The 52,407-nt window shown below is 44.6% G+C and overlaps 1 protein-coding gene and 1 long non-coding RNA gene across 7 annotated transcripts; both read left to right on the top strand.

Moving 5' to 3' along the window:
* The first annotated feature begins 4,593 nt into the window (after window positions 1-4,593).
* On the top strand, window positions 4,594-33,888 carry DGUOK (deoxyguanosine kinase). 5 transcript variants are annotated; one of them, XM_019442043.2, is made up of 7 exons: window positions 4,594-4,810; window positions 15,845-15,957; window positions 23,881-24,068; window positions 27,525-27,672; window positions 32,401-32,516; window positions 33,126-33,225; window positions 33,664-33,888. In XM_019442043.2, exons 1-7 carry the CDS (start codon window positions 4,669-4,671, stop codon window positions 33,688-33,690), a joined length of 834 nt encoding a protein of 277 aa, XP_019297588.1. In that variant the 5' UTR covers window positions 4,594-4,668; the 3' UTR covers window positions 33,691-33,888. The 5 variants fall into 5 exon arrangements, with proteins under 5 accessions (XP_019297588.1, XP_019297597.1, XP_019297606.1 ...); XM_053890835.1 differs by lacking the exon at window positions 15,845-15,957 and adding an exon at window positions 18,150-18,248 and having other exon boundaries at window positions 4,704-4,810; XM_019442068.2 differs by lacking the exon at window positions 15,845-15,957 and having other exon boundaries at window positions 4,703-4,810.
* Window positions 33,889-41,510: 7,622 nt separating this feature from the next.
* On the top strand, window positions 41,511-52,206 carry LOC128773539 (uncharacterized). 2 transcript variants are annotated; one of them, XR_008417898.1, is made up of 3 exons: window positions 41,511-49,030; window positions 49,645-49,824; window positions 51,929-52,206. It is a non-coding gene; the product is annotated as an uncharacterized LOC128773539 (long non-coding RNA). The 2 variants fall into 2 exon arrangements; XR_008417897.1 differs by lacking the exon at window positions 41,511-49,030 and having other exon boundaries at window positions 49,037-49,824.
* Window positions 52,207-52,407: the final 201 nt, after the last annotated feature.

Genomic DNA, 52,407 nt, shown 5'->3' on the forward strand with positions numbered 1-52,407 from the left:
CCTTCCCAGACACACCTACTTGGAGACAGTGGACCCCGGTGGAGGTGCACAGACCTCAATGGCAGGCACTCTTCCTCCCCCATCCCCACACTTGTCCTCTGGGGTGGAGAAGCATGTTCTGCAAAAATCCTTAGTGGACTCATGTTTTAGGACAGGTTTCCCAGAAGCAGACCCTGAAGTAAGGCTACACAGGCAAGCGATTTATTAAGGAAGCGCTCACAGGGGAAACCAGTGAGCAGAATCAGAGAAGCAGAACAAAAATGGAGAGGAAGAGCAGCAGGGGAGCTCTCAAAGTCCCCCAGAGGGTGGCCTCACCCTGATTCCCAGGCAGCTGGGTGTAAAAGCCTGACAGGATATAAGTGGGCTTTCACACTAGCCTATCAGTGATGAGTGAAGATGCACTCTGGGGGGGAGGTGGGGGGGGGAGGAGGGGAGGTAAAGTCCCAGGCTTTCCACCTGTGCTGGGAAAGGGCTTCAGTAGTATGAGGGCAGTATTGCAAAGAAAAGCTGCCAGAACTGGCTGTTGGGAGAGAGAGCCAGGGGAGGAGGCCAGAGGGCAGCCACACACACACACACACACACACACACACACACACACACACAGGATCTGAGGAAATGTGGAGCACTGACCATCCCTGCTGCAGAGGGGTGCATCAGAATCTCCACGTGGGGAAAGACAGGGAAGCTGACTGGTTGTTCCCCACCCAGTCTTGCCCCACTTCAAGAAGTGCTGTCCTAGAAGTCTTCAGTGGAAGACAACTATGGGCTGATAGTGAGGGGGACATGGGTGGGTTACAATGGCTTGAGGAGAGACGAAATACATCAGGAAATCAACTCAAGATAAATATAGCAATAATGTCCCAGGCACAGAAGGCCAAGCCGAAGGCAGCCATCACTTATCACGTAATGTGTACTGGGTGGTAACTGTGTGGCGGGAGGTAAGTGCTGCTTGTGGATTATCTTTCTTAACCCTCACCCCTGGCTATCTAACTGCTCCCTAAATGCCTCCTAACCGCTCCCTAAATGCCTCCCTTTATGATTAGGTATATCAGTCAGAGTGCATTCAAGGGAGCAGAGCCACCATGCACATTATGGGAAGAAGGGGTTTATTATAGGAATGAGACTTTACCTGAAGGTGGGAATAGCTGGGGAAGTGAAGTTCTGGAAACAACTGTAGGATGATCAGGAAGGAGACACTAGGGCTTTGAGGACAAGCTGGGATCTCTCTGTAAACTCATCTGTCTGTCACAGTATCTGAAAGACATCTCCCCAGACGATGGCTAAGGCTCTGCCTTCTGAATCTTACACCTGGGCCTCTTTTGGCCGACTCTAACTCAAAGCCCTGTCAGGAGAGGATTCTAGAAGCATACTTCCCGGCTTAACCAAACTGACTTAGCATCATCTAGCACATTAGAAAATCTTCGATGTAGATGAGACTATAACTGACCAGACATCCAAGCAGCAAAAGAAAGTCAGGGTCACATTGGCATATGTTTACCTTCTTATTTTTTGTGGCTATGTTGTAGCATTTTTGTAATATGGGTCTGTATCTATTTGTCACAATAGCACTTACAAACATTTGAAAACAGTAAATCCTTCAGAGCTGTACTCTAAGGACTAGAAAGAGTGCCTGATAACATAGTAGATGCTCGGCAAAAATTGGGTGAAGAAATGGATGCTGAATGACAAGAGTCCGTGTAGTGTAATCAACCCTTATTCATACATCCCAGCAGATATCTGACAAACTCTAGGAGCGTAAAGCGGCCTCATTCCTGTAGACAAGTAGGATGTAATTCTGTTCACCAAGACACTGCTGCTTTTTGTGTTCTGGCCATCACCTGAGGGGGGATGAAAACACCCTGTTTGCTCCTTCCAGGAGGGACCGATCCCTACCTTTTTGGGTGTCTTCCTTGCTCATGATGATCCCTTTAATTGCCTTCCTTCTTTATGCACGGGGTGGGGCAAAATACTCATGTTCATTCCATGAGACCTTCATTTGGGGCACAGCTGGGCCAATTAGATTCTCTCTCTTGGGAATTTGGAATTAGGACCAAGAAAGATATGAATCCATGATATAACATAATAATGAACACTACAAAATAAAAGGGAATAGAGGGGTCATCACTGATATTGGGACAACTGACAGGCAATTTAGGCCATTTTAGTTTTTTACTTATAGTGAACACCAAGGAAATTTGAAAGCTTTTTAAAAGCAAGGAACAGAATGAGAGAAAATATTCATAAAGGACTTTATATCCAGAATGAACAAAGAACAGTAAGTAAAAGACAGATAGCCAATAGAAAAGTGGGCACGGGAGTTGACTAGGTCCTCCAAAACAGAAGTTACCGATATAGCCAATAAACATAGGAAAGAGTGTTTCACTTCGTAAATCATCAGGAGAATGCAGATGAAAACTATATACAGCATATTGGACAAAATGAAAAAGCTGACAATACCAACTGTTGTTAAGAATATAGGATGACCAAAAAAAAAAAAAAAAAAAAAAAAAAGAATATAAGATGACCACAGCGCTCACCCATGATGGTGCGAGTCGATTGGGACAAACACTATAAAAACTACCTACTATTTGGGAATATTTACTAATGCTGAACATACAAATAACCTATCACATAGCAATTCCACTCACAGGTATTACCCAAGAAGACTGCATGCTTAACTTCACCAAAAGACATATTCAGAATATTCATAGCAACCCTATTCATAATAGCCCAAATCTAGAAACTCATAAATGTCCATCGATAGTAGAATGGAGAAAATACATAGTGGTATAGTGACATATTGGAATACTGCACAGAAATGAGAATGAACTACAGCTACATATATAGCATGGATAAATCTCATAGATATTAGGTTGAATAAAAGAAATACTATATGATTCCATTTATCTAAAAAGCAGGCAAAACTATTGTCTGCTCTTAGAAGTCAGGCTATGGATTATTTGGGGTGGGTAGTAACTGGCAGGGCAAATGGATTCAGGAGCTACTAACAATGCTCTATTTCTTTATCTGAATCCAAGGAACATTTTAGGTTTGTGAGAAATTCATTAAACTGTACACTTATGATGCATGCACTTTTCTTTACTACTTATTACACTTTACTATAAAGTCTAAAAAAATAATAACTTTTAGGAACAGGTTAGTTGCCTGTCTGCACCTAAAGTGGCCGACAACATCATCATTTAACTTTCCCGATATCCCAGATGGCAGTGAGGGCAGGGAAACCTTGGGGGCTCAGAGAGCCTCTGAAACTTGTTTGGATGAATATTTTCCAAGTCTGAGTTTACATAGCTAAAGAAATGCAAGCAATAATTTGACACGGAGGTGCCTGTGAGAGTAGGAGCAGAGGATGGGACTGACTTTAGCTGTTCCCGTATCTATCAGTGCTCCATCCAGGTCATCCTAAATAAATTTATAATCTATATTTAAAAATAATGTGCTTAATAAATGAACATCACTTCAATCATCTCATATAAACATCAGTATAAGAAAAGGTCCCGTGCTTGTTATGCAAGACAGGTGTCCCAGCCACGAACCCTTCCCCAACCCCTCGCAATCTGATCCCCATTTCCTAAAACCTCCCCTCTCTAAGGTGTTGCCTGAAGGCCGTTTTAACTGTTGGGACTCCTGGTTTGACTCTTGTGGTTTCAACGATGGAAAGTGGAAATACCCTCTGACAACATTTCATAACTCGTTAGTTCTGAGATCGTTATGACAACGGGGTGGTGGTGGCAGGACAAAGCCAGTCAAGGCCTCACCGGGTGGCAGCAGCTCAGAACTGTCCCTGACCCTCCACAGAGCACAGGTCTCCACCGACGGCAGGACTACAGGTTTATACACCAGCCAAGTCTCTCTCTACTCTGGCTCTGCTCATCCTTTTACAAATCCCACTCAGATTCCCCACCGCCCCACGCTGGCCTGCAGCTCACGCTCGCCGTGGTTCACACCCACAGAGCCCAATCTACGGTTTAAACGAGTTCCACTCACATCCTGAGCCTCCACCCACTTTATCCTAATGGGATTTTTGGCTGCTGTGCAAATCGACAGAGTGAACGTTTATTTCATTCAAGAGACAAAATAAGAGGTGGGATGTAATGAACTAATTTGTTGATTTATTCAGTCATGTGCCAGCATTGTGCTGCGCGTCACCGTGAATGGGAAAAAGTTAACTTGTGTACATCATCAGATTGCGTCATTTTCCTGCTTAAAATAGTCCAATTTCTACCCAAGTTAGAATAAAAAGCAAACACCTGGAAAAAACTCGTTTAAAATTACAATTACTTTGTCTTTAGTTATGACTTATTTGAAAGTTACACAAAAATACAAAGGTGAGGAGATTGTTGAGCGTATGTCTCTTTCACAATGTTGCTCTTCCGACAAACAGCGAGAAGGCAAGCCACCCAGACAACCGCAGTTACTAACGCTCCCGCACCCCCGCAATAGAAGTCTTTTCCACCTAGCGTTGCTTTGCTACAAATTTCGCGAGAACACAGGGGTCCCTTCGGCCCCTCCCCGCGCGGCCAGCTGAGCTCCACCCACTGCTTGTTCGGCGATCTCCTGACGTCATAGGCGCGCCGGAGCGCTTGCACAGCGGAGCCGGGGGCGGAAGTGCTATCGGCGGAAGTGATAATTGCGCGAGTCGTGGGTGGGATGACCGCGGGTCAGCTCCTTCGAAGGCTGTTGCGAGCACTTTCCAGTTCCATGGCTCAGAGCCGAATCGGTGGCGTGTCCCCCTCCAGGGGCATGCACGCGAAGCGCGGGCCTCGAAAGCTCTCCATCGAAGGAAATATTGGTAAGGGCCGGAAAGTGGCTGCCAAGCCTTTGCCTCCCCCGAGCTGGTGGCCGAAAGGCTGGGAAAGGGAGCTGGGCCAAGACCACCCTGCCCCCGCGATCTGACGTGACGGGGCCTTTCCCTTCCCAAAGAGGCCTCTTTGATTTTTAGGATGTCAGGCCTCAGTACTCTCCCACAGTCACGAAGTCCGTAGATAGCCAGGAGTTCCACCAGCTTGTTCTGATCGCAATGAATGCGACAAGGAGCAGGGTGTAATTTCTTTTGTTCTCCTAAAATAGGGATGTCGGATTTGGGGGGGGGGGGGCGGTGAAGTGCCATTTAAAATAGGATTTCAGATTTTAGTGTGTGTGTGTGTCCTATGCAATATTTGGGACATGCATTAGAAAAAATTATTATCTATCTACAATTAAAATTTACTGGCGTCCTGTATTTTATCTGGTAGCCCTACCCTGAGAGTTCTTAAAGTTCAGTCATTCAGATACCACTTAGAGTAATTTTACCATGTCTCTCTTCTAGTCCCATATAATTTAACATTTTTCTTAGAAGAAACTCACTTTTTAAACTTAAAACATGTTTTAAAAGTAACTGTTACAAGAGTAGAGACCCGGTATCTTAGATAAAAAGGAACCAAAAAAACAAAATGAAAGCATAACACTTCGTTTTTTTTTTTTTTTTTTTAATGTTTATTTATTATTGAGAGAGAGCATGAGCAGGGGAGGGACGGACAGAGAGAGAGAGGGAGACATAGAATCCGAAGCAGGCTCCAGGCTCTGAGCTGTCAGCACAGAGCCTGATGCGGGGCTCGAATGCACAAACTGTGAGATCATGACCTGAGCCGAAGTCGGGCGCTTAACCGACTGAGCCACTCAGACGCCCCTGCTTCAGTTTAACGTTAATAAGTTCTGACTTGATGCTTTTACCTGCTGAGGTGCTGAATAAGTGTTGAAAATTGAAGACAGCCTAGAAGCCAACTGAGAATTTCTCATTTTATTCATTCGACAAATAACCCTTTGAGCAACTTCCATATGCTAACACTGTTCTTAACCCTGAGGATATAGCACTGAACAGAACAAATAAAAATCTCAGCTCTCACGGAACTCTAGTAGAGGTAAATAATAAACAGTATGAATTAAGTAAACAATATATTAGATAGTAATGAATGTGATGGGAGAAAATTCAGGGGTGAGAGATTGAGGGAGGTTGCAGTTTTAAATAGGTTAGTCAAGACAGGCCTCACTGAGAAGGTGACGTTGAGGCAACAACCAGAAGAAAGCGATGCAACCATGTGGATAACTGGGAGACTCTTCCAGGCAGAGGGAAGACCAAGTGCAAAGGCCCTAAGGTGGATAGCATGTTCAGGGAACAAGAAGAAAGCTGTTGTGGCTGGAGTGGAGTAAGCAAGGGGGAGAATGGGAGGAGATGAGGTCCAAAGGTAAGGAGTGACTGGATTGCATAGGCCTTGTAGTCCATGTTGGACTTCTACTTGCCACTGGAAAAGATTTGCGCTGTCACGTGACATGATTTGACTTAAATTATAAGAAGGTGACTTTAGCTGATATGTTGAAAGTAGGGGTCAGGTGGTTATTGCAATGGTGAGTTGCAGTGAGTTCGAACAGGGTGGTGAGCGTGGAGGTGGTAAGAAGCAGTTGGATTCCAGTTACATTTTAAGGTAGGGCAAACTGGATTTAGTAGCAGATGTGGATGGAGTATGAGGTAAAGAGAGGTCCGTGATCACTCCAATCATTTTGGCCTGAGCAACTCGAAAAATGGGAGTTCCAAATTTTCATAAATGGGAGAAGAACGAGAAGAACAGACTGAGCACAGAGGATGGTTTCAAGATTTTACCTTTAGTCGTGTTAGGTTTTTGTATGCTTGGTAGATATCTGAGTGGAGATGTTGATGAGGCAGTTTGATATATAAGTCTGGAGTTCAGAGTCTCCCTGGACTGGAGGTATAAATGTAGATGGTATTTGAAGCCAGGAGACCTTGTCGTGTTGATGGAAAGGACTAAGCCATGGGGCAGTTAGATGGAAGAAGGAATCAGGCAAAAGAAACGGAGAAGGAATGACTACTGAGGTAGGAGAAAAACCAGAAGAGAATGATATCTTGGAAGCAAAGTGAAGAAGGTGTTTGGGGAGTGGGAATGTTCAACTGTGTAATGCTGTTTAGGTAATGGAGCTTTTTGGTGAACTTGAGAAGAACGGTTTTTAGGGGCAGTAGGGGTGAAAGTCTGATTGGCATAGGTTCAAGGAGAATGGGAGGTGACAATGGATTCAGACAACTACAAGTTTTCTTAGAAAGGGGAGACATGGGGTGGTAGCTGAAATGGGAAGAAGGTTTGAGGGGGTTGTTTCCATTTTTTTTTTTTTTTTTTGTAAGAGGTATTGGATCATATTTTTAAGCTGGTGGAAATGGTCTAGTAGAGAGGGCAAAAAAATTCGTGAAGCAGGAGACAGGATATAATTACTGGAGTGATTTTAGTAAGTAAGGAGTGGAATCTCTTGCCGAAGTGGAGAGAGGTTGGCCTAAGCTAGGAGCAGAGTTTATCCCTCGGAACAGTGTGCGTGGCAATATAAATGAGTACTGACTCGAGTAGGTGTGGTGGGAACTTGGGGAAGGTCTTTTGGTTGTTTCCTCAGTGAAACGGGAAGAAGGGTCAGCTAAGCAGAGTGAGTGTGAGGAGAGAGGCAAGACATGAATTAGTCTAGTGAGTGAGCAAGAGAAATGTAGAGAGTTGCTAGGCAGCATTAAGGACCCACTTGGACTTGGTGGTCATGAGTTTAAAGTGAGATCAGTCACCACATCTGTGTGTGTTTCTGCAGCCAAATCAGAAACATCAAAAAGATTGAGAAGGGAGGGTCCTGACAGTGTTCAAGATGTTCTGCCTTTGGGAAACGTGCCTCTAAGGGAAGCTCTGTTCTCAGAGCCCACAGAGGTACCAAAGTACTTCACAAAAGAAGTACTTGGACAGGCCATGAGGTGAAGTTTGATTTTCCTGACCAATTTTCCTGACCTTTGCTTCTTAACCTTTGTAGATGGATGTGCTTCTGCCTTGGTTTCTCCTGAACCGAGACTTACCGAATATGTGCTATGAGGGTAGACTCACATGTGATACAGTTCCTGTCCTTTAAGAAGCTCATAGCCAGGTGGGAGGAGCAGACTTCTAAACATCGTTCCTGTACCATGTGATGAGTGCCATGTTTGCTTGGGCATGGAAACTCAGAATCTCTGGGGTAGGAATTCCCAAGGGGGAGATGAGAAAGGAATGTTCCAGGTACAGGAAGTAACACTTGCCAAGGCAAAGCCTGAAGAAACATGCGGTTTTAATAACAGGGATGTACCTGTGTGGCAGAACAAGAGGGTGGAAGGGTAGACTTGCCAGATGTCGAACAACCTTGTGGACCATGCTGGTAGAGGGACCGTGCGGGGGAGGGTCCGAAGATTTGAGGCCGGGATGTGTCACAACCAGATTAATTTTAAAACAGAAATTGGCCAGAATGAACAAATAGGAAGGTCCATAAAACAGGCACTTTCTTTATATGTCTTGTTTGCTGCACTACCCACAGTGTCTTGTATCATTGCTCTGAGTGAATGAGCAGGAACAGAATTTGGAGTAGCTAGACTGGTTTTGTGGCTGCTGTTGTAGTAGTGGGAGTGTGGGAAGATGCCGGCCTGGACAGAGGGAATGGAAGGACTGAGAAGAATGGAGTCATTTGAGAGAGATTCTTAGAAGTGAGATTGACAGGACTAGGTGGCCACTTCTAGTGTAGAAGATGACAGTGAGGCTTTTAGTTTGGACACTGACCGGAAACTGAAGATGGGAATAAAGGAAGAGGAAGTCTGGGGAGGTAAGAGTGACATGTTTAGTTATCAGGTCCCTCTGAGGCATACAGAGATAGATGTTCTGGGGTAGATTAGGACATGTGCCTGAAATCCAGAGGGATGGGACTGAGCTTTCAGGTATGGAAGTTGTTGATGGTGGGGGTAGCTGTTGAAGCCTTGGAAGTGGATGCACTTGCCCAAGGAAAGTGTGACTAATGACAAGTGGACTGGGGGACCCTAATCTGGCTGTTTCTGGTTTTACCTCCTACAACTCTCCATCACCCCACACAGCCTGGTGACTGTCCTCAGGCGGAATTAGTCACTGCCTCCTCTGTGTGCTCCCATAACATTTTGTACCCACAAATGCTGCAGCACTTGACTTCTGTTGAGACCTTCCCTGGGTTGGCGGCTTGGTGTTTTGCTCATCTTGGCATCACCAGCACTTAACCCCTGCCTGACCCATTGTATTCTTTCAGTGTTGACCACATGTTTGGCTCCTGTGCTTTGACATCCACGTGAAAGGTAGTCACTGGTGCCCACGGAAGGAATATGTCAAACTGCTTTACAATCCTAGTCAGGACTGAGCTTGTTCTCTAATCACAGGTGGCATCCCCAAATAAATGAGTACCCATCCAGGAAACCTGAATAGAGGAAGGTAAACCCTTGTCCTGACTGAAGTTAGATATGTTTAGAGGGGCTTTTCTAGTAGTCCTGCTGCTCCAAGTCTTGTTGATCTGATCCTGTAAGTGCAGACACCCTGCTCATGTGTCTGGTATGAGCTGTGAAGCCATCTGCCATGTGTGATGGAACGTCAGAAACTTGGTGCCTGAACAATGCCTGAAAATCTAAGAAATACTTAGCCTATCTTCTAAGTGTATTCATGGCTACGGTATATTATTGCCTCCCAAAGCCAGTTATTTTGTAATTACAAACCTCAGTTGAACAAAGGATTACCATATGAAATACTGGCAGTGAGTGATCTCAGACCATTCTCACTTTGATTTTCAAAGACCCAACCGAAGCAGAAGAAACTTCATCACTTTTACAGTCTAGAGGCTTGTATATAAAGCAGCGGAGAGAGCTTCCCTAATAGCATGTTTCCTGCATTCTAACATCACTAATGCTCATCTTTTGCTTTTATTGCGTGTAAACAACTGGGTAAAGAATCCTAGCGGAAAAGAGACTATTTATTCTAAACGTTGTATATTGGAGTGTTTGTTTCTGTGATTCGCCTCGTTCCATCCATCTCCATTCCTAGGACCTGGCTAGGTACTCAGGATGCAAAGGGAACAAGGCCAGTCTGTGTCTTCAAAAAGCAAGTGGAGAGAGTGATGGGTCAACAAATAATTACAACGTAATACCTTGGTACATCAGAGAAGGCAGTAATTAGCTCTGCCTCCGGGTGACGTGGAGCTGGAGAGAGTTCAGGAGGGTTTCACGGAGAAGGAGGGAGTGAAAGGATGAATCCTGTAGTGGGCAAAGTGGGGGAGGAAGGTGTTCCAGACCAGTGAGGTCTCATGCTGAACAGAGTGGTTTGGATTGTTCGGATTGTTTGCTGGGAGCTGGGAGCAACTTTTTTTTGGTAAACATAGTTTTCCCTAGGAAAAACATTAAAAGGAATGAGGGCAAAAGTGTATTATGTTTCTTTTAAGCCTGCTGAGTGATTTTTGTTACGTTTGCCCAGCGTGCTTTTAGGCTCAGAGCCTTTCTGAACCTAGGTACTTTGTTTCACCGGTGGATTATGAACTTTTTGAGGGCAGGATCTCAGCCTAGTTCATTTTATAGTACCTACTAGTTAGTAGCGATTCCATAAACATCTCATAAACATCTGGTGAGCGAGTGAGTGAGAGGTGAATGTGGCATCACATGCAGTTCCTGAAGTAAAGGCTTTCAATTTTCTTTGGAAGACTTTTGTGTTTAAGATAGACGGTTTTATATATATTGCCTTTGTTTGCTTTTTGGTAAAAGGTTTCAGAATTGGATTTTTGCCATGTTTTTCATTTTGTTCAGGAGAGGAAAATGCTTGGAGGTGATGGTATGTTTAAGAGGCTCACATGAAATACAGCTGTATTAAATTTAAAATAATACATTATTTTGGACATTACGCTCTGACTGCTAGGTTTTAGCAGAATGTAGCAATAGCAGGCATCATAGTTTATAGAAAAATTTGTGGAAGAGAGAAAGGAAAAGATGGACATTAGCAAGAGAACTCTTTGGTGCAGCTTGTGGAATGACAGTCTTGGTGCTAATAAAAATCAACATGTTGAACTAATATACTCTAAGAAAGTACCTTCCGCCCTTTTTCAAGTCATGGCGCATATAGTAAAGTTCAGTAATAGCCAAGGCCTGAAGGGAAGGTTTGATTCTGTGATCTGATACCTCCCACATTTCATGATATTAAAGAGTATATTGAAAGATAACAGTGAACCTGGGATCCAACTATCGTGATAATGATATCATAAGAAGCTGGTGCTCTGCACAGAGACCAGACAAAGGGAGGACTTTTTCTTGTTTGCCCAGTGTTGCATAAAGAGGAATGGCTTTTGGTGGACATGAGTGTTCTGCTTGCTAGGAGGAGGCCAATGTAGCAGGAAAGAAGCAGATGTCACCACTCTTATGAAGCCCCTGGAACACTTTAAAACATTTGTCTTAAAAACAACAACAACAACAAAAAAAAACTAACACAACACCCAAAACCCCAGCAGGAAGAAGAAAAACCTGTTATGATTAGGTATTATATCACTAAAAAAAGTTATGTTGTGTGTGCTTTTAAAATAAATATATAACTGAATTATCTTTTAAAATTATTCCATATTTGTGGCCTATGCCTGGCACAGCTGAGTTCCATTAGAACATGCTTTTAAGAACTACTGCCCTATGGCAAATGACCCCGGCTCTCTGAGCCCTAGAGCAACATGGATGGCACAGCTCTTAGGACCTGCCACCACCATTTACTGTCATTCTTTGCTGAAGCCAGCTTCTGATTACTCAACTGACTTTCCAGAAGCTTTCGAATGGGCACTGGGATGCAGGGTAGAGCTGTTGTCCTGGTGTAATTATTCCAGTAATTGGAACTGTAGATTTCCCATTACATCAAATTTGTTGCCATTCTGGGTTTTGTGTGCTTAAATGGCCTGAGTCGATTTCTCAGAGTCCTGACTGCCCTTAGATGAACTAATAGTGTCTGATCTCAGAGGTGAATTTGACATTTTCTAACCCTGAGGGCCCTTCCTGTCCATCTGCAATAGTTTTTTAGATTGTTTTTAACGTTTAAAGCATTTAATTCTAACAGTCACTTAATCCCAGCCATCTCAATTACCTTAATCTTTTCCTGTTAATTAAAATAGCTTTTCACTGATAGGCAGGAACCATGTTCTAGATTTAATCAACAACCTGCGATCTAAATATTGACCATCTATGCCAAATATTTTAAGCTAGAGACTTTTTAGGGCAGGCAGACATTTGATAATATATAAACTCAACCAATTTGTAATTCCTGTCAGTCTCTTAGGTACTTCATGATAAGCCTGTAGGCTTTTATTCAGTAGTCTGGTATGTGGTTTTAGAACCTATATTAAAAAAAAAACAAAAACTACCTCTGTTGATTTTGAACAGATTGTAATGGACAGCAACCTCAAATATAAGTATGCATCAGGATCACTTTGGGGCATACTTACAAATGTGGATTCCTGGGTCCCAACCCCAGAGAGTCAGGTCCTGTTAGGAAACCAAAAGTAAGACCCATGAAGCAATCAAAACAATTGAATGCTAAACATACTTTATTTTTTTAAAATTTTTTTTAATGTTTATTTACTTTTGACAGAGAGAGACAGAGCATGAGCATGGGAGGGGCAGAGAGAGAGGGAGACACAGAATCTGAAGCAGGCTCCAGGCTCTGAGCTGTCAGCACAGAGCCCGACGCAGAGCCCAAACTCCCGAGCTGTGAGATCGTGACCTGAGCCGAAGTCGGACGCTCAACCGACTGAGCCACCCAGGCGCCCCTAAACATACTTTAAGCAGTTAATAAATATTTCTTATTTGATTCACTTGCCCCATATGGTAGAAATTCCATGTGAACTAGAGACATTCTGAACCCATGGAAGAGGTGGGGCCTTGGCCTTGGTAGGGGAAAGGATTTAGACACAGGCCTGGAAGAGCAGGGGAAGGCATTTATTCACTGAAGTGTGGGAAGAGCAGAGGCTGGGCAGATGTGCAAAGGCACGCATGGGCTGGGTGGAGGTGGAACTGAGAGATGAGTGTGACTGTACAGAACACACAGGTTCACGATGTTTGTTCTTACCCTGTGTTGTTCAGACAGGAGTTGGAGTGGTGTGTAATCGATGGCACATGTTGGATGTGTGGGCTCTTCTGAGACAATCCCTTCACGCCTGATCAGTAACCCTGGGTGGCTGATAGAATTGACTTGAAGGGCACCTCCCTTCCTTCTCTTGGTTCCATTAAATGTTTCACTCAGTCAGATCATTATGCTGGTTTGTGGTTCCAGTTCCACTCTGTGTGCCCTAGAGGAGCCCCATCTTCTACCTGCAGAAACAGAATTACAATTGCAGTGACAGATTCTTACCCAGAAGGCCAGACCAAGTGTAAAGGATGATTAGCTGATCTAGCTCAGAGTAGTCAGGGTCTGGAAAAGCTTCGTGCAGGAAGTACATCTGAGCAGAATCTTGAAAATGGAGTAGCGGGTTGACCAGGTGAGGGGAGAAGATGCTCCAGGAAATGGGAGCACATTTGCAAAATCACATTTGCAGGGAAGAACATGGCATGATTGGAGTTTGGTCAGCAGGAGCTCAGGGTGCCTGAAGGAAGCTGAGGCCAGAGAGGTATATGCAGGTGTTATGTCGCGTAGACCATGCTAAAGGGTTGGATTTTGTCACAAAAGCAATAGGGAGCTGGTAGAGGGTTTTAAGCAGTGTTATTTTGTGTTCAGTGTGGCTGCAGTATGGATGATAGATTAAAGAGGGCAATGCCAGAGTCAGAGAGGCAAGAGATGAGAGCCTGATGAGCTTGGAGGTGGGAATGGAGAGAAAAGGAGGGATGGGGAAATTTTAGAAGGCAAGTGCAAAAGGACTTGGTGGCTACTTGAGGTTTGGCAGAGGAGGGACAAGCCCTGACAGTGAGTGGATGCTGCTGCCATACCCGGGTCCAGGATATGGGAAGAAAGTCATTTTGGTGGGGATGATGATGACTTCATGTAGGGAGCAGACTGATTTTGAGGTATTTGTGGGACATCCAAGCGGAGGTGTCTGGAGGGCCTTTAGCGAGTCTGGAGCTCAGGAAGGTATAGGCCAGACATTGGTGTAAATGGAAAAAGATAATTTGTTGTACTAGGTTGGTTTCATCTCCAGAATATTTCTCAAAAGCAACCACAACTTTCCACGTCCTCTGCCATCCCTTGGTTCAGGCTACTATTATATTCTAATTGGTGTGGCTACTTCTGTTAGCGGTCTGTTCTTTTTTTTTTTTTTTTTTTAATTTTTTTTAACGTTTATTTATTTTTGAGACAGAGAGAGACAGAGCATGAACAGGGGAGGGGCAGAGAGAGAGGGAGACACAGAATTGGAAGCAGGCTCCAGGCTCCGAGCCATCAGCCCAGAGCCCGACGCGGGGCTCGAACTCACGGACTGTGAGATCGTGACCGCGAGATCGTGACCTGAGTCAAAGTCGGACGCTTAACCGACTGAGCCACCCAGACGCCCCGTTAACGGTCTGTTCTTACACAGCTGGCAGAGTGATCTTTTAAAAACGAGATGGAATCTGGGGCACCTGGGTGGCTCAGTCGGTTGCACGTCCAACGTCGGCCCAAGTCACGATCTCACGGTCTGTGAGTTTGAGCTCCACATTGGGCTCTGTGCTGTCAACTGAGAGCCTGGAGCCCGCTTCAGATTCTGTCTCTCTCTCTCTCTCTCTCTCTCTCTCTCTCTGCCCCTCCCCGCTCATTCTCCCTCTCTCTCTCTCAAAAAAAAAAGAAAAATAAATAAAAAATGAGATGGAATCTTTTCATTTCTCTGCTTAAAATACGTTGCCACAGATTTCCCATTGCTCTTAGAATAGATTCGAACTTCTTTTTTTTTTTTTTTTAATTTTTTTTTTTTAACGTTTATTTATTTTTGAGACAGAGACAGAGTGTGAACAGGGGAGGGGCAGAGAGAGGGGGAGACACACAGAATCTGAAACAGGCTCCAGGCTCTGAGCTGTCAGCACAGAGCCTGACGCGGGGCTCGAACTCACAGACCGTGAGATCATGACCTGAGCCGAAGTCGGACGCTTAACCGACTGAGCCACCCAGGCGCCCCTAGATTCGAACTTCTTACCATGCTACGAGGTCTTGCCTGATCTGGTCCAGCCTGCCTACCTGCTCCTCCAAACATCTTGAGCCTTTGCTTGACCATGTCTCTTCTAGGCCACAGGCTTCTCTTCTGTCTTGTCGTACACCAGGTCCCCCCACACCCCCCAGCCCTTGCTTATGCGGCTCCCTTTGCCTGAAATACCCTTCCCCCATCCTCGGCCTGACTAACTCCTCACCTTTCAGCTCTTACCTCAGAGAACATTTTCTTCAGAGGAACCTTCCCTGGTCTCCTGTGCTGTATTAGAGCCGTCCTGCATTTTTCTTTCCGACCACTCAACACCATTTGTTATTGGTTACTTCCGTGTTTGTTTAGTGTCTCCCGTGCAAGCTCTGTGAGGGCAGAATCCATCCTATGTTTTGTTCATCACTGTACCCCAGTGCCAGATAGTCCTGAGCCCATAGTAAGCACTCCGGTAAATACTGATTAGGTTTGTTGAGCGAATGAGGGTCATCATCTGAATTTTCTTTCTTGAAAAACTTGCAGTTTTTACAGTCACAGAATATGATTCACGCATTACAACTTAAGTAGCTGATTTCATCTACTTCTGGTAGTCTTACATTTTTCAAGGTTATTAAATAGTTTGCCTCTGGGAGGTTGAAGCATTAAAACTGCAAGTCATATCTGAAGGGTATTTATCTTCCCTAATGCCCGTATTCCTTATGGCGACTCTGGTTAGCAGGGCCTGACCTATCCATTGGCCGTCGGACAGTCGTATGGCACTGAGTTTTGAAATTGGGAAACCTGGTGCTTGTTGCCTTAAGTTGGGTCTTTGTGGCAGAGTTTAGTAGCAGCTTCTCCTTCAGCCCTCATTTGGGAAGTGTCCCAATACGTGCTGTTTGCGTTGCAGCTGTGGGAAAGTCCACCTTTGTGAAGTTACTCACGGAAACTTACCCAGAGTGGCACATAGCTACAGAACCTGTAGCAACATGGCAGAATGTCCAGGCCGCTGGCACCCAAAAAGTAAGTTTTGAGTTGTGGTGGGTAGTTGGCAGGCATGGGTGAATAAACTCATTGTAATAATCTAATTTGCTCTGAGTTGGTGAAATAGCCCAGTTTGAGTCTCTGTTTTAAAATACTTTCATTCCAGAAAGCAGACCGCATGTGCCAGAGAGGATATGATTTGTTTGAATATGTTTAGTTTTGATTTTTGTGGTTTTTACATGTCTACATAAGTGACTGCCTCTGTTCTTTGTGGTTTCCCAAAGCATGTCCAGCCATCCTGGCTTTGTCATTCCTACCCTTAAGTGTATTACTGAAGCTGGCCATCAGGATTATTAATAGTTAATTATAGTGATCTTAACTTATTTATGAAGTCTGAGAAATTGGAAGGGACTTAGCGAACATCTTGTCACACTCTGAGTCGATGCAGAAGTAATAGCTGACGTTTATAAGGCACACTCTGCCACTTACTATGCCAAGCGCGGTGCATTTCACTTATGCCTCGTGGCGTAGGACCCAGTGTCACGTCTACTGCTTTGGGAGAGGCCGTAGGTTTGGTTTCAACACCAGCCACATCAGTGTGAGTAGGGAAGGACCAAGTTAGACGTGAACCTCAGAGGTAGCCCAGGGAATGGCACCACCTTGCCTCAGTCTCCACACACTCCTCCCACAGCCACTGGGAACATTCGCCGAGCAGCTTGTTCTGGGTTTTAACAACTCTAATTGTTAGAAAGTTCTTGTATGAGCCACTTTGCATCCCTGTGACTCTGACTCATTGATTCAAGTTCTGCCTCTTAAGTGTTTTGACTTTCCCACATGACAACGCTTCATATAGTTGAAGGTAATGATTTGTTTGCTCTTTCTCTTCCGTGAGTCTTTCAAGCCAAACACCATTTTCCTCCAGACTCTTCCTCATTCCGAAGTAACTTTGTCTAGGCAATAAGCTCCACTTTGTTAGTTTTCTGGTTAGAATTTACTAAAAGTAGTACTCTAAATGGTAAAATATAGAACTTGTTTCAGGTGCCATTTTTCTGTTATTCGAACTCAGAATTGTATTACCTCTTTAGGCAGGCACTTCATGCTTATTGTGGATATATGTTTTTTAAATTGCCTCTTCGTGTGTGTGTGGGGGGCGGGAGTATTTATGAAATTAGCTTTCCATTTAGAAAATAAATTACCTATCTTTTTCTGAGTATGCCGCAGGTCACCTGTTACAGGGATTTAAAAAATACGTCCACAAATCGGTGGATGAGCTTTCCTTTGAGAGGTAGACCCAAATTCTCTCCTTGAGTGTGGGCTGGACTTAGGGACTTGCTTCTGATGAATAGAATATAGCAGGAATACAGTGGGACTTTCTAAGGTAGACCATAAAAGACATTGTATTTTCCACTTTGTTCTGTCTTGATCACTTTTGGCTCTGGGGATGCCGGCTGCCATGTCACGAAGCAGCCTTATCTGTGAAGAGGCCCATGAAGCAAGGGATGATTGAGTCCCCTCCTGCCAACAGAGTGTGAGTGAGTCTTCTTAGAAGTGGATTGATCCTTCAGCCCCATTGAAGTCTTCAGATGACTGGCCTCCACCAACATCCTGACGGAAACTTTTTGAGAAACTCCAAGGCAGAACCAGGCAGCTAAGCTGTGCCCCAATTCCTTGCCCGTAGAAACTGAGATAATGAACATTCTTTTTGTTTAAGCCACCAGACTTTGGCACAGTTTGTTGTGCAGCAGTAGAAAATTAATACTCACGTAGTCCCATTATCCAGAGGGAAATAGTTAACATTTTTGTTCTTTTAGATTTCTTTCTAAAGAGGAGAAAATGTATATATTTATATACACCTATGTTAATATGTTAATACACCTATGTTAATGTATTAAAACATATATACATTTCCTTTTTTTTTAAGCAAAAATTGTAATTGTTACCTGCATGGCTTTTGATATACAAGGTCTTCCTTTCATAGTCATTTTAACGATCGCAGTTTACTGCATAATATCATAATTAAAAGACTTAATTTAATACATAATATTACATGTATTAACTTCTTCCTGTTATAAGCAGTGTTACAATGATGAATATCCTTGTAGCTACATCTTTTTTTCTTTTTAATAGCTAAATTTTGTGCACTTTTGTGTTTTCTTAGGATAATCTACAATTGGAATTTTGATGTCCAGAAATTACACATCTTGTTGACACTTGTTATATATACTTTACAGAATTTTCCTACAGAAAAGTTGTACTACTCTCCCCATAGTTTTTGGCGACACTGGGTGTTACTGTTTTTCATCCTTTCTAATATGAGGGACAAGAAAATGGTGTGTTACTTTGTTTTACATTTCTTTGATTACCAATGAATTCAACATCTTTTTTATGTTATCATTTATTACTATTCTTTAGTGAATTGTCTATTCAGACCTCTTGCTTTTCTTTTTCCTATTGAGATCTTCACATTTTTGTAATGGCTTCATAAGAACTCACTGTATGTTAAGTATCTCAACTCTGTCCTATATTGCTGATACTTTCCCCAGTTGGTCATTTTTCTTCTATCTTTATATATGATCTGTTTTGCCATATAATGCTTTTAAGTTTTTATGTAATAAAATCTTCTTGTAATTACTGCCTTTGATGTTAAAGTTTAAAAAGGCCTCAATCTGAGATTATAAAAATCTTTGCCTATGTTTCTATCTCTTTTATGGTTTTATTTTGCTCTCTGTGTGACTTTAAAAGTTATACGAGGCTAGTTTTCCCCCCAAGTCGTTATTTACTTTTCATAATAGTATTCTTCTTTAGTTTATTCCTGAGTGGTTATGTATTTTCTTATTATTGTGACTGGGATCTGTTTTCCCATCTTTTTCAAAGTTATTACTGTTTTGAAGGAAAGCAGTTAACCGTATTTGTCTCATGTGACTTAATTTTTGTAACATTATTGGTTTGTTTTTTTTTTTTTGCTTTATCTGCTTGAGGTTTTAGAAAATAATAGTTTTCTCTAAAAACTGCTCATTTGTAAGAGTTAAGAGTTCTCCGATATCCATACTTCTGTTTTCTTTTATTGGGTAGAAGTTCCAGAACAATACTAATTGTAGCAGCACTGACAGTTAGTTAGCCTTATCTTGTTTTGTCTTTAATGAAACGACATCTGGCGCATCAGTGTTCAGTTCTGTGATGGTTAATTGTTTCAGTAGATCATGTGCGGCAAGTGCCCTTCTAATTACTAGGATAGTAACATTTTCCTCAGGATCAGATGTTGAATTTTCATCAAAAGCCCTTTTAGTACCTAGTGAGATAATCATGGGGTTTTTCTTTTTTTAATCTCTTAGTAGTAGTCAATAGATTTGATAGTGGTGCCGTTTGTACATTCTAGAATGAACCCTTTTGATCATGGTATACTGTCCTATTAATTTGCTACTAGGTTGTTTGAAATTTTGCATGTATATTTATATATTTAATTGGTATTGCTATTTTTTTTAACAGGTTTTACCATTAGGGTTATGAATGAATTGAGAAGTTTTATACTGTTTTAGCATAGGAATTATCTATTCTTTGAAGGTACGATAGAAATCATTTTTTAAATAATATGGATCCAGTGCTGTTTGGGGGGTAGAGTTACTGGACAACTGTTTCTTTCTCAATTATCATTCAGAGTTTGTGTTGTTTTAGGTATTTTTCTTTCAAATAGGATTTTTAGTTTTTACCCAGTGTTAGGGTTTGCCTTTCCTGGGTATTTTCTCTCTTCTATCACCTTATTTTATGCTTTCATCTTTTTTTTTTTTTTCCTTTTTGCTATATTTAATATTCTCTTTCATTTTTCTCCCCTTTAGTCACACGAGAAACATACCATTTTTATCCTAACAGCGGAAACGTTTAAATTAAAAATGTACATGTGCTGTTGAGTCTGGTGGCTTTGTCGGTTAAGCGTCTGACTTCAGCTCCAGTCAAGATCTGATGGCTCATGAGTTCGAGCCCTGTATCTGGCTCTCTGCTGTCAGTGCAGAACCTGCTTCGGATCCTCTGTCTCCCTCTCTCTCTGTCCCTCCCCCCCCAAATATATAAACATAAAAATGTACATGTTTAAACCTATCTTTTAATGTTAGTGGAGTCTCTGTGAAAGGGAAAAACAAACCAAAACAAAACTTTTTTACTTTTTTAAATTATCTTCTTCTCCAGTATATTAAAATTATCTGAAATTTTGTAGATCCTGAATGCTTTTCCATTGTGAAATGTCTCTTTTAACAATAGAAATTTGGCACTCAGTTTTATACCCATTTAAATAATAGTTCCTTAGTTACATTTCACTCTGTTCTACCAGTTGATCACTGACCACTGTTTTCTCATTACCACATCTTCCCATTTTGTAATTTTTCAGTTGGTTGGAATATATTTTAGAGAATTTTTTTCAGAAGGGGTATGTGGGTGGTATAATTTCTGAGTGATTGCTTGTCTAAAAAATGTCTGTTTTTTTGCTCTGGAATATGAAAGGTAGTTTCTGTTGTAGAGAAGTATTTTATATGGTTCTGATCCTTTTTTTTTTTTAATTTTTTTTTTAATGTTTATTTTTTATTTATTTTTATTTATTTATTTTTTAACGTTTATTTATTTTTGGGACAGAGAGAGACAGAGCATGAATGGGGGAGGGGCAGAGAGAGAGGGAGACACAGAATTGGAAGCAGACTCTAGGCTCTGAGCCATCAGCCCAGAGCCCGACACGGGGCTCGAACTCACGGACCGCGAGATCATCACCTGAGCTGAAGTCGGACGCTTAACCGACTGAGCCACCCAGGCGCCCCTTAATGTTTATTTTTGAGAGAGAGAGAGAGAGACATAGAGTGCAAACAGGGGAGGGATAGAGAATGGGGGAGACACAGATCTAAAGCAGGCTCCAGGCTCTGTCTGAGCTGTGAGCACAGAGCCCAATGCGCAGCTCGAACTTACCAACCACATCGTGACCTGAGCCAGAGCTGGATGCTTAACTGACTGAACCACCCAGGTGTCCCTGATCCCCCCCCCTTTTTTTTTTTTAAATAAGTAATTTGTGTGATTCCCCCTTGTTAGGTTTTTGTTTTATTTTTATGAATTGTCGACATTTTGGCAGGATAGGTCCAGCTATGGGTTCGTGTGTGTGTGTGTGTGTGTGTGTGTGTGTGTGTGTGTGTGTTTATGCTTATGAAAGCTATATATGTAAATATATATGAAATCTCTTATGGTACTCAGTGAATTTCTCTGGTGGAAAGTCTCATGTCTCAGAGCTTTTCTTTAATTTTTTAGTTTTAGCTTTTCTATCTGATCAGTTCCTTCTTACTATAACTCCTAGTTGTTCCATGGTTTTAAACTGTTCTCAAATACCTAGAGATCCTACATGTTTCTATTAGATAGCGATTCTCAGTGATGATGAAATCTGATGAGAGGGAGACGCACACCTTATGAGTAGGGGTCTTCCTCTGCTCATCTCTTTGTTGGGGGTGGCTTTTCCCCTCCCTGTGGTGGACTCTTGTCTCATAAGAAGGAAAATCATCTCCCTAGATAGCTTTGTCTGAGCTACAGGTACTGTGGAGTTCTGGATCATTTTAGCTCTTGTTTGGAAAGTTGTTTGATACAAAATCATATTAATTACTGTAAGGTGGAACACAGGTGACATTACATCCTGATCTATCTTTCCAGAGGAAAGACAAGGAGAGGCTCAAAAAAGCCCTGCCACGATACGACAGTGCATACTGGATCTCTTCCTTCTACCCTGCGTGTCTTCATTTCTGTCATCCTTTTCTGTTTTTTTTTTTTTTTTTTTTTTTTTTTCTCTTAGTTTAAGGACAATTTCTTGAGCCGATTCACTAATTAGGTTTACTGCAGCATACAGTGTGCTAGTTACCATCTTCATTGAGTGCTTTGTTATGGCAATTTCGTTTTTCTCCTCTAAGAATGTTCTTTTCATATTGTTCCTTTTTTTTTTTTTTTTTTTTTTTTTTTTTTAATGACAGCCTGTTCTTATCAGTGTGGCAGTCCCTTAACTCTCATTGAGATTTTTCTGGCAACAGCTCTGTCTCCTAAGGGGCTGCTTGTCCTGAGCACACACATTGGCTTTCTCCTTTTGAATTGCTGAATATTTCTATATCCAGTTATTTCCCTCTCTTTGTTTCTATGTTTGAAGGGATGTCTGCATTTGTTCTGTAGCTGAGGTGGGTTCTTTCAGAAATGGTGTAGACCCTGTACAGTTTTTTGTTTTGGAATGGCCTCCCTTTGGTAGCCCAAAGCCTGCCGGTGGAATAGCTCCCACCTGGTCCACCTAGTACATCTGTACTCACAGCAGCTCGCTCCACTCAGTGGTCTTCTGCGCAGTCTGGTAACTGTGCCACACCCCAAGGGCTCCCTACAGTTTCTGGTGACACCATCAGAGACTCAAGTGGATTCTAATTCATCCCCCTGCTTCTACTTCCAGCTCGTAACCAGGAGCCATTTGTGAGGCTGCTGTGTGTTTGCGGATTGGAGGATTGAAAGGAGGGAAAACATGTTGTGATCCATTCTGCTTTACCTGCATTGCTCCCAGTGAAGCCTTTCAGAGAGCTGGGAGCCTTCTGTGTAATCTAGGGTTGATCCTTAGCCAAACTGGACCACTTACGGTTGTCTAACCTTTTACACCTCCTATATCTTTCTCTCCACCCAAATGCTTTTTTTTTTTTAATTTTTTTAAATGTTTATTTATTATTGAGAGACAGAGAGAGACAGAGCATGAGCATGGGAGGGGCAGAGAGAGAGGGAAGCACAGAATCCGAAGCAGGCTCCAGACTCTGAGCTGTCAGCGCAGAGCCTGATGTGGGGCTTGAACACACAAACCACGAGATCATGACCTGAGCTGAAGTCAGACGCTTAACAGACTAAGCCACCCAGGCACCCCCCGAAATGCTCTCTTAATCCCCATTTCCATCTGTGGAAATTCCATGTATCATTGACCTCCAAGCTTATCTTTATATAGAGAAACATTAGAATGAAGTTAGAGGAAGCCAGGTTTGAGTCCCTGTTCTGCACTTACTCACCTTGAGACCTTGGACAAGTAAGTTACTTAATTAACCTTTCTGAGTGGACTTGCCTTTCAGGAAAATGAGCATAACAATAGTTCCGTCTTCATGAAGCTGTTTTGAAGATTAAATGAGATAACAACATAGTGAACACTGAAAATAAATCTTAGTTTTGTTTTCTGAACCCCTTACAGCATGGAGCCCATCGAGCCCATGTAGCGTCTCATCCATGCAGGCCCTCAGGTAATGCAGTTGAGTGAATGCAGAGCCAAAGGGCTTTGCATAAAATTCACTTTGTGCCCAGTCAGTGGCAGAGCCCAGGAAAGAATCAGGGCTCTCGAATATCTGACCCATGTTCCCACCTGCACGTGCCACGTAGGGGTCTTTAAATATGTTTCATAAAGTCTCTAGAATGGAGGAGGAAGGTTTTGCTTGGCTGTTTTAATCCCTTCATTGAGAGGGAAAGAGAGAGAGAATTCTCTTTGGTTGGTTAGTTGGATTTTCGAATAATCCGCTGCTTCCTTGTCTGGGTTGGAGTTGTAGAAAGAAATAGCCAGGGATGGAAGCTCAGAAGAGAGGCAACATAGTGTTACAATGGAAAGATTTGATTCCAAGTAGTTGTTGTTGGAGAACTCTTCATCAGACAGACTCCACAAACCAGTCAGTGAATGTGCTCATTCTGCATGTGGTTCTTCTTCTGCTCTTCTCTGGTATGCTGAAGGTGGCATGTCCTCTCCCTCTCAAATTCTCTCCTAATCAGGTAGGAAAATCTCTTCCTTGATTATGTGGCTTTGAATAAACTGGGGGATATGATTACATTTTTTTAGAAGGAAACTTCTGTAATTGTTTCCCTCATTGATATTAAACCATGGGTGTGGGGAGCAAACACCATGAAGTAAATGTACCTTCTAGGAAATTCTCCTCTTTTGTAATTTCCCTTTAGGCCTACACTGCTCAAAATCTGGGAAACTTGCTGGATATGATGTACCAGGAACCAGCACGATGGTCCTACACATTCCAGACATGTTCTTTTATGAGCCGCCTAAAAGTACAGCTGGAGCCCTTTCCTGAGAAACAATTACAGTCCAAGAAGGCGGTACAGGTCTTTGAGAGGTCCGTGTACAGTGACAGGTAAGACCCCGAGCCCTCCACTGGGCACAGGCCCCGTGCTCAGCACCGCATGTTTTCTCTTGCTCAGACCCTGCTCTGCTGTGGTTTTTGAAAAGTATACTTTGAAAAATGCTTCTTTTTTCTTTTTAAATTTTTTTAAGTTTATTTATTTATTTTGAGACAGAGAACACAGCGGGGGGGGGGGGGGGGGGAGAGAGAGAAAGAGAATCCCAAGCAGGCTCCATGCCCAGTGCGGAGTGCGACGCAGGGTCAGTCTCACAATGGTGAGATCATGACCTGAGCTGAAATCAAGAGTCGGACACATAAGTGACTGAGCCACCCAGGAGCCCTGAAAAATGCTACATTTTCATTGCCCATTTACTTCTGAAGATGTAAGAAATAGTTACCCATTTACTTCCAGATTAGACAAATCAATTCTACTTCTTGGTGTTCCATAAAGCCTCATGTAGGAAAAAACTACGGGTACACTTGTAAATGTCATGTAATTTTTAATATCTCGAAACGCTGCAAGATATGTCATGCAAGATATGCAAAACAGTGCAAGATACGGGCTACATATTCCTTCTCTACCCCAAGAGAGAGCCTACTAAGGGGCACCTGGGTGGTTCAGTCAGTTGAGTGTCCAACTTTGACTCAGGTCAAGATCTCACGGTTCATGGGTTCGAGCCCCACGTTGGGCTCTATACTGACAGCTCAGAGCCTGGAGCTTGCTTTGGATTCTGTGTCTCCCTCTCTCTCTGCCCTCCCCCGTTTGTGCTTTCTCTCTCTCAAAAATATTAAAATTAAAAAGAGCGAGAGAGAGCCTACCCTTTATAAAAGCTAAATATGTGAATTATAGGTAGTTGGGCTGTAGATTTTGGTTCTTTTCATTTGTTGGGTATACTACTGTATATTTTTCTCTCCCCTTTCCTAAGCCATGCCTCTTGGACTGGGAAGATGACTTACATACAACAACCCTGGTTGCTTGGAAACATGTTCACCATGGGTTTTTTTTATTTCCAGCCCTTTAGTGAAGTAGGCATATGAGAGACCCCCTCAGAAAAAAGAATACTTGGTTTAGAAGGTATAAGATCTTAACATTTACTTGTAAAGGAAGAGATGAGAACTGCTTTTGCTATAGACAGCTATACATTCTAGATGTTTTCTTCAGAGGGGGGCATTTTTGAGGTAGAAAAGATAATTCATTTAATCCTAATGGTAACTTAGGCCTTTTCCCCTTTTTTAATTTTCTATTTTAGAGAGCGTGTGCTAGCAGGGGATAGGAGTAGAGGGAGAGAGAGGGAGAATCTTAAGCAGGCTCCACGATCAGTGTGAAGCCTGACACGGGGCTTGATCCCACAACCCTGGGATTATGACCTGAGCTTAAATCAAGAGTCAAACGGACACTCAACCGACTGAGCCACCCAGGCACCCCCAGACCCTTTCCCCTATTTAAAGAACTCATTCACTTGAGGCACCTGGGTGGCTCAGTAGGTTGGGCATCCCACTCTTGGTTTCGGCTCAGGCCTTGATCTCACAGTTCATGGGTTCAAGTCCCACCACATCAGGGCTCTATGCTGGCAACGCAGAGCCTGCTTGGGATTTTTCTCTCTCTCCCTCTCTCTCTGCCCTTCCCCTGCTCACATGCATGCTCTTTCTCTCCCTCAAATAAACATTTTGAAAACATTCATTCATTCATTTGCTCAAGCACAGATTTATTAAATCCCTGTATGTTCAGACACCAGGCTGGATCCTGGGACTTAGCAGTGAGCAAAGGAGACCCAGTCCCTTCCTTCAGGGTAATCCTACTCTAACGGGACTCTGAGACTGCACACGTGCACACGTGTGTGATGTGTGTCTCAAAGGAGGAACACAAATTGTTTGGGAGAGAGGACGACTGGGAGGAAGAAACCTAAATCTTTTTGGTTTGAGTTAAAAGGAACAAAAGCATGTGTTTTTAGAACAGGGGCCCTGATGCCTGGGTCCTTACGCTTGTTCTTTGCGGCACCTACATGCAGTAGTTCCCTCCCTTAGCCCAACCTTCTCCCTCTCTCCCCATCAACACCAGCTGGGAGAAAGAAGTGCTCATCCTCAAGAAAGATGAGGATCCCTCGTAAAGGCTTATAACAGATATGTTTTTTCTCTTTATAAGATTTTAGTTTCTAAATTGTGACGAAGCTGAAAATATTTTTCAGAAATTGAGTTACAGAAGTCATCTTTTTGTCGCCTTCGGCTAGACCATAGCTAAACCATTCCAGACTGGGAGAGTTGACTTCTGGAGCTCCCAGATTAATTTCTTTACAGCCTAGCAAAGAAGTAGGTATAGTAACAACTACGATGTCTTGAATACTATGCACCGGTCACTCCAGCAAGCACCTTGTCCTACAAACAGTCAACACAACAATTCTGAGTTGGGTTCTACTGTTACCCCTTTGTGTAGAGGAAGAAATGGGCTCAGGGAGTTTGATGGCTTGCCCATGGTAACACAGCTTATGAATTTGGGGGCCAGGCTCACACTCAGGAATGTGACACTGCAGCCCATTCTTTTAATCGCAACACTTGCGGCCTTGTGGTGTATACTTCCCTGGGCCATTCGTACGCAAGGATTCTGAATTTCATTTTCCCAGAAGTGGCCAGTTGCTAAGCGTTGCCTTAGAAACTGGTGTTCACTGTTTAGGATGTAAATTGTGTTTTGTATCAAGATGCCTGACGTTTGAAAGCAGAATTGACCCTTCTGAAGCAGTGGGTTTCTTGTTAGCTCTGATCTCCTATTTACCAGATGCTCCTTTTGTTGTGGCAGTAAGCAAGGCTCAAGCTAGCTTGATTTTTAGATTTAGCTTCCTTGTACCTGGATTAGAAGCTCAGCAACAGAGGAAACAAGTAAAGAAGAGCTCATGTGTGCTTGGGGGAAGGTCTGCTCTCTTGGTAATACTGCAGTTAGTGAGAAATGCATTTCCTGCTGCATGGGTGACCCCACTTCAGTACGTTTCCTTCTCCGCTTGTTAGCTGTATGAGAGGATGGCTCAGCAGCCTTGGAGACTCAGAAGCCCTCACAAGCCCTAGGTTGGTTTTTTGTTTGAAGGCTTGCTACAATAATAATAGAGAAATCTCAAAAGTTTCAGTTTTCATGCACCATATGCTGTATGTTCTGACTGGCTTCCAACAGGGAAAATTGCTAGCAACCAATGATATTCTTTTCCAGTGCCCCTTTTCTCCCAGTGGATCAGTCCTGTTGGAGAGCTGTGATTTTGGCTTCTAAAGTCTAGATGCTATTTCCCATCTTGCTGTGGGACAAGGAAGGAGATCTAGGTTAAGAATTCAGATTTCTTAAAGATTGATGAGGAGCTAGAAAGGTTAAGTGGTTTGAACAGACGTGGAACAAGTTGGTTATTGATTTTTCTGCTTCTCTCCCTTTTGCCTTTTATTCCCTTTCCCATTCTTCTCCCCTCCCCCAATCCCACTTACATTTCCAACCAGGTATATCTTTGCAAAGAATCTTTTTGAAAATGGTTCCCTCAGTGACATCGAATGGCATATCTATCAGGACTGGCATTCTTTTCTCCTGCAGGAGTTTGCCAGCCGGGTCAAATTACATGGCTTCATCTACCTCCAGGCTACTCCCCAGGTAATGCAGAACTTCAAGCCTTAAGCTTCCCAGCCATATGAAACCTGAGAGGTGACATTCTCCAACCCCTGATTTTCTGGTTGGAGAAATTAGATTGTGGGTATTATCTGGAGCGTGGTGGGTAGAGGGTAAACACCCTCCCATTCTGGCATCGAGTACCCCATTTCCCACAGGCTTCTGCAGTAGAGGGCTAAAGCAAATGACTGAAAGGGACTCTCTCAATGGAGTAACAACACAGAGAAAATTGGGAATTGTTTTTATCACCCAGGGTTTGCAGATTGGCTCCTCTGACCAGGTCACCTGTACTCCGTTGCCTCAACTTTCCCTTCTCTCCAACTGGGTCATCCATCAGAGTCTGGGGTGGTCTTGATGGTTTCCTGAATAGGATGCTGGGATGCAGTGGAGAGTTTCCTCACCTCACCCTGATACTACTGTAATTTATAGCTGCCTTTTTGTTGTTGTTGTTGTTTTGTTTTTAAATTTTTTTTAATGTTTATTTATTATTGAGAGATAGACACAGAGCGTGAGCAGGGGAGGGTTAGAGAAGGGTGGGGAGACACAGAATCTGAAGCAGGCTCCAGGCTCTGACCTGTCAGCACAGAGCCCGACGCGGGGCTCGAACTCACAAACTGCGAGATCATGACCTGAGCCGAAGTCGGTCGCCCAACCGACTGAGCCACCCAGGCGCCCCTATAGCTAGCTGCCTTTTGAACCTTGAGAATGGACTACAGAAGTTACATTTTATGACTCTCTGACTTGGACCCTGGAGCCAGCCTAGTATGCAATAGGGTGATATCATAGAAGGAGCACCAGGAAGGAGAGTCTTTGACCGACAGTGACCCTGGACGCCTTTCCCCTGGAGGGGTCCTTGTCTTTTAAATCCAGTGGCTGAGACTAGTGGTCTCCAAGGGCTCTTCTGGAGTGGGATTCTGAGTCAAGGCTGGAGGTATTTTTTGAGAGGTGTGTTGCTCTCGGCTTTTGAGACATATGTAATGTATAGTCAAATACCAGATACACTGCATAATCTTAGGAGGAAAGCTCCTTTCTGATTAGAGGCCATGCTTTTTATTTTTTTTATTTTATTTTTTCTAGAGGCCATGCTTTTTAGAGATGGGACTGAGCCTTGTGGACAGGGGCAGGCCTGAGAGCAGACGGAGCAGTCAGAAGATAGGTAGGAGAGCCCATCACACAGGCTTGCAGGAGCTGGAGAAAAGGCCAGCAAGAGTCTTCCTCACTTGCTTGTGCCCTTTGGAATGACTGTGAGAAGTGATGGTGACGGTGGTGGTGGTGATGATGGTGGCCGCGGTGGTGGTGGTATGACTGACACACCTTCCTGGAGAGACTAACTGAGCTCCTTCAGCAGGGGTGGAATGAGGGGGGTTGTTGAAAAAAAATGAGGGGCTTTGAAGGTTTCTTGCAACTTAATGGTAGAAAAAGCAGAAAAACTTTAAGACTGGTTGTGGATTTTGATGGTCTTTTGATGGTTGTAGAGCCAGAGACCCAGGAATGCTGATATCCTTCCCCAGAGTCACCCCTGACCCCCTCCTGTGAGATTCAGAGGTGACCATATCCGAGGGAAGAGAACAGACGTGAACACGTCTGCATGTGAAAAGCCATGCGAGTGCCCAATACTGTAGTACAAAGCCCTGGGAAAGAAATACTGAGTTTAGAGCATGTAAGATGGACCTCAGTAGGGCATTTTGCTCCTTTCTACCTGCTCTTCCTTAAATTCTAAAACACAGGCAAGCCAACCTAAAAAACAGTCAAAAGAGAAATGTCTGTTCCTCAGTGTCCCACCCAGCCCCATGGAATCAGGAAGAGAGTGCAGCCCTGCCGGGGACTGTCGGCAGCATGGAGCTAGTATGCCGGAATTTCCTGGTACCTGTGGCACCCAGGCTTGGGCTTGGGAAGTAGAGTGGCCAGGCCCACTAGCGGTCACAGTCCAGTGTCCAAGCAGCCTCTCTTCCTGCGGTGGTTGGTCAAGGGGGCAGATCAGCAAGAAGGTCCCCACTTGCTGTGTGCAGCTACACTGCCCTTCTTACATTCAGGTGTGTCCTTTTGTGAGGACTGAGATCAAGAGACACAGGTCTAAAGCACTGCTTGCATATGACTTTTGAAGAAAAGAATTTGTTGAGGGGCATCTTGGCGGCTCAGTCAGTTAAGCGTCTGATTCTTGGTCTCAGCTCAGTTCTTGATCCTACTGTCATGAGTTCAAGTCCTACATTGGGCTCCGTGCTGGGTGTGAAGCCTACTTAAAAAAAAATTGATGTAGCCTTACCAGTAAACTAAGAATTTTGCCGAATGTTTGAAGTAGGAGTTTACCTGTTAATCATGCTCCTTGGAATTTATACCATAAATATGCTCCCAAATGGACACAATGGCTCATGTGCAAGACAGCAGTGTTTGTAAATAACAGATTATTGGAAACAACCCAAGTGGTCATCGGTAGGGATCAGTTGAATGTATTGTGCTCTATCCATACATTGGAAAACTCTAAAGCCATAAAAAAGATGGGAAAACACTAATTGTTAAGTGAAGAAAAGCCAGCACAGGGGATGTAGTGGGACACCTTTTACAAGTACGGTGTTTTTTTTTAAAAAGTGGTGGTAAGAATGTGTATATGCATAAAATATTTCTGAAAGTATACAAAATTAACATTGGTTGCTGTGGTATCGAGAACTGGGCAGCTAGAAGTTGGGGGTGTAAAGCTGTGTGATGGGGAAGGGAGGAGAACAAGGGGAAATGTCTTGAAGCCATCAGCAGTAATGGGGGGGTGTATAGGCAGAAAGAGGAAGAAGAAAGCAGGTTCACGGTGAAAGAAAGTAGAAATGGAGAAGATGAAAGCAGGAGAAAAAGGTTAACAGAGCCAGGGAGACGAGGGCAGAAATGGACTCAGCGAACGGCGGCAGGCAACAGAGTTTTCACTGACCACTGGCTGTGCCAGCCCAGCGCTCGGCCCTGAACAAGACAGGCTCTGGCTCCCAGCCGCTGTGCTCTCAGAGCTCCCTGTACACGCCTCCCTCTGTCTCCTGAGACAGCTGAAATGCCACCGGCGGCCTGTGTTTCCCCAGGGCCTGGCACAGCGCCGGCTCTCCGAGTGGTGCTCAGGAGCTGGTACTAGAAGTAAAGGGGGGGGCCCTGCCTCCTCCAGGGAACACCTCTCTGACTCTGAGGCACAGCTGCTCCCTCCCTCATCTGAACTGCTACACTGAAGAAAGATCCAAAGCTCACAGTTTAGCACTTGATTCACTGTTTTGCGTGTTGGTTTACCTATTGTCTAAGTAAATTATAAAATCCCAAGGACAAGGACTTCATCTAAGTTTGGGATGATAGTTGATTAGGGGAAAAGATTGGCGAGAAGGAATGGGTGCTAGAAGTATTAACGTGTCAGATCTGTCTCTGTTAATCAGTTTGAAAAGTTGGACATAAGCTCATAAATGAAATTTGTTTACATGATTTCGTTCCCTTAGAGGAAGGGCTGAGCGAGAGGGAAACAGCAAGGACTCTGTGCGTCTTTGGGAGTATTGTGTGCTTCATTTGCAGCTAAAGTTTACATTTGGGATAAAGTTTTTTAAGTGTTTGAAAGAGGGTAGTCCTAGATCAGTGGGCTACTCCACCGGTTCTTCCCAGGACAGGTGACATTGAATGATGAAACGTTTGCCATGTGGAAAGAGGAAGGAAAGCAATCAGGCAAAACAAAGATTGGGAGCAAAAGTCTCAAGGTGGTAAAGAGCTCGGCCTGTCCTGCGGGTCCGATCTGGCTAATGGCACTGAGTCCAGGGAGGTGCTAAGGATGAAGGTGGAGAGGTAGGAGGGGTGGCCAGGATCTGGGATGGCCTTGTGCGACAGGTAAAGGAGGAGAAGACATTCTCTGGGCCAGTGTGCTTCAGACTTTTCTACCAGGTGAAGGCAGAGTGGAATCATGCACTCTCTGGAAAGGGGGAGGGAAGGAGAGTTAGTCTTAAGCCTCACTTTTTGTTTACTTCTTTGTTTTATCTTCGACCTGGGCAGAGTTTGCATTCTGCTGCAGACTCAGTGAGTGAAAGGATATGAAAGTCGTGTTTCAGATTTTCCATTTTGTAAATATGCTCCTCATGCTTCCTTGAACCTGGGGCTCTGTGGCTGTAGGTAGTACCGAGCCTGGGAAGTGTTCGCAGCAAGGAGCGCACCGCCACTCTCCTGCAGCACTAAGGAAGGGTGGGTGGAGGGGTCTCACTGGGAGGAGAGAGCAGCTTTGGCCAGGAACTTGACATGCCTTACCTTGGTGAGTCCTCACCAACTCCCCATGGGGTGAGTGGAGGGGAGGAGAGGGAAGCCCACAGAGCTTGCACCACTAGTACAAGGCGAAGACAGGAATCGAATTGTGGGTTTTCTGACTTTAAGGCCTGTGCTGTTCCCATGCACTTCACCGCCTCCAGAACGCAGAGAGCCAGAAGGCTCTTGCCACCATCTGAGTGAGAGGTGATAAGGACCTGACTAGGACAGAGGTGAGAGAGATTAAAGAGAATTTAGGGACTTCCTGGATGGGATTGGGAAGAAGAAAAAAAAGGGTTGATGAAGTTTGCCATTACCCTGTGATTGAATAAGAAAACCAGACAGTAGAAGCAAAGTCATGGCTTACCGTTCTCAGGATAGACATCATGAGTTGAGTCAGAGAGCCCCTGAGGACTGCATTGTCACAGCCAGGATAACACATGAGCTCAGCAGGGCCTGGGGATTGTCTTTTAGGTTTGCTGGAAGAGACTACACCACAGGGCCAGGGAAGAGGAGAAAGGAATTGAGCTGGCATATCTCGAGCAGCTTCACAGTCAACACGAAGCCTGGCTTGTTCACAAGACAACCAGGTAAGCAGAGAAGAGGGCAGCACCACACAGACACCTGCCTCCCTACAAGCCAGTTGCCCAAACATGAGTTCAGCACGCAGCCCCATAAGAAGGTTGAGAGTGTACCGAGTGGTTGGAAATGCCAAGCATTATCCAACTCAGAAACTTAAATGTTAGATGTAATCTGTATATGCTAAGAGACTTTTTATCAGATTCTGTTTCTCACCTTTTTTGTTTTTTAACATTCCCCTAGATTGAACATTGTGATTGAGGATAGTGATATAGTTAGCTCAGGGTGAAGGTCTGAAAATTTCTGGAGAAATTGTCCTTCTTACTAAGTTGACAGTCCTAGTTTTGGCCTCTCCTTCCTTCGGGCTCGGCATGCTATCCACTTGAAATGTGTAGGGCTCTGACCTTCCGTATCCATTTCAAGACTAAAGAGAAATTTCAGCCTTCCTCTTTCTGGCCAACTTTATTAAACTCTTTTTCAAATTGCTATTTACATGCCATTTCATTGAGAAGCCATGTGACTTTAGATCTCTTCTATGGATTACTAAGACTTGGTGAGTATGTGAAGGTTGGCTCAGCTTTCTTTTTTCTGTCCCCTAAAACGTTCATGCTTCTTACAAGGCTCCACTTTGAGGCTCTGCTGAACATTCCAGTGCTGGTATTGGATGTCAATGATGATTTTTCTGAAGAAGAAACCAAACAAGAAGAACTCTTGAAAAAGGTGGGGAGGATCTTAACTCCTGCATCTCGTGATTTTCCTTTATTGCACTTTTGTCTTTGCTTCAGACTTCAGAATGATGGTCTTATGCTTTGTGCTTCAAATTGCATTTCACACTCCAAAGCCCGTGGGACCTTGTACATGTCACAAATATAATCCCTATTCTCTAAAGTATTTGGGCTAATAATTGTTAAATAATTGACTTCCCAGCTAACTTCCTCCTCAAAGGTATTTTAGAACTGGGGAAATACAATTTATGGATTCTATTCCCAGCTCTGCCACTTGATACTGTATGACCCTGAGCAGGTCCCATTTCTCCCCCATGCCTATTTTCCCTTCCTCACAAAACCTCGTGGGCTCGGCTACATATGCAGTGTGGGTGGACTGTTGTAGAGCGCTAAAAATGTGAAATATAACTTTTGGTTTTTCTCTTTCGCACAGGTAAACACCTTTGTAAATAATCTGTAACCAGTCCCGGGATGTTCTGGCTCTCTGAGTTTCTAAAGCTGGAAAAATCCCAAGTCATGCACCTTTCCATCGCCTTTTGCCCCTAGAGTGCTCTGACACTCAGGTGCATGGTTTGGGTTAGCCTTCGACTTTGCAGTTACTGTCTTTTATGTCTCAAAGGCTTCTAAAATAAAGTGGAAGTTTTGCTTATTCTGTTAATCCAGTTGTTGGTTTATCCCTGTGCATATTTCTTGGTGCCCGCTCTGAATCTCCCTCTAGATGAGCCATTTTCACCTGAGAACAGCCATAGCTTTTCTCCTGAATCCTTCACCACCTAGACTTCCCTGTGTGCTCACTTGTTCCCTCTGATGCGCTTGGGCTGGGATTGTTCCCAGGACTTCCATCCAAGCCCTGCCCTGGGCACGAAGGAGGGAAGTACAGAGGTTCGGGAGAGTGTGGACACTCAGTGCAGGCCCCCAGCACTAGAGAATGGAACCCGAACTCCAGGATGCTCCTGTCTCTTCCCATCCAGCACTTTTGTTTGGGGGTGTGGGGTGCTCTGACCTTTGTGCTAGAGCTGAAGAACCTGGGCCAAAGGAAGATGGAGGGAGGGAGAAAACAAATCATGAGCCCAAAAGTCCCAGCATCTTGCATTTAGGATTCAGTCATCCTGGCACTCTGGCCTGCCCTAAATATACCCAGTGAGTTTCAGGTGATCTTAATGGAGTGACTGTGCTGGAAAAAGAATTTTTTGTGCTGCACTTCAAGCTCCAGGGACAATTTATTGTCAAGAGAAAAATGCATGGCTCTGTAGAATCGAAATGCTCCATTGCAAGAAGCCTGCACCTCCATGAATCCCTGCACTGAGCCCTTAACAGTCATGCAGGCACACAGGAAAACGAATAAGCTCAGAAGTCAGCGTCCCAGGAGACAGAAACCTGTGTTTCTCTTTATGCTTGGGGAAATGAGTGTGAGATTGGCTTCTGACAAATGTATGCTGTCGTGAAATGGAAGCACAGCATTTCTTTATCATACTTAAATTTTTAACCGTTTTATTGAGATACGATTCACGTACCGTACAATTCACCTAATTAAAGTGCACAGTTCAGTGGTTTTTAGTATGGTTGATAGGGTTGAGCAACCATCACCATAGTCAATTCCAGAATGTCTTCAGCACCCCGAGAAAAATTGCCAACCAAGTAGCAGTCACTCCCTGTTCCCCATCACCCTTACTTCTTCCACCCCAGTGCAGCTCTAGGAAGTCACCGGTCTACTTTCTGTCTCTAGATATGACTCTTCTGGAGATTTCATGTAAGTGGAATCACATAATAGGTAGCCTCTTGTGACTGGTTTCTTTCAAGGTTCTCCACGTTCAGCCATGTTGTAACATGCATCAGTACATCGTTCTTTTTTGTGACGAAATATTTCATTGTATGGATATACTACATTTTGTTTATCCATTCATCTATTGATAGACATGTGGATTCCATTTTGGGGCTGTTACGAATAATGCTATGAAAATTCATATACAGATTTTTGGATTTTAAATTTTCTTGGATATACATCTAGGAGTGGAATTACCAGGTCAAATGGTAACTCTGGAGGAACTGTTAAACTCTCCAAAGTGGCTGCACCACTTTACATTCTCTGCAGCGATAAATGAGGGCCCCAGTCTTTCCCGGTCCTTGCCAAAACTTGCTGTCATTTCGATTATAGCCGTCCTAGTATCCTATCCTGGTTTTGATTTACATTCCCTGATGGCTAATGATATTGAGCGTCTTTTCATGTTACTATTTGTTATTTGTATTTCTTCCTTGGAAAAATACCCAAATCCTTTATGCTTTCTTCAGTTATTTGGCTTTTTATTATTGAGTTGTAAGAGACTTTGGATATTCTGTGTACAAGTTTTTACCAGAGACATGATTTATAAATATTTTCTACCATTCCCTCGGGTGTATTTTGATAGTGTGCTTTGAAGCGCAAAAGTTTTGAATTTCGACCAAGTCTAGTTTGCCACTTGGGCTTTTGGTGTCACATCTAAGAAAGTTTTGAACAATCCAAGGTGACAAACATTTGCTCCTAAGTTTTCTTCCAGGAGTTGTATAGTTTTGGCTCTTCCATTAGGTCTGTGGTTCATTTTGAGTTAATTTGTGTGTGTGGTGTAAGGATTGACTTCGTTCTTTTGTATGCACATATCCAGTTGTCCCACCATTTGTTGAAAAGATGATTCTCTTTTCCCATTGAATTCTCTTGTTAGTGTTGTCGACCCCCTTGTTCTTGTGTTTGTTTGCCGCTTCAGGCTTTGGACAAGACCAGGGATGAACATTGGATGGTAGGTATGTTTTAGAAACTCGGTGCTTTTGGTTCGTTAGCTTTGAGGGGCCCAAATGTTTAATTCCCATTTACATTTTCAGGAACCACTAATGTAAAGCCAGAATAAGAGCACTGGGACCCCACCCTTCATTCGTTTAATCAGTCATCAAATATTTGTGAGTATCTCCTGTATGCTAGAGACCAAGGAGATAACAGCACAGCGGAGGCAGGCTGTCCTTACCTTGCAGAATTCGCCATCGGATGGTGAGGGTGAAAGAGCAGACAAGTAATTGCTTATGTGGTGAGCGGTTCAAAAGGAAACATACGGGTGTTCCGTGGGGGCTTATGGCAGAAGGAGCCAACATAAGCTGGGACAGCCCCCCCTTAGAAAGTGGCAACTGTTCCGAATTCTGAAGAATTAATGGGGCAGGGTATTCAGGCAGAGAAAAAGTCACGTGGCAATGTCTTTGTGTGAGAATGAGGCATTAGGCCCAGCTTCTCAAAACCACATAAGACTAGTGGGTTTAGAATTTAGGAATACGCTCCTATCCTTCACCTTCTTCACTTAGAAAAAGCCTGAAAATCTAGAAATTCAGCATTTCTTTCCCTGCATAAACTTTGCCCTTCAGAATGTGAATGTTCCGGGGGTGCCTGGGTGACTCCGTTAAGTGTCCCGACTCGATTCTGGCTCTGGTCATATTAACACAGTTCATGGGATCAAGCCCTGCATTGGGCTCTGTGTGCTGACAGCACGGAGCCTGCTTGGGATTGTCTCTCTCCCTCCCTGTCTGCCCCTCCCCCCTTTCAAAATAAATAAATAAACTTAAAAAAAAAAGAATGTGAATATTCTGTAAGATAGCACCATGGACAGTCTACCTGGGTAAAATAATTTGCCATTTTCCAAATTGGTAGTGAGATGGTCTAGAGAGACTGTTTTAATGAGGACCTTAGCATTCGAGGAGGGACAGGTCTGGGAGGAGTGTTTAAACACAGAGACCCAGCACAGCACAGTCACACCAGGCCGGTGACTGTCCCACTCCCATTTAGGCTGTGCTCCAACGTCAAATAACTTAGATTAGCACATAAAAATAGAGTTCATTCTCACTTGTGATGTCGTAAAACCTACTCTTCCCGAACCGGAATATTACCTTGATGGGTTTGTAATGTGAATTGAGATTGTGAAAGTTCTCAAACTCTCCGGCGTTTAGCATGAAAGGAGAAGGTGGTGGTTTCAGGGGAAAGGCTGTTTATTTTATGAAAATGCTAGAATCACAGGACGATGAAGCAGGGGAAGAACATGTGCTTTAAAACTGCAAGACTGCTTACCCTTCAGCCTTCACTTTTAAGGAGTGGGCAGTTTAAATCTGGACCACTTTCTCCTTGGAACTTTCTCCTTGGTCTCTTCTGTGTTCCGCTATTTGGTCCCTCCCTTTCTGTGTCCTTAGCTGACTCCTCATTTCCTCCTCTCCTCTCAAGTGTTGGCGTCCCCAAGGCACCCTTGGTTCATTTCTGTCTTTACCCACTGTGCTGAGTGATCTTGTATTCCTTTTTTTTTTTTGCTGCCATATCAAGTTACCACAAATTTGGCTTAAAGTAGCACAAGTTTATCTTCTAGTTCTGTAGGTCAGAACTCTGACGTGGATTCTCTGGAGGACAATCTGTTTCCTTACCTTTTCTGTCTTCTAAAGGCTTCCCACATTCCGTGGCTTGTGTCCCCTTCTTCCATCTTCAAGGCCAGCAACTACGTCTCTGACCCTTCTCCCGTGGTCACATCTCTCTCTGACCACAGCCAGGAAAGTTTCTCTGCTTTAAGGCAGAGTACTCTCCCCATCTCAAGATCTTTAGCCTTAACTACATCTGCCAGGTCCCTTTTGCTATTAAGGTAACATATTTACAGGTGCCGGGGGTTAGGGTGTGGATGTCTTTGGAGGGCTGTTAACTCACCCTTGCAGAGATCTCAAACACCATCATAGCTCCTATTGTTATCATGGGGTGAGTACTTCTCAAGAACTTGGAAACGTGGAAAATGTGAATCATTTGCAATAGCAGAGGGAATAGTGCAAAGAACTGTATCCCCATTACACAGACCCAATCAGCCTCAGATCACCAGAAACAAGCCTGTAGTTTGACAAAACCAGATTTATTAATTCATTGTGATGAAAGGGACCTCACCAGAGTAACTATGGGTGTCTTACCAAACGGGAAAAGAGAATTAAAGGATCTGGGGGAAGGATAGAGTTTAGGTAAAAATGTAAATGAAGCAGTGCTTTGATAGGCTCAGAGAAAAGCAGGTCTCCGTATACGGGAGTCAACGCCTGCCTGGTCTGAACTGCACTGCAGGCCCAGGTTCATTTCCTTCAAAAGCACAAAGTGAATGTTGTGTTCAGAAGCCCCTTATCTGAAGCTCCAAACCTGAATTGCAAATCAAGACCGTTTCTCTGTGTCAAAGTGACTTAGATCCTCCCAGCAACAGGAGGGTGTTTCATTTTTACTGATAAAATTTCAAACGGCAAACTTTCTGACGGTCCATCATTTCAGAGAACAAGGTGAGCTCAGTGACTCAGAAAGCAGTAGCCACGCAAAGAAGGGGGTGGTTATGACACTTTAGCAGCAGCGTGCCCTTGGGAGGAGTAGTGTTTCATGGCAGCTTTGTAGCTGGCCTTACCTGTGCCGTCTTCCCCGCCTGAGATGGTAGCACGGCTTTTGTTTTCTTAGTCTGAGCTAATTTTTACTTTCTCACCCACTTCAGTTATTTATTCAGGGCCAGTTTTGTGTCACCTGTAGCCAACCCACCACTCAGATTGTTTTGAAGCAAACCCCAGACTGGAGGGTGACGTTTAAAGCTAGATCCGTGTGGACTTCTGGGTGTCATTACCTGGATCTCCCTTCCGCTCAGTGTGTGCAAAACAGAGTTCTCACCCCACCCTGCCCCTTCCCCCTCCCCCGGGACAACAAAGCCTGTTTCTTCACGAGGTTGACCACGTTAGAAGCCTTGGAGTCATCCTTGCCCTCCAGCTCTCTTCCAATCCCTTTCTCACCAAATTCTGAAATCTCTCAATCTCTGAAATCTCTCAAGTCTTCCTGCACCTCATTGTCTGCTCTCTAGTTGAAGGTGTAGTGGGCATTGCAGTCGACTCCCCCAAATGCATTCACCCCGCCTCCTTTTTCCTAGCGGTCACATGGCTCCCTTCCTCGCATGGCCATGCCAGGAGTGGCTACGATGCTCACTCCTTACCCTGCCCGCCCATTGCTACTACCAGCGACCATCTGTTCCCCAGGCCACCTCACCTTATTCCCGGCCCTTATCTGCAGTTTCACTTCCCGCAGCTCAGTTACCAGCAGTCAGCCATTGTTCTGGAAGCAGATGATCCTCCTTCTGACGTCTTGAGGGAAAGTCCATAGTAGCCTATTGCTGTGTCATAATGCCTGTCATTCACCTCACTTCGTCTCATCACGTGGGCATTCTATCATCTCCCAGCATCACAAGAAGAAGCGTAGAGTACGGCACAATAAGATATTTTGAGAGAGAAGGGGCATTCACAAAACTCCTATTACAGTATGTTGTTATAATTGTTCTAATTTGTTAATCATTATTGTCAATGTCTTACTGTGCTGCTTTATAAATCGAGCATTATCACAGGTATGTATGTGTAGGAATAAATAGAGTATGTTTAGGGTTTAGTACTATCTGTGGTTTCAGGCTTTCACTGGGCATCTCGGAACGTGTCCCTCTCAGATAAGGGGGAGACTACTGTACAGAAAACCTGTAGCTGCTGTGTAAAAGGATAGCTTCAAGTCAGGTCTTCTGCCAGCCCCTGCCACCAGACAGCCGCCCCCCAGCCCTTCCTGTGTGGAAGTATTAGAGCTGCCATGTTTTTGTAAGTTTACCTCCCACCACTCATACCTTAAACCCCACAGGACTACCCGTGGGTCCAGACGACATCTTGTGTTTCCCACATAACGCAATGCTTCTCTCTCGTCTTCTGCTCTTTTTTTACCAAAAGGGATACTGATTCTGCCAGTCCCAAGTCTACTCCTGTCTCTGTGAGGCTCTTCCCTCGCACCACCCAGAAGGAACTGGTGTTTGTGCTCTTGGACACACTGCTGATTCAACTATGTCCGACCATGTGCCAGACCTGATTGAAAGTTGTCTGGAGACCAATGGGCTTTGCCATTTTTGACACAGACCATGTCTTGGTCACTTAGCACAGTGCCTGGCATTTCTCTATTTACTGCTACTTGGTGATACAGACTTGCCCGATATAGACTCGCTAAATAAGTGAATGATGTAAGTGGAGACATGTTGTGCCCTTTCTGGGGCCATTGGATTTGTGAGCTCCATAGTATGGTCACCAAATTATGAAGTGTCTTCTGTGTGCTAAGCACTACAAGGATATGCAAAAAAAATTCTGAGCCCAGATCCCATCCTCAAGTTGTCAAGGGAGCTGATGATTGCTGAATGCCTACTGTGTGCCAGATGCCCTAGTGAACCCTTCTTAAGTGTTACATCATCCTCTCATTAATCTTATGAGGGAGGCTTAAGATCCCAGTTTTTACCAGTAAGGAAACTGAAGCTCAGGGAAGTTCAGGAACTCACGCAGAGTCCTGCTGTAAGTGGTGAACCCAGGACTCAAACCCAGGTCCTTCCTGACTCCGGAGTCTGTTCTGTTTTCACAACAGACTGCTGGTTAAGGGAGACAAGACGAGACTTGCATGCATTTCCTTGGCTGCCTTTTCAGATGTACCAGTCCACTTTTGTTGCCCAGGCAGGAAGAACTGCTAGCTTGCTAACCCTGCTGGGTGGAGGCCCCCAGGTGCATCCTAAATGTGCCTTTGGCCCAGTGGGTCCTGAGCAGGCAGACGTGCTTCCAGTGGCCCAGATCTCCTCTTCCTGGCAACTGCACCTTCAAGGTGGTGAGCCCCTTCAGGCACCAGGCACTGAGATGCATTTGGAAATTTGGTGAAGGTTCTGGAATGCCTTTACAAATGCCTTTCTACCCTACATCCTGTTCCAACCTGGATGTTCCATCAGACGATTCTCCTAAAACAGCTTTAATCATATTTAATATTCTCCTGTAAAAAGATTGGCATCTAAATGCAAAGTGTATCCTGGATTGGATCCTGGGATAGAAGAAGGACATTAGCAGAAAAAACAGTGGAATCCAAATCAAGCCTGGAGTTTAGTAAATAATAATATACCAGTATCAGCTTCTTAGTTTTGACAAATGTAGCATACAATGCAAGATGTTACTAGCATCAGGGGAGATAGGAAACTTTCTGTACTATCTTTGCAACTTTCCTGTAAATCTAAAATTATTCCTGGGCCCCTGGCTGGCTCAATCAGTAGAGCCTGTGGCTCTTGATCTTGGGGTGGTGAGTTCCAGCCCCACACTGGGTGTGAAGCTTACTTAAAAAAAAAAAAAAAAAAAAAAAAAAAAAAAATATATATATATATATATATATATATATATATATATATATATATATATATAATTACTCTAAAGTTGGGGCACATGACTGGCTCAGTCAGTACAGCATGACTCTTGATCTCTGGGTTATGAGTTCAAGCGCCACATTGGGCATTTAGCTTACTTAATAATTATTCCAAGGGGCGCCTGGGGCTCAGTCGGTTAAGCGTCCGACTTTGGTCACTTTTGAGGTCATGATCTCATGGTTCGTGGGTTCAAGGCCTGCATCAGGCTCTGCACTGGATCCTCTTGGATCCAGTGGAGGCTCTGCACTGGATCCTTGTGGAGCCTGCTTGGATTCTCCGTCTCCCTCTCTCTCTGCCCTTCCCCTGCTCGCACTCTCCCTCTCTCTCTCAAAAGTAAATAAACATTTAAAAATAAATAAATAATAAATAATTGTTCCAAAATAAAAGTTCATTTAAAAAATGTTGGTGCCTCTTACAAGGTGATGACCAGGCTACTTGGGGTTTTGGGGGTTCTCCAACCTTATCTTCCCCTTCTTCCACCCTGTGAAAGAATCCTCTGTTTGGCTGAATGGTTTTACTCACTGTCCTCCAGACAAAGTCTGTGCTCCCCTCTCCCCTGCATTTGCCCTAGCCATGTACCCTGCTGGACTGATCACCTGCCAAGGAATTGTCACAGTCCTTAACTGCAAACAGATGCAAGCTAGTGTGAACCTACTGAAGCTCAAGCTTCAGGCCTGTCATTTGCAAGGTCCCAGAGTGTGCACCATGGCTGTTAGGAGAAAGTGATCCCCCTGTAACCGCCTCTGCCACACAAAGATCCTCACAGCCCTGAGACTCTGGGAGGTGTATCGTAGTTGTAGTCTCGGCCACATGTCCTTGACATGCCAGGTAGCTGCAAGGGAGTCAGATAGTATCTGACTTTTCATCTTCACTGTGTGAGGCCAGCTCTACCTCCAACCACAGTGGGAAAGTCCCCAAACACAGGAAGGGGATTCATTCACTGGTTCTTCACAAAGTGGCAGATGTTCACTACAGGTGGTGTTTTAGAGCCAAAGCTTCCATGAGGCACAGCAGGCTCAGGTGACACTTGGGAAATCAGCTTGGTTTGGCCTGGAGGCTGCCTGGTACAGACTATGCTCCTGCATCTGACTAGACCAGGGTCGAGGGGACTTCATCTCCCAAGGGCACTTGACCTAAAACCTTTACAATAAAAAGGGCCCATGTACATGTCTTTAGCAATGGAAAAGGGTCGTACAGGGGAGGTGACAGCCACCTGAAGCTGGGGGGTGTTCCCCAAGGCAAGAGAGCACTGTCATGGGAGAAGGTCTGTGTGCTCTGTACCCATGGTGGCACCATCACTCCTCCGGCCACTGCAGCTAGAAAACTGGGAGCGTCAGACTCCTCCCTCTCACTCACCCCCAACATCCAGGCAATCATCTGGGGCTAGCTACTGCCCCCTAATATTTCTCAGGTCCGTCTCATCAGCAGGCATCTTCTTCAGGAAGCCCTTGCTGACCTCCTACCTGGCTGGGAGGGGGAAGGTCAGGGGTCCGGCCTTTGTGCTCCTGTTGAGCACAAAGCTCATTAACTTTGCATGTATCTTATGGTTGCCCTTGCCACATAGCATTAAAATGGTCTATTTCCTCATCTCTTTGTTCAAGCACAGAATGCGCCTATCTCTCTTTGTACCTCCAGTGCCTGGCACACAGGAATGCACAACTCGATAAACATTAGACAGATGGAAAGAAGGAAGAAGGGGAGAAGACAAGAAGTAGGCTGAGCTTGAGAAGGGCCCCTTGGACTAAGCAATGAAATGTCCCCCACACTCTTACCCCTTAATGCTGCCTGCAGCATGCTTGCCCCAGCCAGACTCAGAGCTGCCTTGCCGGTGTGAAGGGTACAAGTAGAAGACAGGCAGTGAGCCCTCTGAGCTTGCTCTCAGACTCCCCTGTGCCAGGTGATCCTGGGGACACTGGGGACCATGCAGGGCCTCATTAGGAGGGACCTGCGGAAGACAAAAGAGGCCTCAGGCCCTGGGTGGGTTAATCAGCAGCATTAGCCCCATACTGCCCTCCTCAGACTTCTACATGAGAAAGGTATAAACCTAAGTCACTGCTGTTTGGGGTTTTACCATTGTATACAGCTGAACTAATAATCCTGTGGCTCTAAGCTTGCTGGAACATTCTCTCTTGCCTCCTTCGGGGCCCTGCTTGCAAGGCAGGTGTGTGTCAGGAGGCTTGCAATTGGAAGCCCCAGAGAATGTTACCTGGCACTGGTGGCCCCTGCAGCGGATAGATGGTTCCTGGGTCCCCAGTGCCAGCACATGCAAGGAATGAGGAAATGGGGTGGGCAAGTCGTCCGGCCTCTCTACTCCTTGGGTTCCTTGCTCTGAAAACAAGAAAGGTGATCTCCAAGGTTCGTATAGCCTCAAGTTCAAAATATTTGTCTTATGAATGAAAAAGTAGCACGGAAGAGATGGGGGGTTTAGGTGTAGGCATTATACCTGGGCTCCAATCCTGGCTCGGCCACTAACCAGCCATGCATCTTGGACAAGTTCCTGCACCTCTCTAAGCCTCTGTTTTCCTGAAGTCTGAAAGTGAAACTATCTTTGCGCCTGCTTTGCAGGGGTGTTTCAGGATAAGAAATACTGTAGACAAACGTCTGGGCACAGAGCGGCCACTCGGTAAGTGGGGCTGCTAGGTCTTTGTGGGTGGAAAGTCTTTCAGAGAGTCTAGCTGAGCTGAGCCCTGGGTGGTGAGGTGAGGAACATGATGGCAGGCAGGTAAGCAACATGGGCAAAGGAAGGGATAGGCATAATGTGATGGTAAAGAGTGGGTACAGTGTGGTCCCAAACGGGGAGAGACGACGCTTCCTTTCAAGTGTGACGCAAGACAGTCTACAACAGGTGCCACTTCCAGCAAAGGGAACTGCATGGGTCACATGGCATATGAGCTGGGCACTACACGAAAGCAGGATTTGTAGAGCAGAAGCTGGAAGACAGTGGAGTTAACACCATGGACCAAGGCAGAGAGCTGAGAGCGTGTCCTGTGTGTTCCGGGGATGGGGAGGGCAACAGTGGATGAGGAATGCTCAAATGCTTTAAATGGAGCACTTGGGCCCCTCTTCTCTGCAGGACAACGACAAGACAGGCCAGCGAACCTCCACTGCTCACGCTGTCTCCTACCTGCTTCCTCTCAGCACCTCTGCGTAGGCTGTGTCTGTGAGGCCAGAGCCAGAAGGCCTGGGTCTGGAAGGAGCCTCTGCGGTCCCCTGGGAGACCTGCAAAGGGGCTGGTACAGCACTTGTGTTCAGAAGGTGAAAGACTTGGAGAGCAGGCAAGCAGGCATTCACTGCAGCTTCCTTCCCGCCTGGCGGCTGGCTGCGTGCCCTGAACTTGACCTCAGATGACCTGTGTGTTCCCTTCCTGGAAACGGTTCCATTGCCAGAAGCAGTTGAGCTTTGGCTTTGGCTTTCTTTCTCCTTCAGAGCAGGGACTCTGGCTTAGCTGAGATTGGCTCTGCTACTGTAAAAGTCCCCCCATTAGCTGAGCAGGACCTTGCTTTCTTGTCCATCACCTTCCACGGGGGTGGCTGCTGCTCTCCACCTGTCCTCTTACCCCTTGTCAGCCTTCAGGTTCTCAGTTTAGCTTTGGCGACTTTTAAGAGTGGAGATAACTGCATAGATAAGGTGACTTTAAGAGTGCAAGATCACTGCAAAGATAAGGACATAAAGACCAAGTGGGGGAAGTGTGAAATGTTCTCCCCAGGCTGCTCAGCTAGTTAGCTGTGGAGCTGGGACAGCCCAGGAGTTCAAACTCTCAGACGATGCTCTCTTTCTGGGCTATGAGTTGCCTAACTCCACACTCCTCAAATTCATTAAAGCCGGAGGTGTGGACCTTCGCTAATGTGCAAGTCTGGATTAATGTCAGTGTCTTGAAATCCTCGTGTGAAAACGTGAATTTTGTTTCAGGCATTGCCCTTGGTAACTACCAAATACCATGCTTGGTTGTTTTGTGGATTGGGCTGGCATGAAAAATAATTCCAAAAATGCTTGAATTTGCCCAGTGTCGCTGATTAGTGTTGCCTTAGGAAAGGAAATCCAGTATTAGCCCCAACAAGGGGAAGAAACTGCAACATTTTCTCTCTAGTCAAATGCATAAGGTATATACATAGCATACTTACCAAAGAAAGGGACTAATTTCTAATCAGCATACAGGCTAGAATGTTATTAATCCCATATAGGTTGCTTTGGTCCAAAGCCTTCACACTTACCTTTGGAGCCAGTTTATGGGTCCCAGTAGAGAGCCAAGCTCTGTTTACCGTTCAACAGCAATATGTTGAACATCTGGGTCCCAGGCACTGGGCAGGGTGCTGGGAATACACTGGGTAGCAAATAGGCACACGTGTACTTTAAGAGTGACCTCTTCACTTAAAGAAATGTCTTCTCTAGGTTTGAATGCCATCTTAATCATCAGGTTTGGTTCTGAAAGATATTTTTGACTGCTTTCTAAAATTAAGCTCCTCTCCAAAGGATAGAGAATGAATTCACTGATTGAAACTACCCAGAAAAAAAATGTAGCTTAGACAAAGGCAATCTCAAAAGAGGAATTCCCAAGACATTTTAAGCAATGGCCACGCAACCTCCCAAGGAGACGGTTAAATAAGAAACATGTATTGGGAAGCGGTATTTATTTAAAATGCAAAGGCACATTTTCATGAGAACAAGGTTTTGGCTTCTGGAAGCCAGCCACCTCTCAAAGCAAGATGACCAAATGGTCTGAACCAACTCAGATCTATTGGTTGCTGTCTACTGGCCATGAGCCCTTAGGCTAAGACTGTCCCGGGCATCCACATCTGACAGCACCTGCCTGCGGAATCTCCAAATCAAGGCAAATTACAAGACTGACAGAGCTTAGAAACAAACCCGCTTATTTACACGGGTTCCCCTGTTGCCAAGGATATTTCATTGATCAAAGATAAGTGTTATCATTTGAGTTTCCAGGTTCTCACAAAGAGCTCATTCTATATGTTTTCTATTTTATACAGACCTTTCTCATTTACCCCCTCCCTCTAGGCCATACCCCGACTCTTGTGGTAGGCATTAAAAATTCCCACTGTATGGACAGACAAACTAAGGTTTGGTTAAATGGCTTGCCAAAAGCCTACAGCTACAGCGGGCCACTGATGGGGCTTGAGACCGGGTCTTGCAGTTCCTCCTCCATCAGACACAGAGTTTAGACTCCTGCAGAAACGTGTGATGGCTTGTGCAAGCAGTGGTTCCCAGCCTGGCCAAACATTAGACCTCGCCCAGGTGTGGCTAGATGTTGCCAAGGACATGAGGCTTGGAGTCCCCACCCAGCTCCATTCGAGGAGAATCTCTGGGTGTGGGGCCTGGGCACCAGTATTCCTGGAGTTCTCCAGGTGGCTGCAATGGGCAAAACTGAAATCATTCTGTTAGTAAGCCGGATCTGCTTCCTTCTTTCTCAAGGACCCGCTTTCCAGTTGTCTTTTTTCAATAATAATGTTCTATTTCTCAAGTGTAGGAATAATACTTATTTGTAGAAATTTTAGAAGAAAGGTAGGGCGAAGAAAAAAATCGCCAAGAGATCCATTGTTAATATTTTGATGTATTCTCCTCTAATCTTTGTACATATCTACTTACAAATTTTGGTAATATATACTAATATTTTCTTTTGATTGCATATGGTAAATAGTTTCCAATGTTGCCAAATAGTTTTCAAAAACACTATTTTAATGTGAAAGCAGACAAGATTTTTAAATATACTGTCCCCAACATTAATAGTGATTAACATTGGACTAAATAAATAAACACTTAAGAAAATAAAATAAAATCAGTAAAATCATTATAATGGCTGCATAATAATTTAATGGGCTCACCTCCTATAAATCAATCAATCTTTAATATAGGACACTTAGATTGTTTCTAGTTTTCTGTTGTTATAAGTAAGTCTTCTATGAAGATCCTTGTACCTACATTTCTGTGCACCACTTTCTTAGAAGTGAAATTAATGAGCTGGAGGGTATAAACCTTATGAAATTTGTTGATAAACATTGCTGAATTGCTTCCCAAAAGGGTACATGAATTGCTGGTCCCCTCGGTGTAAAGAGAATTGGGAAAGAGAATTGTTACAGTCTTTGCAAAATTAAGTATTTTCATTCTGTGATCCGTCAGTTTGCTATGATTATTAATGAGGCTGGACTTTTTATATCTTTATTGGTCATTTGTATTTCTTCTTTTGTGAATGTTCATGTCCTTTGCCTTACCCTGCCTTTTGGGTGTTTATCTTTTTTCTCACATATGAAGCATACTAAGTATATAACACTTTTCCATTCATTTGTTTTGTAATTGTTTTCCCTAAATTTATCATTTAATTTGGGTTGTTGACATACACAAGAGCTTATTGATTTTATGCTCAGAAATACCTTTAGACTGTTTGATCAGGTAAATAGTTACCAACAGTTTCTTCTACAAGTCTCAATGAATAAAAGCCTGCTTACATAGGAGCAGTTTTTCTGGTTAAGCAGGATTTTATTGGTCTGGACTAAGAAAACCAGTCCATCTCCTACAGGAACCTGACTTGAAATGATCAAAACTATAATATTTTTTAGTTTACATTCTTTGAACTACCCCACTGGATACATGATAATGTAAAAAACATGTTGGTTGTTCCCATCTTTGTAGGGCAAAACATTTAAATTTTTTTAATGTTTATTTATTTGAGAGAGACAGAGAGAGCCAGAAACAGAGCACAAGCAGGGGAGGGGTAGAGAGAAAGGGAGACACAGAATCTGAAGCAGGCTCCAGGCTCTGAGCTGTTGGCACAGAGCCGGACGTGGGGGTCGAACCCGCAAACTGCGAGATCATGACCTGTAGTTGGAGGTTTAACCTACTGAGCCACCCAGGTGCCTCAGTAGGTCAAAATATTTAAAAGCAAACAGTATGCATAGCCTCTCGCAAAAGACTGCCCCACCCACAAATTAACAAAGTCTGCTTTCTCTCTGATTTCAGAAATAGGGTAGGTTTTAGGAGGGTACAACTGGGCCCTAGGTGGAGACTTTCTTTCAACCCAAGCCTCTCCTAGTCTCCCGCCTTGGGGACAGACAGACTCTAAACCTGAGCAGGGTTGCTCTGGAATGTAGTATCTGGTAGATACTTACACTAAAAAATTTTATGTTGCTTCTCTGACCTTCAAACTTAACTTGGATGCCCTGTATTTTTGTTTGCTAAATCTGACATCCCTGATCCTGAGGTTTCCTTTCAGTGGTGATGTTGGGGTCTGCGTCCCAGGCGTGCCCACAGGAAGCAGTACACAGACGTCGCACAACTGGTAGATCACATAAAGGTGTTTACCTGCCTCCCTCCAAAGAGGCTCTCATGGCCAAGGGGCAGCCTCTTCCCTGGGCCCCAGGGATACTTTCTAAGAAACCCACTGCATTGACTTTTCTATAGCAATCAGCAGGTACTTAGAAACCTAAGCTCTTCACCCAGGCCTTGTGGGCTGCTCCCAGGCTTCCTGCACGTCATGGTTCCTCTTCCTCCTTTTTCTAGCAGCTGTGAGGTTCCTCTTGGGCTGGTGGATCCAGGCAGGCCCAGGTAAGTGCCCATCATTGCCTCACTCAGGTGTCCTTAGCCCACTACATGTTTTTGTTTGAGTGGCCAATCTGTTCCCTGTGGCCTCTTTCTGCCTTGACACCTATTTTCTGTCTTGCGGACTCTTGCTTCACTATAAATAATTAGATTGCTTTCCAAAAGTCGGATGCTCAAATTCATGTTTTATTGGGGTTTGAAGTGGCCAAATGACAGGTGGATGTGGGTCATGGCCTAGTCATGCCTCCATTAGGACAACCCTAAAGAATGGCAAGAAGAGGGAGGCATCAGCTCATACCCCCTCCCTGGCTTAGCAGATAAATAGTACAGTGTTGGCAATCCAGAATACTTCCCCAGGAACAGTGCCAGCGTGACCTCGAGTGACTCAGTCCGTTAGTGCAGGTGTTCCCAAGATCGCCTCTCCCGCTCCATGGGGCACGGCTGCGTCCTTTTTACCTCTGGCCCATTTATCTCCAAAGGCTTCTAACGCAGAGCTTCTCAATTTTGAGGGTGCCTAGGAATCACCTGGAAGTCTTGTTAGAGTGCAGACACTGAATGAGCAGCTCTGGGGCCTACTGAGAGTCTGCCCTCTTGACAAACTCATCGCACCGCTGCTGTAGGTCCACGGATCACACTTTGGCAAGCGTCTGAAGCTTTTCCTGATTGGCTGCAGGATGGCCCAGGCGCCTGGTCTTTTCAATTCCAGGGCTTTGGCGAAACCGCCAGGCCCAGGAGGTCGGAATCCAGGGCAATGTGATCCACGTCTGTGAGAAAGGCAACCGCAGGGAGAGGGCAAGGAGGTAAGCGGGAGTGAGAGCCGGGGAGCCGCGGGAAGCCTGAGAGAGGGGACAAGTTCTGGACAGTTTAGAGTGGAGGTGGCAGGCCCTAGGGCTGCTTGAATATGTAGGGAAGGAGGTGTTTGGAGAGCTGTCATCTCCAGCTGGGGAGGCTGAGGAAGGTCTCCTGCTCCATGCCAAGCCGGGTGCCTGGGCACCTACACATCATCGCCTCCATTCTCTTAGGTAATGCATAATATCCTTACTGATTATTGTATAAATTTTAACTTTGGTTGCCATGGCTATTTATAGTTAAAATATTGTAAGACCCTTTCCCTGTGAAGGGGGCAGAGGAATCAGGGGATGGGATGGCTTAGAAGGAGGAGACCATCTGAGCGTCTGCTACATACAAGGTCCGAGATAGGACATTGCCACAGTGTGGCTCATTTGATGCTCTGCAAAGGAACCTGCAAAGGAGCTAGCATAAGTCCCATTTTTACAGATGAGAAGGAGGCTGGGTGAGGGAAATCACCTTGCCCACAGTCACAAACCAGAACCTAGAGGAGTGGAAATGGAGCCCAGGCACCCGGAGGGAACATCTCAGTGTTTGGGGAAAGGGAAGGTTTTGTGTGTGTGTGTGGGGGGGGGGGGGTTGGTGCACAATGGCCAAGTGGAATGATGGGGGCTCTGAGGCTTGGTCCCCTTGCACTGCACAGTTCCCGCAAATGGGGCTTGACCCTCACCCACAAAGGATATGGGGAAGGGGGAGCCTCGATAAGGAAAGGGGTGATCTCCAGTTCAGGTCTCAGGACAGTGAGCAGGCTCCTGTCCAGCAGAGATGGAATGGGAACAACATATGGAAACAAGATAATGGGACAAACAGGGTGATGATGAAGAAACCTTTTAGGGATGCTCAGCTCTTTTTAGGAAGCCTCTGCATCACTCTGGCTGGATTCTTAAGATTTGTAGCTCAGGAATTTCATGATTTTTATACTGCACATATTTTCTGTGGTCTCATCTCCCCAACTCTACATGGTTTTGTTTGTTTGTTTGTTTTTGTTTTTTACTAAGTCCTTTTAAAAAGGCTGACCTTGTTGGAGGATTTGATGTTTAAGTTTAACCAGGAGGTAGATAATAAGATCTTGGTCCAGCCAATTTCCCCCACCCCTGAACCTCAAGTCCCCATATATATGCTGCTGCTTGGGTCTCTGGGCATGTCCCACATGTGCCTCAAATGGACATGTCCTTGCTGACTTCATTCAGCCACCCGCTCTTCCTCTGGGCCCCTTGGTGCTACCATCCACCCTGTTGCTCTTCCAGAAACCTCCTCTGTGTGCCCTCATATAATTGATCCCTATCCTGTTGACGTGAGTCACTAAATCTGTCTCCAATACATCTCTGCATCCCCAGCCCACAACCCTAATGGAGACCACCATGATTTTTTTTCTCACCTGGGTTTCTGCAACAGCCTTCCAGCTGGTTTCTCTGCTTCCATGCTGAGACTCTAATACATCCCCCATACCGCAGCCAGCACTGAGCAAGATGTGGTCCCTGTCCACAGCACAGTAGATGGGACAAATCTACTAAATCTACTAATGATGTGATTGGCAGGTTCAGTCTTGAGAGACCATCAAAGGCTTCCTGGGGTGTCACCCGAGTTTAGCCAGGAAGGATGAGTGGGAGTGAAATGGCAAGAAGGCAGGAAATGCTTCTGCCGAAGCTGTGGTGTTTCAGAACTTTCCTTTAGCTGTCAGGCCCCTGGTGACACATATACCCCAAGTCCTTTCCTCTGCTGGATTCTGTCTCAATTTACAAATTAATGTCTACTGAGTTTGCCCCACTGCCACTCATCCGTTCCACCAGGCTTCCCTCGGGTCAGATTTCTTCCACCCTGGTCTAAATTTCTGAATCTAGTTCTCTAGTGGGAGGAATGACAACCAATCGACTGGGAATTTCAAGTATATGTCCCCAGGAGGCAGAAGCCTCCATGCCTGCCCTCATGAAATGGACAGAACTGATCGCATTTACACCTACCTTAGAGACCCCACATCCCCGTCACATGCACACACTATTCCCTGTGTGTTAGTTATGAGTGCTGCTAACCAAGTACTTTTGCTTCTGCTTCCAGGCACATGGCAGCATTGTACCTACTGCACTTCCCCAACCCCTCATGACTTGCTTTGGCCCGTGAAATGAATGCAGAAGTGACTTGTATTACTTCCAGATGAGCACTTGGAGAATTAGTGCTTGATTTGCCCCGTGCTCGCTTCCTGCCTTCAGGGTCGAGGAGGCAGCATGTCCAGTTCCAGCTGCCTGCGTCCCTGGGTGGCTGTGGGAAACAGAGCTCCTCTTGACCCACAATGGACACATTTCATGATCGAGGAATAAACTTTTATGTCAAACCACTGTGATCTGGGGATTATTTGTTATTACATCAAAGCCAAACTGACCCTGACTGATACATCCCATCAAATCAAGGTCTGGGTCGGGGAGCATCGAGGTCTTTATCCCTGTTGGGTATTCAACAACCTGAGTCTCAGAGCCAAAGTTCCCACCCTTCTGCCCAGCCCCCTTAAGTTGGAAGATTTCCAGGTTATTTCATCTCTT

Source organism: Panthera pardus, unplaced genomic scaffold (assembly GCF_024362965.1).
Source record: "Panthera pardus isolate Hobbes unplaced genomic scaffold, ASM2436296v1 HiC_scaffold_25, whole genome shotgun sequence".
NCBI classification, from domain to species: Eukaryota; Metazoa; Chordata; class Mammalia; order Carnivora; family Felidae; genus Panthera; species Panthera pardus.

What these genes read in the sequence shown, in the direction of transcription:
- DGUOK (XM_019442043.2), top strand. Translation starts at nt 4,669, where the DNA reads ATGACCGCGGGTCAGCTCCTTCGAAGGCTGTTGCGAGCACTTTCCAGT. An exon ending in CTCCATCGAAGGAAATATTG is followed by an intron (nt 4,811 to 15,844) that starts GTAAGGGCCGGA and finishes TTTGCGTTGCAG; the next exon opens with CTGTGGGAAAGTCCACCTTT. An exon ending in CTTGTTCACAAGACAACCAG is followed by an intron (nt 32,517 to 33,125) that starts GTAAGCAGAGAA and finishes GCTTCTTACAAG; the next exon opens with GCTCCACTTTGAGGCTCTGC.